General features: G+C 44.5%; 1 protein-coding gene across 1 annotated transcript; it reads right to left on the bottom strand.

Moving 5' to 3' along the window:
• Nucleotides 1-35,483: 35,483 nt before the first annotated feature.
• On the bottom strand, nucleotides 35,484-37,759 carry LOC123127305 (protein STRICTOSIDINE SYNTHASE-LIKE 7). Its single transcript, XM_044546959.1, has 4 exons — nucleotides 37,206-37,759; nucleotides 36,345-36,652; nucleotides 36,128-36,260; nucleotides 35,484-36,007 (listed from the first exon to the last, which is right to left on the bottom strand). The coding sequence occupies exons 1-4, from the start codon at nucleotides 37,743-37,745 to the stop codon at nucleotides 35,732-35,734; spliced, it is 1,257 nt and encodes a 418-aa protein (XP_044402894.1). The 5' UTR covers nucleotides 37,746-37,759; the 3' UTR covers nucleotides 35,484-35,731.
• Nucleotides 37,760-72,089: the final 34,330 nt, after the last annotated feature.

The raw sequence follows: 72,089 nt of genomic DNA, 5'->3' as shown, positions 1-72,089 counted from the left end.
GTTGCACAACAGTATCATACGAGTTGGCATCCTCGACTTCCATAGTTGCACCCGAGCCATTTGGGAGTTGGCAGTCTCAACTTTTTAAATAGTCCCACAGCAATATCACATGAGTTGGCATCCACATCTATTTTAGCTGCCCAAGAACCAATCAGGAGTTGGCATCCCCAACTTGTTTTAATAGTTGCACAACAATGCCACATGAGTTGGTATCTTCAACTTCTTTAGTTGCACAAGAACAATTTAATAGTTGGCATCCTCATGTGCTCACATGCATCTGATTTTTCTAGGTTTGCAGATGCACTCGAATGTAGTTGCACTACTTATTTGAAAGAATATAATCTTTTAAAAATCACTATTTTTTCATTTCGTGTGTTTAGACAGGCTAAATTCAAGCTAGAGCTAGTTCATTTTTTCTTAGGCTTCTTTTTTTGCCTCATGTGCAGGTTTTACAGGTTATGGGGGTGGATGAGCTGCTATAGATTTGTGCACACAATTCTAAGCTACAAAATCACATACTACTGTGTTGAAAGATCAAAGAAAAAAAAGATGCAAACCAGATTCTTGTCTAGTTGGTAGTTATGTTTTCGTAGTACCTACAATATACTTTTCTTCTCTTTTCTTTTTTTGCTACATAGACATTGGTTCTTTCTACATTATGTGTGAAATAAGACTCTATGTGCTCTCTCCTATATATTTGCACATTTTCTGCATTTTGTTGCAGACATTGCTGTAAAAGTTGGTTTGTCCCATGATGTAGTAGCACGAAAATCACTTAAAATTGCACAGGTACCAGATCTCCCTTTTATTATTTCTGTTTATCGTCTCTTCAACTATGGAGAAGCTATTTTTTCAAAGAGAAATTTGGTGAGGGGGAAAGGGAAAGTCAAGGAGGGAGGATCTGAACAGGAGGAGGAAATGATCACCTCTTTTTCACCCTTGTTGGTGCTGCCTGATACTTTCTGGTCTGGATTCATGTTTTAGTTGCACACGTTTACAGCAAAAGTTGGCTTTGGATTCATGTTTAGTTGCACAAATATATGTTTATTTTTGCACAGACAACACACATCCATGTCTGTGTGTGTTGGTTGCACACAGTTACAACAAAAGCTGGCTTTTGGATCCATGATTAGTTTGCACATCTCTTTTTCTAGTCTTGGCTGTTTGGTTGCACACATAGCAGGAAAAGTTGGTTTTGGATCCATATTTTACTTGGCAGAAATATAGGCTTCTATTTGCACACATGGCATAAAAAGGTTTCTTTTGGAACCCACTCTTTTTTAGTTGTGCAAATATGTGCTTCTTTCTGCATAAACAGTACATGCAGTCCATATTTTCTAGTATTTGGCTGTTTGGTTGCACACATTGCGCAAAAGGTTGACATTGTTGGAACTGTGATTAGTTGCACAAACAGGAACCCAGTCCATGTTTCTAGTTTGGGCTATCTGCAAAACTATTCCATTGTGTCTATTTGCACACATCCAGGCAAAAGTTGGTTTTACTACTGGGTCTAGTTACATAGAGTGGTGTTTAATTAAACAGAGATCAAATTTTTTCTTTTTTGGTTACTTCCTTGTGTCTATTTGCACACATCTAGGCAAAAGTTGGTTTTACTACAGGGTATAGTTGCACATAGTGGTGTTTAATTACACGGAGATCATATTTTCTCCTTTTTTTGGCTTCCTATTTTGCTACTCCCTCCAACTATGGAGAAGACCGGTGGCAGATTTATAGGCAAGGTGAAGGGAAAGTGAAGAAGGTGAAGGGGAAGTGGAGAAGAAAGATACCCGTGAAGGAGGAAATGTGGACGAGGGGGCGTGGGAGGCTTTTTCTAGAGAGTAGTGGGGTCACTGATAGCGACTGGGCTTTGTTTTCTGTTTGGTGAACTCATCTGGCTGGCAGCCGCTCACGAGCGCTACTGAGCCAATGAATTTTGTGGGACGGAAGGAGGCCTTCCTTTCTCGGAGCGAGGGGATAGGAATTTTCTTTTTCTGGCCGGCCGCTCGCTACCGCTAGCGAGCCAACGGCCGCCAGCCAGACGCTTCCAAGAGTCAATTACATCACTGGTGGCGTGAAAAGTCAGTTTAGTGCTAAAACTTATGGCACAGATTGAACTGATGCCACAATTTGGCTTTGACGTGCATATCTGATGCAAAATATGAATCAGAGAGCTGATTAGGCACGCCAACATGGCATGTGGCTCGCTGTCAGCGACCGGATGGCAAAGTGGATGTGTGGTCTGCTATTTTGCAAAAAAAATCTTGAATTTTTTTTGTAACGAAAAATACTATGCCACGGCCGCAAGGATCCACTTGTCAGCTTCCCACAAATAAATGAAAATTTTGTTCTGTTCTTTTAGAAATTTATAGAATATATGTAAATTATAATAATGTGATAATATATATATATATATGTGTGTGTGTGTGTGTGTGTGTGTGTGTGTGTGTGTGTGTGTGTGTGTGTGTGTAAAATAAATTACATTATAAAATAACCATGCATGGAGTTAGCGTTTACCCATATAACAAATCATGAATTACAAAGTTGTTCATGTAATAATTTGCATATTGAGTAAGAACTTATATTCAATAAAGTCTTATATAATTTTGAAATTGTTCACAGTTTTAAGAAAATATCAATGTAATTTACAAATATATTCATGCTTTAAGTAAGAGCTTATGTTTTTATATATTTTATTAAATGCTTATATAACTTTCAAAATATTCAAAGTTTAAAAAATATTTATGTAGTGTATAAAGGTGTTCCTGCTTTAAGGAATGTTTTTATTTTACTATATATTTAATAAATTCTTAAATAAGTTTTCAAATATTCACAGTTTTAACAAAATATTCATGACTTCATGTAGTATGTAAAAGTGTTCATGCTTTAAAAACATATATTCATATAATGTAAAAATAATTGGCTCGGCTAAAAGCAGCGACATGTAGTTATCATGTGCGAGTGGCCACACACCACCCATCAACATTACTTTTTTTTATGAATTTACAAAATAATATTTTATTCGATAAATGCTAATATAAGTTTAGAATGTTCATGATTTAAATAAAAAATGTAGTATATTAAAGTGTTCATTGTTATTTTAAATTTATTTTATTTTAACACACAGTTACAAGTTACATGTATTTTGATTTTTTTAAATAACTGTGTAAAATAGGCCGCTGGGACTCCAGCCGACTTAAGTCTGAATGGTTGTACGAGTTTCGTAAATGACGTTTGGTGTATTGGTTTGGCCAGACGAACTACAGGTTCGGGTCATGTGGTCGAATGTAAGGGTGACAATTTTTGCACAATACTAGCCTCCATGTCTGAGAAAAATATGGGCCCCTGCAAGGGCTTTTCCATGAGAAAAAATGGTGTGAGGTTATTTTCTGAAAATAGCAGGCACATGTCGTCCAGACAGCGGGCCTCATGCTATGTTGGCGTACCTAATCAGCAACGTGTTCGTATAGAAAGATGATTTGGGAAAAAAAGGTGCGAAGTTATTTTCGGAAAATAACAGGCACACGTCATCCAGACAGCGAGCCTCATGCTATGCTAGCACCATGTTCGTATAGAAAGATGATTTGAACCGTATATGCACGCAAAAGCCAAGTTATGGTACTAGTTTAGTGTATGACGCAACTTTTAACACTAAATTGACTTTTCACGTCAAGTTGTGGCACCAGTGTTGTAATTGATTCAATCTAAAACATGACAAACTTCTTTTTACTTCGTGTATACAACTTGGGAAAAGCTGGTGATCAACCGACTAAACCAGGTGCCGATGTCTTACGTCTGCCACACATCTTCATGGGCCCGTGCCACCACATCTTCATTCATACTTATCTCCACTTAAATGCTAGCCACATATATTCTTGCAACTGAGCACCAGTTTCAAAATCTAGACCACAAATAAACGGTTTGTTGCAGACCCACCAGGAAGGAACCGCATGAGGGAGGACAACGACGACAACACAACCTCCGTCGGCGATGGCCTCCCCAGCGATGGCGGGGCGACCAGGGCGGTCGGGCCCGAGCAACCATCGTCGGAGCCACCCATGTGCCAACGGGAAGAGCCATGCCACCTCCACCGCGGCGCGATCCCGACAGGAGGTCTCCGTCCCCGGCGGCGAAGCGGGTGCAGGACCAGCGGTGCAGAGCCACAACACCGTCGGGTCGGCCTCGCACAGTGGAGGCCGCCCATGCCCGCTAGGCCGCGCAAATGCTGAAGGAAATATGCCCTAGAGGCAATAATAAAGTTATTATTTATTTCCTCATATCATGATAAATGTTTATTATTCATGCTAGAATTGTATTAACCGGAAACATGATACATGTGTGAATACATAGACAAACATAGTGTCACTAGTATGCCTCTACTTGACTAGCTCATTAATCAAAGATGGTTATGTTTCCTAACCATAGACATGTGTTGTCATTTGATTAATGGGATCACATCATTAGGAGAATGATGTGATTGACTTGACCCATTCCGTTAGCTTAGCACTTGATCGTTTAGTATGTTGCTATTGCTTTCTTCATGACTTATACAAAGTTCCTACAACTATGAGATTGTGCAACTCCCGTTTACCGGAGGAACACTTTGTGTGCTACCAAATGTCACAACGTAACTGGGTGATTATAAAGGTGCTCTACAGGTGTCTCCAAAGGTACATGTTGAGTTGGCATAATTTGAGATTAGGTTTTGTCACTCCGATTGTCGGAGAGGTATCTCTAGGCCCTCTCGGTAATACTCATCACTTAAGCCTTGCAAGCATTGTAACTAATGAGTTAGTTATGAAATGATGTATTACGTAACGAGTAAAGAGACTTGCTGGTAACGAGATTGAACTAGGTATTGGATACCGACGATCGAATCTCGGGCAAGTAACATACCGATGACAAAAGGAACAACGTATGTTGTTATGCGGTTTGACCGATAAAGATCTTGGTAGAATATGTAGGAACCAATATAAACATCCAGGTTCCACTATTGGTTATTGACCGAGAATAGTTCTAGGTCATGTCTACATAGTTCTCGAACCCGTAGGGTCCGCACGCTTAACGTTACGATGACATTTTTATTATGAGTTTATAAGTTTTGATGTACCGAAGTTTGTTCGGAGTCCCGGATGTGATCACGGACATGACGAGGAGTCTCGAAATGGTCGAGACATAAAGATTGATATATTGGACGACTATATTCGGACACCGGAAGTGTTCCGGGTGATTTCGGAGAAAACCGGAGTGCCGGAGGGTTATCGGAACCCCCCCGGGAGAGTTAATGGGCCACATGGGCCTTAGTGGGAAGAGAGAGGGGCGGCCAGGGTGGGCCGCGCGCCCCCTCTCCTTCTGGTCCGAATTGTACTAGGAGGGGGGGCGCCCCCCTTTTTCCTTCCCCCTCTCCCCCTTCCTTTCCCCCTCCTAGTAGGAGTAGGAAATGGGGAGTCCTACTCCTACTAGGAGGAGGACTCCTCCTCCTTGGCGCGCCCCAAAGGGGCCGGCTGGCCTCCCCCTTGCTCCTTTATATACGGGGGCAGGGGGCACCCTAGGACACACAAGTTGATCTACGGATCGTTCCTTAGCCGTGTGTGGTGCCCCCTCCACCATATTCCACCTCGGTCATATCGTCGCGGAGTTTAGGCGAAGCCCTGTGCCGGTAGAACATCATCATCGTCACCACGCCGTCATGCTGACGGAACTCATCCCCGACGCTTTGCTGGATTGGAGCCCGGGGAACGTCATCGAGCTGAACGTGTGCTGAACACGGAGGTGCCATACGTTTGGTACTTGGATCGGTCGACTCGTGAAGACGTACGACTACATCAACCGCGTTGTGATAACGCTTCCGCTTACGGTCTACGAGGGTACGTGGACAACACTCTCCCCTCTCGTTGCTATGCCATCACCATGATCTTGCGTGTGCGCAGGATTTTTTTTTGAAATTACTACGTTCCCAACAGTGGCATCCGAGCCTGGTTTTATGCGTAGATGTCATATGCACGAGTAGAACACAAGTGAGTTGTGGGCGATACAAGTCATACTGCTTACCAGTATGTCATACTTTGGTTTGGCGGTATTGTGAGATGAAGCAGCCCGGACCGACATTACGCGTACGCTTACGCGAGACTGGTTTCACCGTTGCGAGCACTCGTGCTTAAAGGTGACTGGCGGGTCTCTGTCTCTCTCACTTTAGCTGAATCGAGTGTGGCTACACCCGGTCCTTGCGAAGGTTAAAACAGCACTAACTTGACGAACTATCGTTGTGGTTTTGATGCGTAGGTAAGAACGGTTCTTGCTAAGCCCGTAGCAGCCACGTAAAATTTGCAACAACAAAGTAGAGGACGTCTAACTTGTTTTAGCAGGGCATGTTGTGATGTGATATGGTCAAGACGTGATGCTATATTTTATTGTATGAGATGATCATGTTTTGTAACCGAAGTTATCGGCAACTGGCAGGAGCCATATGGTTGTCGCTTTATTGTATGAAATGCAAACGCCCTGTAATTGCTTTACTTTATCACTAAGCGGTAGCGATAGTCATAGAAGCAATAGATGGCGTAACGACAACGATGCTACGATGGAGATCAAGGTGTCGCGCCGGTGACGATGGTGATCACGACGGTGCTTCGAAGATGGAGATCACAAGCACAAGATGATGATAGCCATATCATATCACTTATATTGATTGCATGTGATGTTTATCCTTTATGCATCTTATCTTGCTTTGATTGACGGTAGCATTATAAGATGATCTCTCACTAATTATCAAGAAGTGTTGTCCCTGAGTATGCACCGTTGCCAAAGTTCGTCGTGCCCAGACACCACGTGATGATCGGGTGTGATAAGCTCTACGTCCATCTACAACGGGTGCAAGCCAGTTTTGCACACGCGGAATACTCAGGTTAAACTTGACGAGCCTAGCATATGAAGATATGGCCTCGGAACACGGAGACTGAAAGGTCGAGCATGAATCATATAGTAGATATGATCAACATAGTGATGTTCACCATTGAAAACTACTCCATCTCACGTGATGATCGGTTATGGTTTAGTTGATTTGGATCACGTGATCACTTAGAAGATTAGAGGGATGTCTTTCTAAGTGAGAGTTCTTAAGTAATATGATTAATTGAACTTTAATTTATCATGAACTTAGTCCTGGTAGTATTTTGCAAATTATGTTGTAGATCAATAGCACACGTTGTTGCTTTCATATGTTTATTTTTATATGTGTTCCTAGAGAAAACTATGTTGAAAGATGTTAGTAGCAATGATGCGGATTGGATCCGTGATCTGAGGTTTATCCTCATTGCTGCACAGAAGAATTATGTTCTTGATGCACCGCTAGGTGATAGACCTATTTTAGGAGCAGATGTAGACGTTATGAACGTTTGGCTAGCTCAATATGATGACTACTTGATAGTTTAGTGCACCATGCTTAACGGCTTAGAATCGGGACTTCAAAGACGTTTTGAACGTCATGGACCATATGAGATGTTCCAGGAGTTGAAGTTAATATTTCAAGCAAATACCCGAGTTGAGAGATATGAAGTCTCCAACAAGTTCTATAGCTAAAAGATGGAGGAGAATCGCTCAACTAGTGAGCATGTGCTCAGATTGTCTGGGTACTACAATCGCTTGAATTAAATGGGAGTTAATCTTCTAGATAAGATAGTGATTGACAGAATTCTCTAGTCACCATCACCAAGTTAGTAGAACTTCGTGATGAACTATAGTATGCAAGGGATGACGAAAACGAAGCTCTTCGTGATGCTGAAATCGATGAAGGTAGAAATCAAGAAAAGTATCAAGTGTTGATGGTTGACAAGACCACTAGTTTCAAGAAAAGGGCAAAGGGAAGAAGTGGAACTTCAAGAAGAACGGCAAGCAAGTTGCTGCTCAAGTGAAGAAGCCCAAGTCTGGTCCTAAGCCTGAGACTAAGTGCTTCTACTGCAAAGGGACTAGTCACTGGAAGTGAAACTGCCCCAAGTATTTGGCGGATAAGAAGGATGGCAAAAGTGAACAAAGGTATATTGGATATAAATGTTATTGATGTGTACTTTACTAGTGTTTATAGCAACCCCTCGGCATTTTGATATTGGTTCAGTTGCTAAGAGTAGTAACTCGAAACGGGAGTTGCAGAATAAACAGAAAATAGTAAAAAGGCGAGGTGACGATGTGTGTTGGAAGTAGTTCCAAGATTGATATGATCATCATCGCACACTCCCTATACTTTCGGGATTAGTGTTGAAACTAAATAAGTGTTATTTGGTGTTTGCGTTGAGCATGAATATGATTTGATCATGTTTATTGCAATACGGTTATTCATTTAAGTAAGAGAATAAATTGTTGTTCTGTTTACATGAATAAAACCTTATATGGTTACACACCCAATGAAAATGGTTCGTTGGATCTCGATCGTAGTGATACACATATTCATAATATTGAAACCAAAAAGATGCAAAGTTAATAATGATAGTGCAACTTATTTGTGGCACTGCAGTTTAGGTCATATTGGTGTAAAGCGCATGAAGAAACTCCATGCTGATGGGATTTTGGAATCAATTGATTATGAAACACTTGGTACTTGCGAACCGTGCCTCATGGGCAAGATGACTAAAACACCATTCTCCGGTACTATGGAGAGAGCAACAGATTTGTTGGAAATCATACATATAGATGTATGTGGACCGATGAATATTGAAGCTCGTGGCGGATATCGGTTTTTTCTCACCTTCACAGATGATTTGAGCAGATATGGGTATATCTACTTAATGAAACACAAGTCTGAAACATTTGAAAAGTTCAAAGAATTTCAGAGTGAAGTAGAAAATTATCGTAACAAGAAAATTAAGTTTCTACGATCTGATCGTGGAGGAGAATATTTGAGTTACGAGTTTGGTTTACATTTGAAACAATGCGGAATAGTTTCGCAACTCACGCCACCCGGAACACCACAACGTAATGGTGTGTCCGAACGTCGTAATCGTACTTTACTAGATATGGTGCGATCTATGATGTCTCTTACTGATTTACCGCTATCATTTTGGGGTTATGCTTTAGAGACGGCTGCATTCACATTGAATAGGGCACCATCAAAATCCGTTGAGACGACGCCTTATGAGCTATGGTTTGGCAAGAAACCAAAGCTGTCATTTCTTGAAGTTTGGGGCTGCGATGCTTATGTGAAGAAACTTCAACCAGATAATCTCGAACCCAAATCGGAGAAATGTGTCTTCATAGGATACCCAAAAGAGACTGTTGGGTACACCTTCTATCACAGATCCGAAGGCAAGACATTCGTTGCTAAGAATGGATCCTTTCTAGAAAAAGAGTTTCTCTCAAAAGAAGTGAGTAGGAGGAAAGTAGAACTTGATGAGATAACTATGTCTACTCCCTCATTGGAAAGTAGTTCATCACAGAAATCAGTTCCTGTGACATCTACACCAATTAGTGAGGAAGATAATGATATTGATCATGAAACTTCAGATCAAGTTTCTACTGAACCTCGTAGGTATACCAGAATAAAATCTGCACCAGAGTGGTACGGTAATCCTATTCTGGAAGTCATGTTACTTGACCATGATGAACCTACGAACTATGAGGAAGCGATGATGAGCCTAGATTCCGCAAAATGGCTAGAAGCCATGAAATCTGAGATGGGATCCATGTATGAAAACAAAGTATGGACTTTGGTTGACTTGCCCGATGATCGGCAAGCCATTGAGAATAAATGGATCTTTAAGAAGAAGACTGACGCTGACGGTAATGTAACTGTCTATAAAGCTCGACTTGTTGCGAAAGGTTTTCGACAAGTTCAAGGGGTTGACTACGATGAGACTTTCTCACTCATAGCGATGCTTAAGTCTGTCCGAATCATGTTAGCGATTGCCGCATTTTATTATTATGAAATTTGGCAGATGGATGTCAAAATCGCATTTCTGAATGGATTTCTGGAAGAAGAGTTGTATATGATGCAACCGGAAGGTTTTGTCGATCCTAAGGGAGCTAACAAAGTGTGCAAGCTCCAGCGATCAATCTATGGTCTGGTGCAAGCCTCTCGGAGTTGGAATAAACGCTTTGATAGTGTGATCAAAGCATATGGTTTTATACAGACTTTTGGAGAAGCCTGTATTTACAAGAAAGTGAGTGGGAGCTCTGTAGCATTTCTAATATTATATGTGGATGAGATATTGTTGATTGGAAATGATATAGAATTTCTGAATGGCATAAAAGGATACTTGAATAAAAGTTTTTCAATGAAAGACCTCGGTGAAGCTGCTTACATATTGGGCATTAAGATCTATAGAGATAGATCAAGACGCTTGATTGGACTTTCACAATGCACGTACCTTGATAAAGTGTTGAAAAAGTTCAATATGGATCAGGCGAAGAAAGGGTTCTTGCCTGTATTACAAGGTATAAAGTTGAGTCAGATTCAATGCCCGACCACTGCAGAAGATAGAGAGAAAATGAAAGGAGTTCCCTATGCTTCAGCCATAGGCTCTATCATGTATGCAATGCTGTGTACCAGACCTGATGTGTGCCTTGCTATTAGTTTGGCAGGGAGGTACCAAAGTAATCCAGGAGTGGGTCACTGGACGGCGGTCAAGAACATCCTGAAATACCTGAAAAGGACTAAGGATATGTTTCTCGCATATGGAGGTGACAAAGAGATAGTCGTAAATGGTTACGTCGGTGCGAGCTGTGACACTGATCCGGACGATTCTAAATTGCAAACCGGATACGTATTTTTGTTAAATGGTGGAGCTGTAAGTTGGTGCAGTTCTAAACAAAGCGTCGTGGCGGGATCTACATGTGAAACGGAGTACATAGCTGCTTCGGAAGTAGCAAATGAAGGAGTCTACATGAAGGAGTTCATTTCCGATCTAGGTGTTATACCTAGTGCATAGGACCAATGAAGATCTTCTGTGACAATACTGGTGCAATTGCCTTGACAAAGGAATCCAGATTTCACAAGAGGACCAAGCACATCAAGAGATGCTTCAATTCCATTCGGGACCAAGTCCAAGTGGGAGACATAGAGATTTGCAAAATACATACGGATCTGAATATTGCAGACCCGTTGACTAAGCCTCTCTCACGAGCAAAACATGATCAGCACCAAGACTCCATGGGTCTTAGAATCATTACTATGTAATCTAGATCATTGACTCTAGTGCAAGTGGGAGACTGAAGGAAATATGCCCTAGAGGCAATAATAAAGTTATTATTTATTTCCTCATATCATGATAAATGTTTATTATTGATGCTAGAATTGTATTAACCGGAAACATGATACATGTGTGAATACATAGACAAACATAGTGTCACTAGTATGCCTCTACTTGACTAGCTCATTAATCAAAGATGGTTATGTTTCCTAACCATAGACATGTGTTGTCATTTGATTAATGGGATCACATCATTAGGAGAATGATGGATTGACTTGACCCATTCCGTTAGCTTAGCACTTGATCGTTTAGTATGTTGCTATTGCTTTCTTCATGACTTATACAAAGCTCCTACAACTATGAGATTGTGCAACTCCCGTTTACCGGAGGAACACTTTGTGTGCTACCAAACGTCACAACATAACTGGGTGATTATAAAGGTGCTCTACAGGTGTCTCCAAAGGTACATGTTGAGTTGGCATAATTCGAGATTAGGTTTTGTCACTCCGATTGTTGGAGAGGTATCTCTGGGCCCTCTCGGTAATACTCATCACTTAAGCCTTGCAAGCATTATAACTAATGAGTTAGTTATGAAATGATGTATTACGTAACGAGTAAAGAGACTTGCCGGTAACGAGATTGAACTAGGTATTGGATACCGACGATCGAATCTCGGGCAAGTAACATACAGATGACAAAGGGAACAACGTATGTTGTTATGCGGTTTGACCGATAAAGATCTTCGTAGAATATGTAGGAACCAATATAAACATCCAGGTTCCACTATTGGTTATTGACCAATAATAGTTCTAGGTCATGTCTACATAGTTCTCGAACCCGTAGGGTCCGCTCGCTTAACGTTACGATGACAGTTTTATTATGAGTTTATAAGTTTTGATGTACCGACGTTTGTTCTGAGTCCCGGATGTGATCACGGACATGACGAGGAGTCTCGAAATGGTCGAGACATAAAGATTGATATATTGGACGACTATATTCGGACACCGGAAGTGTTCCGGGTGATTTCGGAGAAAACCGGAGTGCCGGAGGGTTACCGGAACCCCCCCCCCCCCGGGAGAGTTAATGGGCCACATGGGCCTTAGTGGGAAGAGAGAGGGGCGGCCTGGGTGGGCCGTGCGCCCCCTCTCCCTCTGGTCCGAATTGGACTAGGAGGGGGGGCGGCGCCCCCCTCTTTCCTTCCCCCTCTCCCCTTCCTTTCCCCCTCCTAGCAGGAGTAGGAAAGGGGGAGTCCTACTCCTACTAGGAGGAGGACTCCTCCTCCTTGGCGCGCCCCAAGGGGCCGGCCGGCCTCCGCCCTTGCTCCTTTATATACGGGGGCAGGGGCACCCTAGGACACACAAGTTGATCTACAGATTGTTCCTTAGCCGTGTGCGGTGCCCCCCTCCACCATATTCCACCTCGGTCATATCGTCGCGGAGTTTAGGCGAAGCCCTGCGCCGGTAGAACATCATCATCATCACCACGCCGTCGTGCTGACGGAACTCATCCCCGACGCTCTGCTGGATTGGAGCCCGGGGAACTTCATCGAGTTGAACGTGTGCTGAACACGGAGGTGCCGTACGTTCAGTACTTGGATCGGTCGAGTCGTGAAGACGTACGACTACATCAACCGCGTTGTGATAACGCTTCCGCTTACGGTCTACGAGGGTACGTGGACAACACTCTCCCCTCTCGTTGCTATGCCATCACCATGATCTTGCGTGTGCGTAGGAATTTTTTTGAAATTACTACGTTCCCAACAAATGGACGTCAACAAGTTTCTGCAACAACGACGGAGTTGCAAAATGGAGACGGTGCGCTGCAACATCCTTTCATTGCAAAAAATTCTGCAACATCATCCATGTTGCAAAAGTTCTTTCTGCAACACCATCTTTGTTGCGAGAAGATGAAGCTGAAAAAAAAACATCTGTTACAAATATTTCTGCAACATAAGCTCTGTTGCAATGGTTTCTGCAACATCGTCTTTGTTGCAATAGTGAGGACAGAGTTGGGTCGTTTGATAACGCCAGATCTAACGGCTGTCAAGGTGGCGGATCTTTTAAAAAGATCTGTCGTCTGGCGCGTACCACAACCCCATACAACTTTGGTCTCTCGTCAAAGAGTATTGGTTCCACGTAAAAAGCTCGGAGTGGATGGATGGATGACACGGCAGTGATTTTACATAATTTTAAACACAACGAGATTTTTTAAGACAGATATTAGAAATCCGAAGACTAATTGTAAATTCAAAAAGGGAAACTCAAAAAAAATGTGAAGAGGAAGGAGAAGAAATTCAGAAACATTCATAAAAATCAAGCAATATAGTGTCATTTATGAATTATTCGTGTACTTTCTCTAATTCCGTCGTTTTATCTAATATATATTTTTGCTTTTTCTTCTAAAATTTAATTTCACTGTTTTTCTTTACTAACGTAGTTGTGTACCTGTTTCCCAATATTAGCACAACACATGTACTTCGCTACGGAGCAAATGATAGCTGCTATGAACCAGGGTTGACCAGGTCGTGTGACAAGGGTCGCCGATGTTCAAGGTAAGGTTCTTCGGGACACCAATCAAGACATGAGACATGATCTTGAGCTAATTGGCTTATCCCCATTCGTCGTGCGTTGGTGGCGACACCAATGGGTCGAGTGAGGCGGGCTTCTGCCCGGTGGCGTCTAGGAGAGGAATGTGTTGGTGACGGACGCTGGCTAGTCGATGCGGTTTCTAGTGAAGACGTCACGCTACATCATGCACCGCACACACCTTGTACACGTCTTCCACGTGACGACGGCCCAGCATCCACCCATCTAATGTTGCTGCTGCTGCCACTAACCACAACATGCAAGACGAGATCTTCAAAGCCCTGCATGACATCATGGAAACGGCATGTGCTCTCTCTCTCACACACACGGTTTAAGATAGTTAAAAAAACCAAACCGGAAGCGGATTTGTAGCACCTGGATGTTCAGAAAAATACCGAGAAATTTGAAAAAAAATCTAAGATTATGGGATATGAAACCGGGGTTCCCGATCTACTTTCATGTGAAATTTCGTGAAAAAATACCAGGAAATGTATCCGTGGCAAAAAAGACAAAAATTTCCTATGTATAAAAAACTGTTTGGACAGATTTTTGCTCGGACAATATTTCATTCACCATAGATACGTTTTCTGGTATTCTTTTCATGAAATTTCACACAGGAGTAGAATGAGAACCCAGGTCTGATATCCCCACATTTCAGATTTTTTTATTTTTTTTTCGTATTTTTTACATTTAATATTTATATAGGGGTGTGGAGCACCAGGAGCTCCTTTCCGAACCAAAACCCAATAGTATATAACCTTTGATGAGAGATTTGACTGAGACGGGTAGACCGGCATTTATACATATTCTTAAAAAAATTAGGGCCCACACGCCTCGTGTGGCATGGACAGAAACCGGCCCGCACGACCACGTCCGCGCGCACAAATTACGGCCCGCACGTCCGTTGCGTGCCAAGCCCGCCCGCACTGCCCCGTCCGGGCAAGCCGACCCGCTGCCCGCACGACCAAGCAGTTCCCGGCCTCCGATCCATCCCCTCTCTCGTCTGCCGCCATCGTCCCCCACCTCTCGAACCCCGACCCCCGTCGCCGGCCTTCTCTGGTTGCCATGGCAAACAGAGCAGATCCGTAGGGCACTCCCACCTCAAAACCACGCCCCAACCCTCCCCACCACCAGACCCAAACTCCAACCCAGCCCTCCAGAGACGATCATCTAAAACCAGGTGAAAATCTCCCGATCTCATCCTTCTCATCCTTAAGGCTAAAAATCTCCCGATCTTGTGCTGGATCCATGCTATAGGGGTAGAACACTGCATGGTTCAGTGTGTAGTCGCAATTGCCAGGCAGAGTACACCAGATCTGCCATGTACTACGTTTGAAATTGACTTAAGTTCCTAGTTTAATTGGCGCAAGTAGTTGGGTATGAAAAATGGATGAGTAGGAATCACTAAAGAAGGACAGGAGGGACAAATTTTGGAATGAAGAGGGCTGGAAGAAATTAATTGCCACTTATGTATAACGACAGTTGCCACCTTTCGTTGTCAGTAGCTGCCACCTATTTTGACCCGTCGCTTGCCATCCATATCTTTCTATGTGCAAAGCAGCAGAAGAATACAATTCTTGTGGATTGTTGATGCCTTCTTGTTGATGCAGTGATTGAGAACACATTGGAAAGAAGCGAGACACGGGAAGAATGAATCACGAAGATGGCACTGATGCTTGGGGTTCTCAAAGGCCAGAAACGCCCCCTTGGGATGCAACAGAGTACAGTCAGCTCATCTCTTCAGGGCCATTGCTGCCACTACTAGAACAGTATGCAGGCGTAGGTATGATGCATGATAACAAAAGAAGAGAACAGTTGCCATCTTCGCAACGATGAAGATGACATTCTACTTATGTCGTACACTGTCATTTTTTCGCAGGTTCTTATGACCAAAACACAATTAGGAGTCCCCCGGGGCAAGTTCACTCACAAGGCGGTAACACTGACAAGTGTATGGGCAGCCAACTTCAACTAGCTTGTATGGATAATCAAGGTAATGCAAAACGAGAAAAGAGCATATACTACTGTGGACATGAAAAATGAACATGCAAAAAAACTGTCAAAAGGACTCACGAGTTACCACGGGTGAAAATGCAGAGCCTTCATGCAGCGCGTGGCATCAGGCAGCACCAATGTACCTGTCATCGACGTCATACACAGGTGAGTCCATAAAAAAAGTGAAGTTGCGGATGATCAATTAGCAGAAGGAGCATAGTTGACAAATACAATTGCCATGACTGGACATCTACAGTTGCCATGTATTAGAAACTACACTTGACATCCCTGGACAACTGTTGTTGCCATCCTGGACACCTGCAGTTGCCAAGGAAGAACAACTGCAGTTGCCATGCCAGTGCGACTACATTTGCTATGCCATGGCAACTGCAGCTGCCATGAAGGAACAACTGCGGTTGCCATGCCGATGCAAATACAGTTGCCATGCCAGTAAAACTACAGTTGCCGTGCTAACACAAAATGCATTTGCCATGAATTGACCAACCACTACTATGCGTACAGGTTATTACGCTGGTGGTAACCCGGCAAACGTCTCGTGGCAAGCTTCACAAATTGCAGGTGGAGCACGTCATTTTGGTGTCACAGACCACACAAGAAGGTCAAATGCAACACAACAAGGTAATGGAAAAAAAACTGAACCACAAAAACAACACTACATTTGTTATTTGTAGTTATTTGTAGGCAAAAACAATAGTTGCCATGTTTGTTGAGCAGTAGCTGCCATCACTGGATAGATATAGCTGCCGTACATGTCCACGCGCAGACTCACGGCTTGCTGTTTGAAATGATGTCGTGCCAAATCACTCGTAGATGGTGTGATCCGTTGTGATACACATGTTATTCAAACAAAAAACTTACTCTCGTACCTGTTTTTCCTATTACAGGGCCTACAACTACAGTTAACAGCGGCGCGGGGACATCTACCGCGGGGAGCTCTGAGCGCACGGAAGACGCGTTCCACCAGCAAGCAGACAATCATGCCGCAGACAATTTCGAGTCACAGTCGGGAATGGCAATCATTCCAGCAATACCGACAAGCACCCCTTTGAACACAAGCACTGCCAACACTCAAGTAGATGGAACTGCCGCCGATACTGAAGTGAATGATGAAACTGACGACGAGGCAGAAGGGGATGAAGATGGTGGGCAATCAGAAATCATGGTACCTCAGCCACCGTACATTGGGCAGAGATTTGAATCGTTTGAAGAAGCAAAGGAATTCTACCAGACATATGCAAAGTTCCATGGGTTTGCGGTCAACACCGAGTACCATAGGAAAATTAAGAAAACAAACGAGTACAGCAGAGGTGAGATGAGGTGCCACAAGGCACGGAGGAACAACAAGGGGAAAGGTGTTGCGCCTGTCGTTCCGGAACGAAAAAGAGGGATCATTCTCAAGACGGGATGCCCTGTCCGGTGTAAGCTGAACGTAGATGGAACATAGTATGTGGTCACTGAATATTTTGACGAGCACAACCACAAACTCATAAAGAAGTTCGACCTGGTCAAATTTCTGACCGCCCACAGAGGATTCACCCCTGTCGAAAGGCAATTTGTAAAGCTGCTACATGATTGTAACGTCGGTCCATCAAGAATGGTCCAGATACTATCACTCATCCACAGCAAAAAAGGGAAACTGAGTAGCATGCCGTACATACCGGCTGACGTCACAAACCTACAGGCCAAGTACCGTAGAGAGAGCAGGCTGGCTGACATAGAGGCTACAATTGCCTACTTCGATGAGAAAGCAAAGGAAGATCCAGATTTCTTCTACAGGATAAGGTTGGACGATGAGGACCGTGTCAGGAACATGTATTGGGTGGATGGTGCTGCAAGGAGAGCCTACAAACATTTCCGAGATTGCATTTCATTCGACGCGACGTACCTCACCAATATGTACAAGATGCCATGCGCTCCGTTCATAGGAATAAATAACCACAATCAGTCGTTGCAGTTCGGCTGCGCGCTCGTTCGGAACGAAGACACGTATGGGTACGTCTGGTTGTTCAAGACCTTCTTGGAGTGCATGGATGGACTTGATCCGATGAACATAATAACAGACTAGGATTTCAGCATGCGTGCAGGCATAGAGGAGGTCTTTCCATTGGCAATGCACAGGCACTGCAGGTGGCACATTATAAAGAAGGCTGAGGAGACACTAGGACCGTTCTTTGCTGACCGTCCAGAGCTGCACAAGGCTTTCGAGCTGTGCGTGGACCACAGTTTGACGGTCGAGGAGTTTGAAAGGAGCTGGATGGCCATGATTGAAACACATCAAGTCCAAGACAACGAGACACTTGCTAGTCTGTGGGAGAAGCGAATATACTGGGTGACCGCCTACTTCATGCAGTGCTTCTTCCCCTTTCTACAGACTACGTAGCGCAGCGAGGGGTTCAATGTTGTTTTGAAGCGATACGTGAGCCCTGGCAACTCATTGAGTTTGCCAAGCAGTACACAGCTCTGCAACAAAAAATTCTGGGATCTGAGCTACAGCAAGAAGCTACCACCGCACTAAAGCAGCCGAAATTGCTAACGTATTTACCAATGGAGAGGCAAATGAGCAAGATATACACAAACAAGATCTTTAACAAGTAAGTCAGTTGCGTTACGGTCTTATTTGCGCAAAAGCACTAAGGCAGTAGGTGCCATATAGAGTGCAATGCAGTTGCCATGATATGCAGTTGCCATCTTTAATGAAATACTGTTTGCCATGCTTACTCAGCTACAGTTGCCACATTCAATGAAAATTCTGTTTACAATGCTTACTCGGATACATTTTCCATGTTCAATGAAGTGCAGTTGCCATGTTTAATGCAATGTACTTCCATTGGGGCATGTTGGTATGCAAATGCCAATGTCAACTGAAAAATGTTATATTGTCAACACATATGTTGAAATGCAATTGCCATGTTTACTAAAAAATGCAACTGCCATGTTTGTTGAAAATGCAATTGCCATGTTTACTCAACTGTATATGCCATGTTTAATAAAAATGTAGTTGCCATGTTTTATGCAATGTGCTTCCATTGGGGAAATATTGGTGTGGAAATGACGATGGCCAGTTGAAAAATGTAGTACAGTTGCCATGTCTAGTGTACTGCAGTTGCCATGTCTGGTGTACTGCAGTTGCCATGTCTGGTGTACTACAGTTGCCATGTTCAGTGTACTACAGTTTCCATGTTCAGTGTACTGTGTTTGCCATGTTCAGTATACTATGTTTGCCATATTCAAACAAAAATCCATTTCTATTTCCATGACAACGTAACATGCTACAAAAAAAGATCGCACGATAGATTAACACAAAACACACAAAACTTGTAGATTCCAGGAAGAAATAAAGCGTGCCAGCATGTTCACGGTTTTCCAGGTGGACGAACATACGTTCAAGGTGTGTTCTATTTTGGGCATGTCGGATTCAGAACCTGAAGACCCGGACAAAGGAAGGAACTACTTCGTGAAAGCCTCGATCGAGCAAGGCGAATACTACTGCCAATGCTGCAAGTTCGAATGGGACGGCATTGTGTGTTGTCACATACTAAAAGTAATGGACATGAACACTGTGACACGGATGCCCCGCCATTTCATAAGGCGACGATGGACTTGGGATGCAGACGACGCGTTGGCGCCGCAGACAACACACGCGGTTCTGGCTGTGCATGACGAGAGACCTGAGTCAACCATGGAAGCCGTGAGGCACGTTGTGCTGACAAAGAACTATGCTGAGCTAATTGATGAAGCGTGCAAGAGTGATGAGACAGTGAGAGTCGCAGAAAAACACAGGAAGGCACTGAAAAGAGAGCTTGATGACATCAAGAAGAGGAAAGTTGAGGAAGCCTTACACCGGTTCCCCCGCACATCAACTGTGCCTTCATCCACGGGGCCATCATCTGAAAACTCGGAGATAGGATCTGGAACAGCAAGCACGCAGACCCAGGTCAGGAACCCACCCCGTTCCATCACAAAGGGTCGTCCAAGAGAGATAAGGTACAAGTCGGGATTGGAGATTCAAGCAAAACACAAGAAAATGAAGAAAGGGGCAGGCAATCCATGAGCAAAAATTGGGGCGACGTGACATGGTCCTTGTGGACTTTTTGTTTTGTACCCTAGATGATGAGATTTTTTTTAATATTGCGAGAATGACTCACTGAGGGGCATCGGAAGTGGAAGGAAAATTCATTGAGTGGATAAATGCAGTTGCCATGTTATGGGTACTTAATCTGCCATGTTATGTGTGGTTAATCTGCCATGTTATGTGTAGTTAGTCTGCCATGCTATTTTATACTAAATATGCCATGCTATTTTATACTAAATATGCCATGCTATTTTATACTAAATATGCCATGCTAGTTGTAATGCATCTGCCATGTTAGTTGTACTGTACCTGCCATGTTAATTATACTGGATCTTCCATGTTGTTTGTACTGTATCTGCCATGTTAGCTGTACTGAAAATATGCCATGGTATTTGTAATGAATCTGCATTGCATATATTTCCATGACAATATGACGCGGTTTAGAGACACATAGTGTATTGTGTGCAATGTATGGGAAACAAGTTGGAAAAGGCGTAACGTGCAAAAACCGCAGCAAAGGTTGTGGCTACATGATCAAACCTACCATGCTAGCCGGTCAAGTTAGTGATGAAATAGAAGAAGCAAGACGTCCAAATGAACAACGACAATGACGTTCTCTAACCATGTCTGATGAACTACATTTGCCATGTTTTAAAACATCGTGACGCATTCGAAACAACAAACAGGTGATCCAAACGATGAAACCATAGTAATAATGATAAACATAAAAACATATCTGCTGTCACGCCTAAGTAGGTTCACATCCACACATATATTACAGAAACTATTCAAATGTCGCTCACACACCGCCACTACATAGTAGCCTACACGGGGTTGCAGTCATAACATAGCACACGAACATAGTTTTTAACGAGAACAAAAGAGATAGTACCTTACATTCCTCGGCAACAGAATGTAAGGTGTGCGTCCGGTGTGTATCGCCGCGTGATCACTTGTACCTCTTGATGACTTTCTTGACAGCTTCCTCCACAAACTCGCGTGCTCCGGACCGCTTGTTGAAATCTTCATTCGTCAACCAGTTCCATGTGTGTATTTTCCGGAGCTCAACGACCGTTACAGCTGTGATAGCGGGGACAATTCTGCCTTCCCACTTTGCAAAGTATTCCAACGCGTGAAAGCCACAGTCCATCCTGCACGAGAAAAAGAGTCAGATGAACACATAAAAAGGGCAGACGTAGCAAAAGATAGACTTCAATTCAGATGTGACAACAAAAGAGGGGTTGGATTGATGTAAATGGCACGTGAAGGAGGGGGTTAAGAAATTATGTGTTCCCTTGCTTCGCAGTAGCCACATACTCAGTCGGGAAATGCCTGATCTGGACTTTTGAATGTTCTAGTGACGGTTCCATGTCTCTTTGAGGTTGTTGATGAAGAATTCGGCATGCGTAATAAGATCTGCATCAGCTTCCTAACGGATTAAATCAAGCACCTCAAAATGTTGGTTCTTCAGGTCAAGACAGATGGCATAGTGGTGACCACATTTGTCTTCCTGGTCATGCGGTGCAAGCTCCTGGAACATGGGGAATGCATTTAAAAGTGAAGAAATGAGAAGCAGAGTTCACATAAAAGAACAGCAGAGGGACAAAAAATTTAGAATCACGTAGAATATTTTGGTTATGGGTGGGGGTAGTTGACAGAAAGTTGTCGCCCATGTATGAACAAAATGAGCCGTGTATTTTACTATCAAGTTGCCACATAGTTTGCACGGGATGCAAAAATCAAGATGACAGTGTGCACGGCAGCTGTTGCCACATGAAAACATCTGCCACATAAACACAAGTGCAAATGATGGCAAGAAACCACACCATGTGACAAAACAGTGCAGAAAGGGGAGGAGTACTCACATATTTCTTCAGTGTGAGCTTGAATTCACTGTATTGAGCAAAATTCTTCCTCGGGATCTTGTGGTGGAAGTCACCATCCCATATTTTGCAGGTCACACTATAATGCATGATTATCTTGTCGGCACCCACATCCATATCATTGTTGATGTAGTCGATCCCGCATGCAACTACATTCGTTGACATTTTACCGTTTGGCCTCACGGACTCGGCAAGATCACCCAGGTCGACGTACGTCGCTCCGCATTGAATGACTTTGGTTCTGTCCAAACATGAGTTGTATGAAAACGATATAACATGGAAGGATCATGCCTGCTAAGTAAAAAATATATGAAAGAACTAAAACGTAAGCAGATCGTGTATAGGAAGTACAAAGAAGGTGAATGGTGAAAAACGAGCAAAGCAAAAATGAGAGATTGTGGGGTGTGGTCATTTACGCTTTCAGCTCCTTCATGTGCTTGCTGCTGGCCCTCGCATTTCCAAACTGCTTGATGATATCGTACAACTGGGTCTGTTCCTTAGTGGCCTTGAATTCGGGCTCGTAGTCTTCCGCGGGAGGTGGGTGAATTACCCTCTGCTGCCTCACAGAACCAGGAGTGGCACTCCTAATGGTATCCTCAGTTACCGTATCTGCAGGCACGTTGGAACTTGATTGCCCTTGCCCTTGTGAGGACCTCCTATGCAATGCTGCCTCCTCGATCCTGCGGTAAGCTTCGTCAAGTGACGGTGAAATCTCCTCAGGGGTGGCTGCAATGATAAAAATAAAATAAAAAAGTGTGTTAGGATACCTAGAAAATCAAAAATAGATGGATTGTGAGGTGATAGGGTGCATGATGTGAGATTGTGGGCAGAAAAAGTGGGGCAGTTGCCATGCGTGGTCCAACTACAATGGCCATGTCATAGCAGCTTCAGTTGCCATGTAGTTGCACTGTAGTTACCATCTAGTTGTGATGTAGTTGCCATGTTGTGTCAGCTGCACTTGCCATGTGATTGCAGTATGAAAAAATGCAACATGGAAACAAAAAATGCAGTTGACATGGTGTGGCAAATCCAGTTGCCATGTGTAATGCACTGTATTTGCCATGTGACAGCAACTACAGTTGCCATGTTGAATCAACTTCAGTTGCCATGTGGTTGCCCAAATGTTAAATGCAGCATGGCAGCAAAAAATGTATGTGACATGGTGCATCAAATCCAGTTGCCATGTCAGTTGCCATCACAAGTGAGAACCACCCAAAAAACAAATATGATTGGGATAAAAGTCAAACTACAGAGATGTATGCAAGAAAATCATAAGGACATGACAAGTGTACCTTGCACAATCGGCTCTGCGAACTTGACAGCCTTCCAGCCCTCGACCATTGGCTGCGCCATCATTGCGGGCATGCCTCCTGGGAAAGCAAAGGCAACTGGCATAGGATCTTGTACAACCAGTTGATCTTGACTGATGCCAAGGTTGAAGCTCGGTGGGGTAAATGCCATTGGGTGCCTCTCATTCCTACTAGCCGGACCACGAACAATTTGCGGGGCAGAATCCAAGGGTGAAAGATCGACAAACATATCTGAATCGGCCGCAGCTTTCTTGACAATCTTCTTGTTTGGGCTGTATGGGACACCCACATTGACTGGGAGCTTGGAAGTGCGCAGATTTAAGCTGGGGATTTCCACTGTGGGTAAAGGCGCACTCTGCTTCGGACGTTCACCTGCGTCACTCGTGCCCGGCTTGACACCTGCATCAGTTGTACTCCGGTCTTCCAGTTTCTCCATCGCATTGCTTGTGGCAGGTTGGGGGAACAGTGTGGACGCAGGGACATAACCAGACTCGTCTTTGCTGCTCCTAGCTACAGCCGGTGCGTTGGGTATGGCTGTTGATTGCTTGCGGGGGCTACGACGCCTAGGTGGAAGACCAGCACGCGAAACGGTCGCCTTAGCAGTATCTGTACCAACAGGAGCTGGAGCTGTTGTGCCAAGACTCTCACCTGTAGATGGCATATCTTTGTGAACTGCCGCCTCAGACGCTTCTGTAGTGGACATAGGAGTGCCACCACGCACGCGCTTGGAATCAGTGTCAGATGAGGGGGAATCTTCCTTGCTTAGGTTCGTCTCGGGAGCGTCCACTTCAACGCTCGCTGATGGGGTGGCATGGCTCACACCAGCATCCTTCATTGCCAGTAGAGTTGGCAATATTTCAGCTGTCCTGGCAGATACTGACTCATCACTCCCCTATGTACGGATGCCTGTTGTTCTAGCCTGGACATCTGCAGCCGGCGGAGATGATCGGCCACTTGCATCAGAGTTGGTGGGAGCGGTCACCGGTGCAGCAGCAGTATTGTCGCCTGGTGCCTCATGTACATATGAGTTGCCCCCTGTTGACAACTTTGAATGTAGGCGTTCGAGCGGGTGCTTACTGGTATGCTTGGCCCCGCGCATGGTAGTCTTCTTCACCCTGCAAATAAAAAAATCATATGAGAATGGTATGAAAAAATGAACAAAAATATGTTTGCAATGGTAGAAATCTTAAAAGAATGAAAAACAAGTGGAAAAGCTCGTAGTTGCCATGTAATGGGAACATGAATTGCCATGTGTCAGAGTTAGCAGTTGCCATCCAGCAGCAGTTGCCATGTTAGCCAACTTGAAGAGTGATAGAAATATATGTTCTGTCAGGAATGCAATTTGAAACTTATGTGTGGGATGAGCTCACAAAGCCAAAGGTAAAAGATGGCAGTTGCCATTAGGTAGAGTGGTAGTTGCCAGTTGGCCTAGATGCCAGTTGCCATGTAAAGACCAATAGGAGTTGTCGTAAACTAAAAAAAGGAAGGAAGAAATCATTTGGAAAAACAGCAGTTGCCGCGTGGGGGACGATAATAGAAGAACATGTGACAAGCTGAACAGTAGCATTGGAAATTCAAGAAAAAATACCACTATGTAAATGAAAGCACATGGATAAACCTACTTCTTGACTGGCTTCCTCAGGTCTGGCAACACGATAGGATCCCCGGTGTTGGTCGTCGTCGTATGAGGAGAAGACCTGGTGGAAGGGGTGTCACCGGCAATGGGGGCACCTTTGTTCAAGCGAGCAGAAACACGGGTTGGCGTTGGCGCCTGTTTCTTCGTAACTGCTCGTCCACCAGCAGTCGGCTCACTACACATAACAGATGGAGGGAAAAAATGTGGCAATTGTCAGACAACAAACTCATTGTCGCGCTTGACAAAAAAGAAGTGCAAGAAATGGATGAGACTGTTCCAAGAAAAATAGACACAGAAAAAACTAAAATTAAAAGTCAAACCTCCTCCTGGCAGATACGGGGTCGGTCCTAGACCTCTTGCCAGGAGAACTCTGCCCAACATCCTCTAGGGGCCCTCCCCCTCTTTGATGGCAACACCCCCTCGCCTCTCACAGCCGTATGTTCTTTCACTTTCTCCGGTCGGGGGACATCTGTTGCATCCTTGCCCTTGTTGCCGCCTGTGCGAACTTCAGCATGTTCATCGTCATTGGTGTCATGATGCACATTATCCATGTCGTCGTCGTCATCCTTGCTGAGGCCAGCGTCTCCATCTACATCATCTTGTGTGCCACCAGGCTCTTGGGAACTGTTGTAGTCGTACCGGCCACGGCAACCAGTTGGCCGATGTGTACATTCTGGGACAAATGAAGTGAACTGCCTCGCAACCGCATCGCTGTCAGAGGCACTGAGGGACGTCCACCCCTCAACCAACTTCCCGAGCAAGCCGGTCATTCCAGATGCAAACTGCCCAATTAGATGCTCAACAGGTGCCCTCGCTTGTGCACGAAAAACAAGAAGCATCAACAACCACCATGCAAGTAATCCACGGCAAACCATGGATGTAGATATTTTGATTACCTCAGAAGGGCAAGACGGAGCTGAGTGCACGTCCATCCACTTTCCAAAGTTTTGAGGCCCCCCGAACATGCTGTAGTCTATAGCATGCTTGGCCATCAGCTAGGAAAAACCAAAAAGAAATTGTAAGCATGCCTTATAAACCACGGACGATTGCCTCATGGAAAATTTGTAAGCATGCCGTGTGGAGAGAGAAACAAAAACTAACCTGCAGTTTTCCATATGTGGTATCAGTTGACCTGTCTGCGGCAAGCACATCCTTGACAGCGTTGATAGTCCACGTAGAAACAGCAAACTTGTGCGTAGGCGGCGGGCCTCCTACCCCAGTGAAATCCACAGTGGACAGATCAAGACAGTCGACATACATGAGCTGATGTAAAACAATTTTACAAAGAAAGAAATATCAGTTGCCATCATTGGTACTTTGTAGTTCAAAAAAGAGCAGGATAATGTATGATCCAGTGATAATCAAGTTGATGTGCATGACAAGAATGGAATAAAAACAAGAAGTTGCATTATGTGTATGCTAGTTGCCATCATAGTGTGCTGGCAGTTGCCATCATACTGTGATAGCAGTTGCCATGCTAATGTGATGGCAGTTGCCACATTGTCATTATGACAGTTGCCATTTTGTCATTATGGCAGTTGCCACATTGTCATTATGGCAGTTGCCACATTGTTATGATCAGGTTGCCATGCATGAATAAAAGTCTGTTATAAAACAGAGTTCACAGAGATATCTGATAAAAAAATACCATTAAGTGCAGTCGACAACCCTTTTGGTACATCTTGTTTGCGAAAGCATCATGGAGGAAGTCCGCAATAAACTTACACCAGTTCATGTTCTTCACATTTTTCCGATTCGCCTGCACCACACAAAATTTCAAGGCAAAAAGTTTGCCGCATCAAAAATCAAAACGGAAAAAAAACATCAAAAACACTGGCAGACATTAGCTTTACACATGACATCGGAGCCAAAAAGATTGAAGGAAAATAAAGTAGTAAAGATGGATCATTCACCAGGATGGGGAAGCATTTATTGCTTGGGCGAAGAGAAGTGATCGACGCGAAAACAGCTGAGATGAGGTACATGAGTAGCTTCATCTTGAAAACATCTTCGTGCGTCGTCATGGCCTGCAGCTAATCTGCCAGTGCAGACGTGTTCGGCATGGACTCCAATCCAGGAAACAAACGGGCGAACAGCGCTTCCTCAATCTCATTATTGACCTTGTACGGGAATTTGATATGTCCACGAGGCACACCCAAAGTGCAGAACACGGATTCCTCGTTCAACGGAAGTCCTCCACGTCCCGGAATCATGAATTCCCTGGAGGCGGGCTCGTAGATCTCACCAAGCCAGTCGCATACATGGTTGACAAGGTTCGTGCACCGGACATCCATCAGAGCCTGCATGCCCATCTCAGCAGCAGCTCCCTTTTGATCGTCGGTGAATTTGTCAATTAACACAGTCAGACGTTCTTGGGAGGCTCTGTTGCGAATACGTTTCTTCTTCTGCAAAAAATATACACAAAGTGATCAGTTGTTGCTATGTTTTGCAATGTCATGAAAATTTAGTTCATGACAGACGACTGCAAAAGATCTAGGTGCCAACCAATAACATACATCAGGAGGAGGGGGGCTGGTGTGTGGACAGTTACCTCATCACCCTCTTTTCTCCGTCCAGTTGCCCGATTACGCTGTGGTGGGTCCATGAAATCATCGTCATCATTTTGATGATCGTCACGAGCCATTCTGCTGATGTAGGAACAGACCAAAATGTCAAGGTGGAAATATAAATGCAAGAGGTAAGCATTTGCCACCTAACAGAAAATGTCAACTTGTGAATGCAAAAATATAGCATGAACACACACGCGGCCCCCCCTATGATTGTCGAGAACATAAACGTGGCAAGTAAGCATGTTGCTTACGCTATCAAGTAAAAAAATGTACATATGGTAAATGCACTTGAAAACAAAATGTTGAAGTTGCCATGTTAGCCCAAGATAGTACAGAAAAAGCAATGAAACCACATCTGAATCAATAACATGAAAAGTGGCACAGTGTGTTCAGATATCACAAAGTCATTGTGGCAAACGAAAAAATTGCGTCCGCAGTACAATGAAGTTGCCATTGTACTGACTGTAACATGGCAACAGACATGATGTGGTCAGCCAAAAAACTTGCGACATGCAAAACCATACGTATGGCATCTGGCACAATTGGTACGCAAACGTGGTTGCCATATTATGCAGCCAATTTACCACACTGTCATATCTGCAGTATGGCAACAGACAGTGTGTTCACATTCTATTTGCCACATGATTATACAATCCAAGTGGCAAGCAGGCACAGTTGATGTGCACATTAGTTGCCGCCCAGTGCAGCTGGATGCTGAAACTGCATTGACTACCGATTGTGGCAACTATCAAAATATGGTAACTATCACAAATAATTCAGAAAAAATTAGATGCCACAGTGAAAAAGCATGTGCGTGGTTACTATCATAGTAATTCAGCAAAATTCAGCTTGCCACATGGAAGAGCGTGTGTATGGCAACTATCATAGTCATTCAATAAAATTAGTTGCCCAATGTGAAAGCTTAAATGTGGCAACTATGACAGTCATTTTCAGTAATTTGTTGCCGCAAAGGAAACACGTTTGTGGCAACTATCACATTTGTTCAGGGAGTTTAGTTGCCACACATTTGTTCACGTTCAGTCATTCTACCAAGTTCGCCTCATACTACAGTTTCAAAACCCACTAACTAGATCTAGGTTTCAGTGGCAACTACTTCGACTTCAAAATCACCCTCAAAATTCTTGCACGAACTGACTGCAAACACAAATTCGAACCAATGCGCATCAAAACAAACCGGGGGACACCTCCCAAACCCATACGCAAGACTAGTGCGTGCCTCCGAACAGGCATAACCACACCGACGATGCCGCCGCCGCCGCGGCGACGAAACTGCCCAGTGCCACCAAAAACGGCTAGCAGACAACTTCGGCGCCGGCGGGAACGCCGACGCACCGCCAGAATCTCTACGAATCAATCTAGGAATCGAACAGGGAGGGAAGGGGGAAAAATGCAGGAAGGGGTTGCAAGAGATGTAGCGAGCATTACCTTCAACTGCAGGCGCTCCGGCGCAGCCGCTCCCTTCTGGCGAGCACCACCGACGGCCGCGAACGTCGTCGATTCTTCCGCCTCCACCGTCGCCTTCTCCCCTCGCCTTCTCCTCTAGTGGATTGAAATGCGAGTGGCTTGTGCCAGTAAATGCGTGCGGCAGGGTAAATGGAACCGTGAGGGAGAGGGGGCTGCGGTGTGCGACGTGTTTGACGTCAACCGCGGTCGGAGCGTGGCGTGCGGGCGCATTGCGGTTCCACCGCACGTCTCCGAGTGGCAACCGCTGACCGCGGGATCGCAACCAACGTGCGGGCGACCCGACTCGCACACCGCACACGAGCCTCGTCCTACGTGGCGCAAAAACCCGACCGGTTTGTTCCAAGATTCGTGCACAAAGCTGCCAACGGAGATGCTTGCGTGTGGTCGGGATGGTAAAAGCTCACACGTGTGGGCTTTAACATTTCTGAAAAATTAATGGAAAATATATCATAGAGCTACGAAAACACTAACGCCCACACGTGTGGGCGTTACCCAACTCGCCCACACGTCCGGATCACCGTTCACTGTCTTTTGCACGAATCTTGACACGAAAAGGTGGATTTGGTGTGCCACGTAGGACGGGGCTGGTGTGTGGGCGTTGGAGATTTTGCCCACACGCCCGCACCATGCTGTTTGCCAGCTGCGTTGTGTGGGCGAACTGCTTTTCGCCCACACAGCCACCACCTAGGTCATGCGCGTGTGGGCGAACTGCTTTTCGCCCACACGACAGTCCTACCTTGTGGATGGCAACTGCACTTACGCGAACGTGGCAACTCGGTACACACACATGGCAACTGTGATTCTTTACTACACGGCAACTACAGTTACGCGAACGTGGCAACTCGGTACACACACATAGCAACTGTGATTCTTTGCTACACGGCAACTGCAGTTACGTGAACGTGACAACTCGGTACACACACATGGCAACTGTGATTCTTTGCTACACGGCAACTGCAGTTGCGCGTACGTGGCAACCAGATAAACATACATGGACACTGTGATTAACAATACATGGCAACTATGGTTGGACCACACGTGACAACTAGGTAAACACACATGGTAACTACTGTTTTGACCATATGTGGCAAGTAGTTAATCACACACGGCAACTACGGTTTGATTACATGCGACAACTACCATAAATTAGACATGTCAACTATAGTTAACCAAAACAGATAGAGTTGCCATGCTTTTACAACTACACTTGCCATCCCAAATAACTACATCTGCCAACCAGGATGGCAACTAAATCGTCATCCCGCGGGGTACCAAACGTAGCTGTGGCAGGACGTGTGGGCATTTTTGTTTCGTGCCACACGCACGGGGTGGAGACGAGTAGTATTTGTTGGACGTGTGGCACGAAGTAGCCGCGCCCACACGTATGAGCAATTCTAATGTCCGCCCACACACAGCCCGTGTGGGCTGCCTCCTACTCACACCACACACGGTGTGTGGGTGCATGTTATATATGCCGCACGTGTGGCAGTTATCAGCGTCCTAGAGCTATTGTCCTATGGTTTCGGCGTAAAAAAAAGGTGGACCGACCTATATATATAATCAGTCAAGAATGATGCGAAGCAGTGGAGGTGCTGCTGGACATTACGAGTTGTCTTAAGTCGTAACTGTCAAGTGCGATGACATGATCGAAGGAAATACTTCTCCGTCCTTGTTTACCATGCCTTTCTATTCTTCCTTAATTACTCAGGCCTTGTTTACCATGTCAGCTTGATAACGTTGCCCGGCCATGTCAATTCTTCGCTCGTAGACTCGAGGTGGACTCGCCTCTTCCCTTGCAGCATCTCCACCATCTGCGATCCAACCGAGCCGCTCTGGTCTCTGGACATCAGTTCCTTGCTTGTAGTAGGCTCCTCGCGGCTCAGAATCAATGTCCCAATCGAGTAGAAAATCGATCGCGGAAGGCCAAAAGTAGCCAGATGCAAGTAACGTGCCGCAGCCATGTCATCTATCATACGAGCCACTCATGCAAGTCTGTTCGAGCACATCCATCTGCTGCACCCTAGAGCTTGAGCGTACTCTCAGCGTCTTCAACCTCTTCGTCAGCACCTCGGTCGCGTCGGCGTGCTCATCTTGGTCTGGCCGGGCGACGGCGCCCTCTTCGAGCTGGCAGCGCCGCTTCTGGAGTCTCCTGCGCATGACGGCCTCGAGGTCCATCTCGTCTCTCATCTCCCGGAGAACCTTGAAAACCTCGCTGATCTCGGCGACCTTCGGGGACGAGCCGCACTTGGCCGCATTCGCCTTGAGGAGCAGCTCCTGCTGCACGCCTATCGCGGTATCGAGGCGCGACATGATGGCGTCGAGTATCGCGAGATCCTGCCGGCTGCTCCCAACTTGGTCGACGCGGCCTCTGTAGCCCCCGGCGAGATGCCGATCGTTGACGCGGGCCAGGTGGAGAGTCCCCGGCGAGATGCTGATGCTGACCCGGTCGAGGCAGTGGGTGGGCCTGCTCTTCCCCCTCGGGCAGGTGTATCTCAGGAACGCCTCCGCGTCGCCGCGCGTGTTGTTGAAGGCGATGCAGCAGTGGCTGGCGCCGGCGTGGACGGTCAGCACCGGCGAGTCCGGGTCCGCGGGGTCGATGGGCCGGCAGAGCTTCACGACGCCACTATCGACGTCGGCCGCCTCGTGCTGCGTCCCCCCGACGATCTGGAGCGCCGCGGCGTAGGTGTGGCCGATGATCGCGAGGGCCACGTTCTGCAGTTCTTCCCACGGGCGGTGCCGCTTGATCAGCGCCGCGATTGGTGGGGCCGTCGGGCCGTCGTCGGCCGACTGCATCTGCATGTGCTTCGGGCGAGGGTAGGGCGCTGTAGGACGAAAACCTTGGAGCACGCACCGGGGAAACTCGTTGGGGCGACGGCGCTGCGTGCTCGCCTTGATATACACGGCGGGGGACGGGGCCGAGGCGGACTCCAACTCCAAGAGGACGTAGCGCCTACGGGGCTGGGCTGGTGCACCGACTCAACTACGTTACGTGTTGTTGGGAAGAAAAAAACAATTTCGATTTGGACTACTGTTTGCAGTCGGTCAAGCTGGGCTGAAAGCGTGGGAGGTGCGGTTTGGTACCTGCTATGGGTTTGAGGCCCTTTTGTTCTAGCGCGGCCCTTGGGACTCCATCTGCCACTTTCTTTTACTCACAACCCTAAAAAAAAACTTTCTTTCCCTCACAAAAAATAAATCTGCCACTTTCTTTTGTATATCAAAAAAAGATCTGACACTTTTTTTTGTGAAGCTTTCTATTTTGAAATTATACAAATCTTTGTTAGGAGATTGTCGTTTCCGCGTCGAACGGTTAGGTTTGCGCAACTCACACAACCGTGCATGTAACATGATCACATATCATGCAAAGCAAAAAAAATATCAATTAACGGTTAAGTATCTTTGCACCTCTTCGCAGTTCTTAAAGAGTGTGAATTTAAAAAACAATTGCAACGAGTACAAAAATATAAGAAAGAAAAATTAAAGATGGAATTACACTAAAAGAGTGCAGAATTGCAACCAATATAAAAAAAGAAGTGAAAGTGCAATTGTACACAAAAAGTCACAATTGCAAAAAAATACAAAATAAATAACAAAAAAGTGATAGTGCAGTTGCACATAGAAAACATGCAATGTCAACAATATGAAAAAAAATAACACAAACAGTGAACATGCCTATGTACATTTTTTAGCATTTTTGGATCTTTTTCGTGAATATTATTTCTTTGATAATTTTTCGTAAAATGAACCTATCTGCATTTAAAAAATATGATTAGGAGTAAGTCACATGACGGGGTTGGGATGAAACCCTAGTTGCCGATGCAATCCCAGCTCCCATCAAAACTCCAGCTTCGCACCGGCACCATTGGGATGAGTTTCTCGTCTCTCAGCATGTTTGTTAGAAGTTTGCTTTGGTTACATTTTGGTGTTATGCTAACATTATTCTGATAGTGATATTATCTATACAAGTCCTCTGGCTCTAATCCCATTTCTGTTGTGTTTGCTTGATTGCTACCAAGGAGCTTGGGAGTTTCGTCCCGCACCGATCATCATGGACAATGGGTTGGGTCTTGTTATTATTCGCCGGCGTGCATTCATGAGCACTGACACCAGCAGCATTGTCTTCTTCGACGACCGCTTCTTTTAGATTTGTAAGCAAGTTTTTTTTGAAATCTGGACCGTAGAACAATCGTTCTATGGTATTTTCATTAATTGAAAACCATAACAACAAAATGTATAATATAATACATCAGGCATGATGCCACATTCATCCAATTCCCTCTCTAGGAAACAGAAGGACAATCATATTACAAATGGATATCTGACCAGGACTTGAGTAGTTCTGCTTTCCTAGCTTGTGCTCGAAGTTGTGCCTCCCAGAGTCTTTCCTTCACATAGAATTTCCAGGTATCTAGACGTGCTGCATCTGTTCGAAATATTTTATCATTTCTTATAGACCAAATGCCCCAGCAGCTTGCTAGAATGATGTCCAGAGCAATGTCCTGTGGAAGAAGTCTGGATATGTTTGAAATCTCATCGAAAGAGGAAATGCCCCGGTGCCTTCCAGGGGCAATAAAATCCCAGCATGAAAGTGCAAATGAGCAATCCCAGAAGAGGTGACCCAGTGTTTCCTCAACACCGTCAGAGCAAAGCGTACAAGAATAGTCTGGTAGGTGCATCTTTCTTCTGGCAATCATATTATTGGTGTTGATCTTATCATGAAGTAGTAGCCAGAAGAATATCTGATATCTGAGTCAACATGAGGTTTTCCAAAGTTTCTTAAAAGCACCATGTTCAAAACTGGGTCCCATAATATTCTTGTACATCTTCATAGATGAGTATTGCTGCTTTGACCAAGTATACTTCCATATGTCCTTATCCGTGGAATTCTCTCTATTGACTAGCAGTGCAGTGAGCTCGTTGAATTGTTGGAATGCTTGGGAACATAATGGTTTGTGGAAATGCAAACTGAGATCTTGCTGATTAGTGACTTCAGCCATAGAGAGGAGGCCTTATTAAGCGCATAAGAACAAAGTTCTGGGAATTTCTCCAACACAGGTTGACCTGTCCAATTATCAGACCAGAAGGTAATTGTATCTCCAGTACCAGGTTTGCATATAGCATGGCTTTTGTAAAGTGGAAGCAATTTAAGCAGCGATTTCCACCAGAACGACCCAACCATCTTGTCACTTGGGAGAGCATCTTGGTAATGAGCTTCCCAAATGATGTTGACCCAAGGTACATCTTCCTTATTGAAAAAATTGTGGAGGAATTTCATCAAAAGGGCTCTGTTGTGAGTTGTGATATCCAATATACCCAATCCACCATGTGCGTTAGGTTTGCAAATGGAGTCCCAAGCGATGAGGGCTGCGCCTATTTCCATGGAACCATATTTTCTCCAGAAGCAGTTTCTCAGGTAACTAGTGATTTGATGGATCACACCTTTAGGTATGGTGAGGCAGCACATCATTGTAAGGAAGGTTGTCGATCTGATCTGGTGATGATGGAGAGGATGTATGCCTAGATAGGGGTGGTGCCTCAGCTGACATGCTTAGCGCTACCGATAATCTCTGTTGTACGTGATGCTCTACTATTATCAAGGCAATTCAATGATGTTTGGTTCTCTACAGGTTTTTGCAACTATTTCCGTAACTGGATTCGTCGATTTAGCTAGCTACGACTTTGGCGAGATTTTTGAGGCATGTCTCATGTAAGTGGGTCGATGAACCATTATCTTTTGTTACTCAATAAAGGCTCGTCTAACTGTGAACGAAGTAACTGAATTTGAAAATCAATAGTACTAGCCATATTGACATTACCAAAAAAAGAAGCCTATGTGGAGTTTTAGTTGGCACTTCGTTATCTCGAAATACAAAGATCGGAAGTAAAGTTTCCTTGTCTTGCAAACAAAGCGAAAATTGATCCCAAGTGCATGTCTCTTCGCAACTTGTAAACACTATCATATATCTAAATAGCTAGCCCCACTAATTTCTTTATCATAAAATGCAGGCATGCCATCTTACCGCGCAACCGGCATGAGAAAAAAATCAATCATAGCATGCAATCATGCATAGAAAAAACCTACCTCAAACCTGCAAATATGCATAAGTTTTTTCATTCTATTATGCTATGAGAACCAAACCTGAACGGTCACAAGCATCTATGAATCAACATGAACTTTCAAACTGTCTAAGTTACAAATTTGAACTATCAAAACCGGTCAAGTTTCAATCCCACTCTCTCCTCAAACCAGTTTTTGATGACATGGGTGGTTTTGACCAGTTGACTGCCCAGTTAGATGCCACGTCACTAAAATTATTTTAAAAAAAAAAAATCCAGAAACATATGTAAAATTAACACTGCCATGATGGTCATTCTAGGAAAGTTTCATTTTTTTTGCCAAACGGATTAAACCATACAAGCAAAATCATAGTCAACCCTGTTTTGGTCAAAAGTTGACAAAAATTTGAAAGTGCCCAAAACAACTTTTGCAATATTATGCAAAATCAAAACTACCATGGTGATCATTATGGGCAAGTTTCAAACCTTTTTGCCAAAAAAATACAAGAAAAATACATATTTGGCCCCTTTTTGTTCAAAGTTTGACAAAAAAAATGAAAGTTTCCAAAAACTTTGAAAAAAACACCACCATGGTGATCATTCTTAGAAAGTTTCAAACCTTTTTTTACCAGACCGATTAAAAAGTACAAGGAAAACACATATTCAACCCACATAAGTAATATACAAGTGTGCAATAATTAAACACAATAAATCATATGTACTTTCAGTTATCATATGCTAAATATTCATGTTCCATACAATCATATATTATTTAAATACATTGCAAAATATTTCTGCAATAGGTGTGGGGTATCATCTACTCTCTCTTTCTCATAATATAAGAGCGTTTTTGACATCAAGTGTCCTTAAAAAAAAGTACCACGAGTTCATCATCAGAACGAACAATTAATCAATCGAGAGATGATGAGTTGACCGTCCTAGCTAGCTAGGCTTCGATGGATGATTTGGTGAGGTCGACCCTGCTGATGTACGAGCTTGCCAGCGACCCGTAGTAGAGGTAGCCCCCGACCTTGAGCCAGCCGGTGGCGAGCGCGAGTCCCGGGTCAGTGTACATGGTCACCGGCTCCCCGTTGAGAGCCACGCTCATCGTCCCCGCGTCCCTCAGGCCCTGCGGCACCGCCATCACGTACTTCTCCACCATGTACACGAGCTTCCGCAGCAAGGGCGACCACATCAACACGTCCAACTGCAGCGTCCTCCCCTGCACGCACGCACGCAGGTGCCCATCGCCGGCAACGCGATTTGATTAATTTTACCATGCAGGTTTCAAGAAATATGCGGTGGCAAGGCAAAGATTTTTTGGCTGCAAAATTGTGCGTACCGCCGAGAGCGCGATCCAGTACCGGCCCTCGCCGTCGTATCGGATGTTGTCCGGGAGCCCCGGCAGGCTGTCGATGAAGCTCTCCACCGTGCCTGCCTTGTCGCCCCTGATGTGATACCTCGAGCACCTCCTCCTGCAGTCAATGGCGTCAGCCGGTCAGACCGCACCGCAGCGTGCAAGCTTCAGATGCACGTACAACGGGCGGGTGCATGCTTACATGACCGTCTCACAGAAGATGAGCGAGTCCTGGTCCGGCGCGACGGCGACGCCGTTGGCGAAGTAGAGGTCGCGCGCGAGCACGGAGGTCCGGTGCGTGGAGGGGTCGAAGCTCATGAGCCGGCCGTGGGGCCGTGCCTCGAGCACGTCCAGAAAGTGGTGAGCGAGGCTGTACTTGTACGAGGCGTCGGTGAAGTAGATGGTGCCGTCGGCGGCGATGTCCACGCCGTCCGTCAGGGCGAACTTGAGGCCCTCCGCCGCGTCCGTCAGCAGCTCCACCGTCTTGTCCTGCCTAACCTTCAGCAAACCCTGCCAGGCCATCCAACGGTCTTCAGTAATTTTCCGATACTGTGGCTGCTGATTAGCGCTGTTACTGGTTAACCAACTAGTAATTTCCTCATTATGGAAGTCAACTCATGTCTGTGATGTGATGCTTCTGGTTTGTCATGTGAGCTTTGAGCTGTACCACGATGCAACTTGTACTAATAGAGAATCAGAAAGACTTGACTGCCTCGTGCAATTTGGTGGGTCATTCTGTACTCTGTAGATGATAACAATGTTCTCTATGCCAAGATTTTGCGAAGTACTATCAGCTCAACATAGCGAGATTTTACCAAGGGTGTTTTGTCTGCCAAGGTCAATTGATCTACCTTTGTCTTCTCGATTGGTGGAACTTAAGTGAGAAACGGTTCTGATTTCTGAAGATTGTCAACAACTCAACATACGTAGTTCATGCTATAACCACCTCAATCCAACGAGAGGAAGCCCGAAAAATGGCGAATTTTTGTCTCGAGATCGAGGAAGAACTATCAAAGAAACAAAGTCGACAAGCAAACAAGTGAGGTTCGAGCAGTTGACTCACCTTATCCGCGTCCGCCACGACGATGCCGCCGTCGCCCGCGAGCACGACGCCGAGCGGCCGGCCGCCGGTGTAGGCCCAGCCCTCCACGTCCCCGCCAGGCACGCTCACCCGGCGGACCCACCCGTCGGCGCACCCCGTGTACAGCCACCCGCCGGCGGCGTCGTACGCCAGGTCCTCGGGGCCCGGGAGCAGCCCCTCCCCGATCCGCTCGCTCGCGGCCAGCACGCGGGCGTCGTGCCGCGGCGCGGACACGTCAGCGCCGAAGCTGTGCTCGGGTGGCAGCTCCGCCGGAGAGAAGTCCTTGGGGCTGTAGAGCGCCACGGAGATCACCACCGGCGCTAGCACCAGCAGCACGGCCTTCGCGGCGACTCCTAGCCCGGTCGCCATGGCAGAGCTGGGAGCCTGGGAGGGACACCTTGCACTGCACGAACGACGTGCCGAGGCAGTGAGACCTTTGCACTTGTCTGAGCTGGCCGCCTCCGTGAACAGAGTGTTTACCTTCAGCGCGGAAGCTTCTGTATTTATGTATAGATAGAGCATTTGCTTTCCAGGAAGTAGATTGTTTCCGTGGGAAGCGGACGAACAAGACTCGGGCTCGCTTGATCTTTGTGGGCATGCTTTTGTCGTGACTGACTTGGCAGTGATATGTGTGGAGAGGTTTCTTTTGTTTTTTTTGTGTGGAGAGGTTTCTTTTGTTGAAAATAAGTACGTGACGTGCAGATCAACACGGGATCTCGCAGAGAAGCCGTGGAAGAAATGACACTGGAAAACAAGAGAGAGACAGCAACTACGGGAAAAGTAAAAGGGATTGACTATAAGTCACATCAAAATAAAAGTTCATCAGTCATTTTGAACCAGAACCTTTAGATCTTCATCCAACGACCGAAAACAGATCGAGCACTGTTCATCTTCTACCTCCCTCTCTTCTTCCTTGCGACGCCGCCGGCCTGCCCCGCCCTAACCGCCGGCCTCCACCACCCGCGGCAGGCGGGCGCTTCCACGCACAGCCTCTCCACCCCGCCCTCCTCTCGGCCTCCCCCCATCGCCGCCCCGGCCACCCCTCTAAACCCCGCAGCACAACTCGGGCGACCCCCTACACCCGTGCACCCCTCCCACTCTAAGATAGATAGTGGGGAATGGCTCACCCTAAGATAGATAGTGGGTCTTTTTTCTCCGACGTGGTTTCTGAAGGAAATATGCCCTAGAGGCAATAATAAAGTTGTTATTTTATATTTTCTTATGCATGATAAAGGTTTATTATTCATGCTAGAATTGTATTGATCGGAAACTTAAATACATGCGTGAATACAAAAATAAATACTATGTCCCTAGTAAGCCTCAACTAGACTAGCTCGTCAAAGATGGTTAAGGTTTCCTAACCATAGACATGTGTTGTCAATTGATAGGATCACACCATTGGGAGAATGATGTGATGAACAAGACTCATCCGTTAGCTTAGCATAATGATCGTTCAGTTTATTGCTATTGTTTTCTTCATGTCAAATAAATATTTCTTCGACTATGAGATTATGCAACTCGTGAATACCGAAGGAATACCTTGTGGGCTATCAAACGTCACAATATAACTGGGTGATCATAAAGATGCTCTACAGATATCTTCAAAGGTGTTTGTTGAGTTGGCATAGATCGAGATTAGGATTTGTCACTCCGAGTATCAGAGAGGTATCTCTGGGCCCTCTCGGTAATAGACATCATAAGCTTGCAAGCAAATGACTAAGGAGTTAGTTACGAGGTAATGTAATATTGAACGAGTAAATAGACTTGCTGGTAACGAGATTGAACTAGGTATGAATATACCGACGATTGAATCTCAGGCAAGTAACATACCGATGGACAAAGGGAATTGCGTATGTTGTCATAACGGTTCAACTGATAAAGATCTTCGTAGTATATGTAGGAGCCAATATGGGCATCCAGGTTCCGCTATTGGTTATTGACCGGAGAGGTGTCTCGGTCATGTCTACATAGTTCTCGAACCCGTAGGGTCCGCACGCTTAACGTTCATTGACGATATAGTGTTATATGAGTTATATGATTTGGTGACCAAATGTTGTTCGGAGTTCCAAATGAGATCACAGACATGACGTGGAGTCTCGAAATGGTTGAGAGGTAAAGATTGATATATAGGACGATGGTATTCGGACACCGGAAGTGTTTCGGGATGCACCGGGTAGCCATCGGGTCACCGAAAGGGGTTTGAGACACCCCTCGGTAGGTATATGGCCTTAATCGGCCAAGGGAGGGACAGACCAGCCCACAGGGGGCTGGGGCGCCCCTCTCCCTTGCCGGACAGTGATGTCTACTACGCAACATTCTTCTTGTAGACTCGTGTTGGGCCTCCAAGCGCAGAGTTTTGTAGAACAATAGGAAATTTCCCTCAAGTGGATGACCTAAGGTTTATCAATCCATGGGAGGCGTAGGATGAAGATGGTCTCTCTCAAACAACCCTGCAACCAAATAACAAAGAGTCTCTTGTGTCCCCAACACACCCAATACAATGGTAAATTGTATAGGTGCACCAGTTCGGCAAAGAGATGGTGATACAAGTGCAATATGGATGGTAGATATAGGTTTTTGTAATCTTAATAAATAAAAACAACGAGGTAACTAGTAATAAAAGTGGGCAAAAATGGTATTGCAATGCTTGAAACCAAGGCCTAGAGTTCATACTTTCACTAGTGCAAGTTCTCTCAACAATGATAACATAATTAGATCATGTAACAATCCCTCAACATGCAACGAAGAATCATTCCAAAGTTCCTATCACGGAGAACATAAGAAGAAATTGCTTGTAGGGTACGAAAACACCTCCAAGTTATTCTTTCCGATCAATCCATTGAGCGATTCCTATAAGTGTCACAAACAGCCCTAGAGTTTGTAGTAAAATAACACCATATGACACACATCAATCAACCCTAATGTCACCTAGATACTCCAATGTCACCACAAGTATCCGTGGGTCAATTATACGATATGCATCAAACAACTTCAGATTCATAATATTCAATCCAACACAAAGAACTCCAAGAGTATCCCAAGATTTCTATCAGAGAAAGGAATATGAAAACACGTACCAACCCCTATGCATAGATTACCCCAATGTCACCACGGGAATCCACAAGTTGATAACCAAAACATACATCAAGTGGATCAATAAAGAATCCCATTGTCACCACGGATATCCCATCGCAAGACAACATCAAGTGCTCTCACATCCAAAGATTTCCATACGACATAACAAAACCTCAAGGCAAAAGACTCAATTCATCACAAGGTAGAGAGGGGGAAACACAATATGAACCAACTATAGTAGCAAAGCTCACGGTACATCAAGATCGTGCCAAATCAAGAACACGAGGGAGAGAGATCAAAGACATAGCTACTAGTACATACCCTCAGCCCAGAGGGTGAACTACTCCCTCCTCGTCATGGAGACCACCGGGATTATGAAGATGGCCACCGGTGATGGTTTCCCCTTCCAACAGGGTGCCGAAACGGGATCCTGATTGGTTTTTCATGGCTACAGAGGCTTGCGGCGGTGGAACTCCCGGTCTAGGTTTCTTTCTGGGGGGTTTCTGGATTTATAGGAATTTTTGGCGACAATTTCACGTCAGGGGGGTCCATGAGTCAACGACAAGGCAGGGGGGCGCGCCCTAGAGGGGTGGGCGCATCCTCCACCCTTTTCCTTGACACAGAACTCTTCTGGCCCAACTCTTGTGCTTCGGGGGCTTCTTCTGGTCCATAAAAAATCACCGTAAATTTTCAGCTCGTTTGAACTCCATTTGGTATTCCTTTTCTGTAAAACTCAAAAACAAGGAAAACACAGAAACTGGCACTGGGCTCTAGGTTAATAGGTTAGTCCCCAAAATACTATAAAATAGCATATATATGCATATAAAACATCCAAAACAGATAATATAGCAACATGGAACAATAAAAAATTATAGATACATTGGAGACGTATCAAGCATCCCCAAGCTTAGTTCCTTCTCGTCCTCGAGTAGGTAAATGATAAAAATAGAATTTTTGATGTGGAATGCTACGTAACATATTTATCCATATAATTTTTCTTTATTGTGGCATGAATGTTCAGATCCATAAGATTCAAAACAAAAGTTTAATATTGATATAAAAATGATAATACTTCAAGCATACTAATAAAGCAATCATGTCTCCTCAAAATAACATGGCCAAAGAAAGCTATCTCTATAAAATCATATAGTCTGGCTATGCTCCATCTTCATCACACAAAATATACAAATCATGCACAACCCCGATGACAAGCCAAGCAATTGTTTCATGCTTTTGATGTTCTCAAAACTTTTTAACTTTCACGCAATACATGAGCGTGAGCCATGGACATAACACTATAGGTGGAATAGAACATGGTGGTTGTGGAGAAGACAAAAACAAGGAGATAGTCTCACATCAACTAGGCGTATCAACGGGCTATGGAGATGCCCATCAATAGATATCAATGTGAGTGAGTAGGGATTGCCATGCAACGGATGCACTAGAGCTATAAGTTTATGAAAGCTCAAAAAGAAACTAAGTGGGTGTGCATCCAACTTGCTTGCTCATGAAGACCTAGGGCATTTGAGGAAGCCCATCATTAAAATATACAAGCCAAGCTCTATAATGAAAAAATTCCCACCAGTATATGAAAGTGACAAAATAGGAGACTCTCTATCATGAAGATCATGGTGCTACTTTGAAGCACAAGTGTGAAAAAAGGATAGTAACATTGCCCCTTCTCTCTTTTCTCTCATTTTTTCTGAATGGCTTCTTTGGCCTCTTTTTTTCCTCACATGTGACAATGCTCTAATAATGATGATCATCACACTCTTTTTTACTTACAACTCAAGAATTACAACTCGATACTTAGAACAAAATATGACTCTATATGAATGCCTCCGACGGTGTACCGGGATGTGCAATGACTCAAGAGTGACATGTATGAAAAATTAAGAATGATGACTTTGCCACAAATACTATGTCAACTACATGATCATGCAAAGCAATATGACAATGATGAAGTGTGTCATAATAAACGGAACGGTGGAAAGTTGCATGGAAATATATCTCGGAATGGCTATGGAAATGCCATAATAGGTAGGTATGGTGGCTGTTTTGAGAAACGTATATGGTGGGTGTATGGTATCGGCGAAAGCTGCGTGGTACTAGAGAGGCTAGCAATGGTGGAAGGGTGAGAGTGCGCATAAACCATGGACTCAGCATTAGTCATAAAGAACTCACATACTTATTGCAAAAGCCTATTAGATATGGAAACAAAGTACTATGCTCATGCTCCTAGGGGGATAGATTGGTAGGAAAAGACCATCGCTCATCCCCGACCGCCACTCATAAGGAAGACAATCAATAAATAAATCATGCTCCAACTTCGTTACATAACGGTTCACCATATGTGCATGCTGCGGGAATCACAAACCTCAACACAAGTATTTCTACAATCCACAATTACTCACTAGCATGACTCTAATATCACCATCCTCATATCTCAAAACAATCATAAGGAATCAAACTTCTCATAGTATTCAATGCACTTTATATGAAAGTTTTTATTATATCTCTCTTGGATGCCCATCATATTAGGACTAAATTCATAACCAAAGCAAATTACCATGATGTTTAAGACTCTCAAAATAATATAAGTGAAGCATGAGAGTTCATCAATTTCTTCAAAATAAAACCACCGTCGTGCTCTAAAAGGATATAAGTGAAGCACTAGAGCAAATGACAAACTACTCCAAAAGATATAAGTGAAGATCAATGAGTAGTTGAATAATTGTGTAACTATGTGAAGACTCTCTAACATTTAAGAATTTCAGATATTGGGACATTATTCAACAGCAATCAAAACAAAATAAACTGACATTGCAAGAATATCACATATCATGTGAAGAAGCAAAAACTTAGGCTCAACCAAAACTGACCGATAGTTGTTGAAGAAGAAAGGTGGGATGCCAACCGGGGCATCCCCAAGCTTGGATGCTTAAGACTTCTTGAAATATTAATTAGGGATGCCTTGGGCATCCACAAGCTTGAGCTTTTGTGTCTCCTTAATTCCTTTTATATCACGGTTTCCTCAAATCTTAAAAACTTCATCCACACAAAACTCAACCAAAACTCGTGAGATAAGTTAGTATAAATCAATGCAATAACCTTATCATTCCCTACTGTAGAAAACCACTAAAATTATTATTTGATATTTCCTACTAAATTCCTCAGCATATTTAACACACCTATCCTCAAATAGAATCATTAAACAAGCAAACATAACAACAATCTGTCTACACAGAACAGTCTGTAAAGAATGCAAGAGGAATCATACTTCCGTAACTCCAAAAATTCTGAAAAAATACCACACTATAGAAAACATGTTTTAAATTACCGTGTAAAAATTTCAAGATTTTATCATGTTCTGACTATTCACCAATATTCAAAATATAACAACAAATTTTCTGTTTTCAAACAGCAACATATAAACTTGTAAAATAAGCATGACAATGGCCACACTTGACCTTTTTTACTGAACAAAAGATATAAAAACATGTCTATGAATAACATAAAGCAAATATAAACAAAATAAAATGACGCTCCAAGCAAAACACATATCATGTGGTGAATAAAAATATAGCTTCAAGTAAATTTACCGATAGACGAAGACGAAAGAGGGGATGCCATCCGGGGCATCCCCAAGCTTAGTGGCTTTGGTGTTCCTTGAGTACTACCTTGGGGGTGCCTTGGTAATCCCCAAGCTTATGCTCTTGCCACTCCTTATTCCGTAGTCCATCGAAACTTCACCCAAAACTTGAAAACTTCATAACACAAAACTCAACAGAAAACTCGTAAGCTCCGTTAGTATAAGAAAATAAAATCACCACTTTTGGTACTGTTGTGAACTCATTCTTTATTTATATTGGTGTTATGTCTACTATATTCCAACTTCTCCATGGTTTATACGCTCCGGTACTACCCATAGATTCATGAAAATAAGCAAACAACACAATGAAAATAGAATCTGTCATAAACATAATAGTCTGTAGTAATCTGGAAACTTTCCATACCTCTGTAACTCCAAAACTTCTGAAAAATTACGACAACGTATAAAATTTGTATATAAATCATGTGTCAATAATTCAGATTAAAAGAACGTTCCAGTGAATTTTCAAAATTCCTGGACTGAGCGCAAAAGTTTCTGTTTTTGCACAGAATCAAGTCAACTATCATCCACACTATCCCAAAGGCTTTACTTGGCACTTTATTGAAACAAAAGCTATAAAAGATGATTACTAAAGTAGCATAATCATGTGAACATACAAAAACAGTAGGTAATGGTGTTGGGTTGTCTCCTAACAAGTGCTTTTCTCTTAATGCCTTTCTAGCTAGACACGATGATTTCAATGATGCTCACATAAAAGATAAGAATTGAAACACAAGGAGAGAATCATGAAGCATATGACTAGCACATTTAAGCCTAACCCACTTCCTATGCATAGGGATTTTGTGAGCAAACAATTTATGGGAGCAAGAATCAACTAGCATAGGAAGGCAAAACAAGCATAAGTTCAAGATTTTCAACACATAGAGAGGAAACTTGATATTATTGCAATATGTAAAAGCATATGTTCCTCTCTCATAGTAATTTTCAGTAGCATCATGAATGAACTCAATAATATAACAATCACATAAAGCATTCTTTTCATGATCCACAAGCATAGAAATTTTATTACTTTCCACATAAACAAATTTATTCTCATGAATAGTAGTGGGAGGAAACTCAACAAAATAACTATCACGTGAGGCATAATCCAATTGAAAATTAAAATAAAGACGACAAGTTTCATGGTTATCATTATTCTTTATAGCATACATATCATCACAAGAATCAAAATAGATAGCAACTTTGTTCTCATAATAAATTGGAACCTCTTCCGAAATAGTGGATTCATCACTAAATAAAGTTATGAGCTCTGCAAATCCACTTTTATAATTATCACAATAAGATTCAACACCCTCCAAAATAGTGGGATCATTAATTACTAAAGTTTACACTCTTACAAACCCACTTTCATCAATATAATCATCATACATAGGAGGCATGCTATCATCATCACAAAATTGCTCATCAAAACATGAGGGACAAAAATACCATTTTCATCAAACATAGCATCCCCAAGCTTGTGGCTTTGCATATCATTAGCATCATGGATATTCAAAGACTTCATACTAACAACATTGCAATCATGCTCATCATACAAAGATTTTATGCCAAACATTTTATAGACATCTTCTTCTAACACTTGAGCACAATTTTCCTTTCCATCATTTTCACGAAAGACATTAAAAAGATGAAGCATATGAGGCAACCTCAATTCCATTTTTTAGAGTTTTATTTTATAGACTAAACTTGTGATAAAACAAGAAACTAAAATATTGAATTGCGAGATCTAAAGATATACCTTCAAGCACTCACCTCCCCGGCAACGGCGCCAGAAAAGAGCTTGATGTATACTACGCAACCTTCTTGTAGACTCGTGTTGGGCCTCCAAGCGCAGAGTTTTGTAGGACAGTAGAAAATTTCCCTCAAGTGGATGACCTAAGGTTTATCAATCCATGGGAGGGGTAGGATGAAGATGGTCTCTCTCAAAAAAATCCTGCAACCAAATAACAAAGAGTCTCTTGTGTCCCCAACACACCCAATACAATGGTAAATTGTATAGGTGCACTAGTTCGGCAAAGAGATGGTGATTCAAGTGCAATATGGATGGTAGATATAGGTTTTTGTTATCTGAATAAATAAAAACAGTGAGGTAACTAGTAAAAAAGTGGGAAAACGGTATTTCAATGCTTGGAAACAAGGCCTAGGGTTCATACTTTCACTAGTGCAAGTTCTCTCAACAATGATAACATAATTAGATCATATAACAATCCCTCAACATGCAACGAAGAATCATTCCAACATTCCTATCACGGAGAACATAAGATTAAATTGCTTGTAGGGTACGAAACCACCTTAAAGTTATTCTTTCCGATCAATCCATTGAGCTATTCCTATAACTGTCACAAATAGCCCCAGAGTTCGTAGTAAGATAACACCATATTACACACATCAATCAACCCTAATGTTGTTGGGGAATGTAGCATGCAATTTCAAAAAAATTCCTACGTTCACGCAAGATCTATCTAGAAGATGCATATCAACGAGAGGGGGAGAGTGTGTCCACGTACCCTCGTAGACCGAAAGCGGAAGCATTAGACAACGCGGTTGATGTAGTCGAACTTCTTCTAGCTCCGACCAATCAAGTACCGAACGTACGTCACCTCCGAGTTCTGCACACGTTTAGCTCGATGACGTTCCTAGCCCTCCGAGTTCCGTCAGCACGATGGTGTGGTGACGGTGATGGTGAAGTGATCTACGCAAGGCTTCGCCTAAGCACCGCGGCATTATGACCGGGGTGTAAATTATGGAGGGGTGGGGGGCGCCACACACGGCTAACAGTTGTTGTTCTATGTTGTAGGTGCCCCCTCCCCCCCACACATATATATAGGTTAGAGGGGAGGAGAGGCAGCCAAGCGGGGCACCCCAAGTAGGAGGAATCCTACTTGGGGTCCGCTCCCAATTCGGCCTACCCCCTCTCTTATTCCTATTCGCAGTAGGAAGGGAAGAGGAATCCTATTCCCTTTTTCCTTTCCTCCTTGCCCCCTCCTTCTCCATTGTTTCCAGCCCATATGGGGGGTGCATCAGCCCCTTTGTGGCTGATGCGTTTCCCCTCTTGGCCCATACGGCCCATATCTTTTGTCGGGGGTGCCCGGAACCCCTTCCGATGACCCGATAAGTACCCGGTGCTTCCCGAAACACTTCCGTTGTCCGAATACCATCATCCTATATATCAATATTTACCTCTCGACCATTTCAAGACTCCTAGTCATGTTCGTGATCTCATCCGGTACTCCGAACAACATTAGGTCACCAAATCACATAACTCATATAATACAATATTGTCATCAAACGTTAAGCATATGGACCCTACGGGTTCGAGAACTATGTAGACATGACCGAGACACCTCTCCAGTCAATAACCAATAGCAGAACCTGGATGCTCATATTGGCTTCCACATATTCCATGAAGATCTTTATCGGCCGAGCAGTTATGACAACATACGTTATTCCTTTTGTCATCGGTATGTTACTTGCCCGAGGTTCGATCATCGGTATCTTCATACCTAGTTCAATCTTGTTACCGGCAAGTCTCTTTACTCGTACCGTAATGCATCTTCCTGCAACTAACTCATTAGTCACTTTGCTTGCAAGGCTTCTTATGATGTGCATTACCGAGAGGGCCCAGAGATACCTCTCTGATACTCGAAATGACAAATCCTAATCTCGATCTATGCCAACCAAACAAACACCTTCGGAGATACTTGTAGAGCATCTTTATAATCACCCAGTTACGTTGTGATGTTTGATAGCACACAAGGCATTCCTCCGGTATCCGGGAGTTGCATAATCTCATAGTCGAAGGAATATGTATTTGACATGAAGAAAGCAATAGCAATAAAACTGAACGATCATAATGCTAAGCTAACAAATGGGTCTTCTCCATCACATCATTCTCCTAATGATATGACCCCGTTTATCAAATGACAACACATGTCTATGGTTAGGAAACTTAACCATCTTGGATCAACGAGTTAGTCTAGTAAAGTCTTACTAGGGACACAGTATTTTGTCTATGTACCCACAGATGTATCAAGTTTCAAGTTAATACAATTCTAGCATGGACAATAAACATTTATCATGCAATAAGGAAATATAAAATAACAACTTTATTATTGCCTCTAGGGCATATTTCCTTCAGTCTCCCACTTGCACTAGAGTCAATAATATAGTTCACCTCACCATGTGATTTAATACCAATAGATCACATCGCCATGTGATTGACACCCATAGTTCACATCGCCATGTGACCAAAACCCAAAGGGTTTACTAGAGTCAATAATCTAGTTCACATTGCTATGTGATTAACACCAAAAGAGTACTAAGGTGTGATCATGTTTTGCTTGTGAGAGAAGCTTAGTCAACGGGTCTGCCACATTTAGATCCGTGTGTATTTTGCAAATTTCTATGTCTACAATGCTCTGCATGGAGCTACTCTAGCTAATTGCTCCCACGTTCAATACGCATCTAGCTTGAGACTTAGAGTCATCTAGATCAGTGTCAAAGCTTGCATCAATGTAACTCTTTACGACGAACTCTTTATCACCTCCATAACCGAGAAACATTTCCTTACTCCTCTTAGGTAACTAAGGATAATTTTGACCGTTGTCCAATGATCTACTCCTGGATCACTATTGTACCCCTTGCCAAACTCGTGGCAAGGCATAGAACAGGTCTGGTACTGTAACACCCCCAGTGTCATGCTACAGTAGCCCACTGTGATTAGGCTAATCATTTTTTCCAAATAGTGCTTAATCACTTTTGTTCAATATCCCATTTGAAATTCCAGTCAATTCAAATTCAAGTGAAGTTTGAAGTTCCTCAAAAATTGCTGGAAAAATGTTCATCGGTTGTCAAAAATTCCATAACAATTATTTGTTAAGGAACACAACATCACTTTTGTGCAAAGATGAGCAGTAGCAATAATAACAACACCAATTCAACATTTCTAAATGCTATCCTATTTATGAAAAATACCAAATGAATTCTTCTGGTCTCCAAATTGTTTGTGGCACTGCCTAAGATTACCAGGGAATAAAGGGGGCACTTCCCATATTTTTCCCAAGTAAATAGCATGCCCAACCTTTTCTTACTCATCTCTGTTTATTAAATAAAAAGAAAACAAGATAAGAGAAGAAAAAGGCCAAAGTGCACTGTGCACTTAGGCCTGCTAACTACAGTGAGGCCCAGCCCACCTACCCCTCTCCTCCCTACTCTGTTCATAGAGGGGAGGTGGTCGACAGCCAGCCGCCCGTGGCCGCGATGGCCACGCGCCGGCCATCCCACGCCTCCCCATTATCTCCCCCGGCGGATAAGGCCACCCCGCCCCTGCCAAACCCTAGCCAGACCCAGATCCGCCTCCTTTCCCTCGCTCGTTCCCCTCTCCCTCACATGCTCGCTCCTCCTGAGCGCCACCGTCGCCGTGCGCCGTTCGAGCCCGCGGCCACCGGGTCCCTCCGACCCCGCCGAACTGTCCGGGAGCCCAGCGCCGTCGACCCCTTCGTCCGGCGCCGTTGGATCAAGTCGGGGAGCAGCACAGCAACGCCGGCGACCCGATCCCCTTCTTCGGCCATCGCGACGCTGTCGTCGCGATTCATCGCCACTGCTCCCGTTGCTCGCCGGGCCTTCGTGCGCCCACCCGGTGAGCTCCTCCCCCTCTCCCCTCTCTCAAGTAGGCCGCCTCCCTCTCTAGCTAGTTGTCGCCGCACCCGCGAGCTCGCCATTGTTGCCCGCTTCGCCGTCACAGCCACAACCGCTATGGCCTGCCACTGAGCACGTGGTCGTGCTTGGTGCATCACCATAGAGCCACCCATGCTCGCTGACCGCCCCATCGTGCACCGTAGCCCCGCGTCAGTGTTTGCCCGAAGCCGCCGTCGCTTCTTCTCATTGCCGGCGATGCTCAGGACCTCCCCCACTCCAGCCACTTGCACCACTCGACGCGGTGACTCGTCCGCATCCGAACGCACCGCTCCGCGTGCCAAATGGCACCTGCGATGCGAACCCGACGCGCTCCGCCCCTTCTTTGGTCGCCGACGCGTCGACGCCGGTGCCGTCTCCGGCTGCCCCGGCCCGGCTACCGCCCCAGTTCGATGCGGCTCATCGCCCTCGACCAAATGCACCCTCCCCCCCGCGCGTCAAACGAACGACGGGGGACGAATCCCGATGGCCGCTCGAGCCCTTCGCCGCAAACAGGACTCACTGGAGCTCACTCCGGTGCCGGTCCGACGTGGCCCTGCCACTGGGCCCTCTGTGTCACTGGCAGCTAGGTCCCATGGTCCCTGTTGACCGAGTCAACTTGCTAACTAGACTTGGTCCAACCATTGACGAGTGGCCCCCACCTCTTTTTAATTAACTAAATTAGTTAAAACTATTTAGTTAAGCTAATTAATCAATGAGTGGTGGGCCCAACCTGTTATTTAACTAATCTGATTAAGTTAGAACCCCCTGTTAACCCTCTGCCCATGACAGGTGGGTCCTAGGCGTCAGCTTGACCAGTCAAACTGGCTAGTTGACTGCTGATGTCTGGGTGACATCGTGCTGACGCAGTACCCCCCTTTTTGAATTAAAGATATTTGCATGATATTGTTTAAATCTTCAGAAATTCATAGAAAATAAATCCTAACTCGGATGAAAATGTTTTCTACATGAAAGTTGCTCAGAAAAATCCAACGAATCCGAATACGCGGTCCGTTTAGCTGTCAAATGCCTCTAACTATTTGAACATGGAACATTCTCCTCCGGTCATCTATCTAACACAGGTCTGGAACCGGGAACACTTTTTCGATTGAATTCCCCCTTCACCTTTATCATGTAGCCATACGTTAGGTCACACACGACGCATCATATTGCCATGTTATGCTTTGTGACGCTATGTTTGCTTTATATTTATTGTTTCTTCCTCCTCTTCTCTCCGGTAGACCCCGAGGCCGATGCTACCCCTGTGATCGACTACGTCGACGATGACCCCTCCTTGCCAGAGCAACCAGGGAAGCCCCCCCTTTGATCATCCCGATATCGCCCATTCCATTCTCTCATGCTTGCATTAGATTTTGCTATCGTTATTGTTTGCTCCTAGTCTGATGCATAGCCTGCTTTTGTAACCTGCCTATTGTTACCTTACCTGCTTATCCTAAACTGCTTAGTATAGGTTGGTTAGTGATCCATCAGTGACCCCACCTTGTCCTTGTTGCCCCTGCTTCATCATCGAAGACCCGATCAACGGGATCGAAGACCAGGCCCCAGAACCGCACATCACTTTCCCCTTAGTTGCTCGACACTGCTGGGTTACTATCGAGTGCCAAGGGTGAGACCTCTACAACACTTCTGGTGTTAACCCTGTAGTATAGCTATTCGGTCGTGGTCATCGAGGGTGATTCCGCCTTAACCACTTCCGATACGACTCTGTCGTGCAACCCCTCAAGTGTGAACCTCAGGGGTGATTCCTCTTACGTTCAACTTGATGATTACATCGAGTGGAATTCACCGGGGGTGATTCCTCGGGTTTTCCCCTTGATGTTTAGACACACAGTTACTATGATTACTATGACTTTACACTGAATCATGTTACTAAAGACGGGTCGACCCTGAGGGGTACCCGCGCAAGCATATTTGCGAGTGATGTGGAGTCGGGTTGACCTGGAAGGTGCCCGCGAGATAATTACGAGGCGTGGCCGGGCATTCCTAGCCCTTGCCGCAAGTCCTCGAGACGGGGCAACGGGGTCACATCTTTTGTGAGTCTCTGCTTGTTACCGCGCGTTCCTAATCCACTATGATTTGGATATTTGATCCGAGGGGCCTCTGGCTTGATAGCACTAACCATCATGTGGGCATAGTATGGGCATTCTGCGTCGTATGCATCAGCCGAAGCTTAATAGACGTCAACGACTGAGCGGCACGCGCCGGGTTGGACTACGTAAGCACCTGCCTTGTTGAAGGAGGTAGCTAGGTCTGCTCACCGGCCACGTACGCAACATGCAGGAGTTCCTGGGGAGATGGCCCATGACCCCTGGGGGCATAGGTTTAGTCCGGCGTGCTGACCTCTCTATTAAGCCTAGGTCGGGTTGCAGTGTATTGTTTGGCCGAGGACGAGCATGACCCAGGAAAGTGTGTTCGGCCGGAGTTAATCGAGCGTGGTGGGTAAGTTGGTGCACCCCTGTAGGGAAGAAAACATCTATCGATAGCCTATCCTACGGTAACAGACACTTGAAGTTGTATCCCGATCGATACAACTAGAACTGGATACTTGTGATGAGAATTGGATTGCGATGAGAAATGGATAGTATGGCTCTGGGATTGCTTTCTCGTAGGGAGTCGAGAAAGGGTCTCTGGCCGAGGTTGATAACACTACTACTACTTTACTTTATGCTACTCTACTCCCTCCTGTTTGCTGCAAGATGGTGGTTTCCAGAAGATGCTAGTCTTCGATAGGACTAGGCCTTCTCTCTATTCTGGCATTTCTGCAGCCCAATCCACATATACAGTCTTCATTTGATAATGTTGCATATGTAGTATAGATCCTTGCTTGCGAGTACTTTGGATGAGTACTAACGGTTGCTTTGCTCCCCCTTCCCCCCTTTCTTTTTTCCTTCTGGTTGTTGCAACCAGATGGTGGAGCCCAGGAGCCAGACGACACCACCGACGACTGCTACTACCCCGAGGGTGCCTACTACCACGTGACGGACGCCGACGACCAGGAGTAGTTAGGAGGCTCCCAGGCAGGAGGCCTTGCCTTTTCGATTGATGTTGCTTTTGCGCTAGCCTTCTTAAGGCAAACTTGTTTAACTTATGCATGTACTCAGATATTGTTGCTTCTGCTGACTCGTTTGTATTCAAGCTGATGTATTCGAGCCCTCAAGGCCCCTAGCTTGTAATATAAAGCTTGTATTATTTTAATTTGTGTCTAGAGTTGTGTTGTGATATCTTCCCGTGAGTCCTTGATCTTGATTGTACACATTTGCATGTATGATTAGTGTACGATTGAATCGAGGGCATCACAGGTACACATCATAGCTGATGCCTGCTTGAACTACGTCGGTATTTCCCCAAAGAGGAAGGGATGATGCAGCACAACGATGGTGGGTATTTCCCTTAGTGATGAGACCAAGGTTATTGTACCAATAGGAGAACCAAGCAACACAACATAAACAACCCCTGCACACAAATACTCCCTCCATCCCAAAATAAGTGTCTCAACTTTGTACTAGCTCTAGTAAAAATTTGTACTAAGCTCAAGACACTAATTTTGGGATAGAGGGAGTAACAAATACTCGCAACCCTACGTGTTAAAGGGGTTGTCAATCCCTTTCGGGTAACGATGCCTCGAATTGGCGAGAAGATGTGATAAAGTTGTGATAGATAGGATAAATAGATCGCAAAATAAATAAAGTGCAGCAAGGTATTTTTGTATTTTTGGTTCAATAGATCTGAAAATAAAAGCAAAGGAAAATAGATTGCAAAGGCAAATATGATGAGAAGACACCCGGGGGCCGTAAGTTTCACTAGTGGCTTCTCTCGATAAAAATAGCAAACGGTGGGAAAACAATTACTGTTGGGGAATTGATAGAACTTCAAATAATCATGACGATATCTAGGCAATGATCATTATATAGGTATCACGTCCAAGATTAGTAGACCGACTCCTGCCTGCATCTACTACTATTACTCCACACATCGACCGCTATCCAGCATGCAACTAGTGTATTAAGTTCATGGAAAAACAGAGTAATGCAATAAGAATGATGACATGATGTAGACAAGATCTATTTATGTAGAAATAGACCTCATCTTGTTATCCTTAATAGCAACAATACATATGTGTCGTTTCCCCTTCTGTCACCGGGATCAAGCACCGTAAGATCGAACCCATCACAAAGCACCTCTTCCCATTGCAAGATAAATAGATCAAGTTGGAAAAAAAAATCGGAGAAGAAATACGAGGCTATAATCAATCATGCATATAAGAGATCAAAGAAGACTCAAATAATCATGGATAAAAAACATAGATCTTATCATAAACTCAAATTCATCGGATCCCAACAAACACACTGCAAAAAGACTTACATCATATGGATCTCCAAGAGACCTTTGTATTGATAATCAAGAGAGAGAGAGAGAGGAAGCCATCTAGCTACTAACTACGGACCCATAGGTCTACAAAGAACTACTCACGCATCATCCGAGAGGCACCAATGGACATGATGAACCCCTCTGAGATGGTGTCTAGATTGGATCTGGTGTTTCTGGAACTTGCGGCGGTTGGAATTGATTTTCGTCGACTCCCCTAGGGTTTCTGGAATATTGGGGTATTTATAGAGTAAAGAGGCGGTGCGGGAAGCCACCGAGGTGGGCACAACCCACCTAGGCGTGCCTGGGCCGCCAGGCGCGCCCTGGTGGGTTGTGCTCCCCTCGGAGCACCCCTCAGGTACTTTCTTGGCCCATATGGTGTCTTCTGGTCCAGAAAAATCCACAAAAAGTTTTGCTGCGTTTGGACTCCGTTTGATATTGATTCCCTGCAATGTAAAAAACAAGCAGAAAACAACAACTGGTACTAGGCACTATGGCAATAGATTAGTACCGAAAAATGATATAAAATGACTACAAAATGATTGTAAAACATCCAAGAATGATAGTATAACAACATGGAACAATAAAAAATTATAGATACATTGGAGACGTATCAATAGCATACATGATAGAACCTATGGCTGAGACATAGGGAATGACTTTCTCTCTATCTTCTACAGTGGTCGGGCATTGAGTCTGACTCAATTCCACACCTTGCAACATAGGCAAGAACCCTTTCTTTGACTGATCCATTTTTAACTTCTTCAAAACTTTGTCAAGGTATGTGCTTTGTGAAAGTCCTATTAAGCGTCTTGATCTATCTCTATAGATCTTGATGCCCAATATATAAGCAGCTTCACCGAGGTCTTTCATTGAAAAACTTTTATTCAAGTATCCTTTTATGCTATCCAGAAATTCTACATCATTTCCAATCAACAATATGCCATCCACATATAATATTTGAAATGCTATAGAGCTCCCACTTACTTTCTTGTAAATATAGGCTTCTTCGAAAGTCTGTATAAAACCATATGCTTTGATCACCTCATCAAAGCGTATATTCCAACTCCGAGATGCTTGCACCAGTACATAGATGGATCGCTAGAGCTTGCACACTTTGTTAGCACCTTTAGGATCGACAAAACCTTCTGGTTGCATCATATACAACTCTTCTTTAAGAAATCCATTAAGGAATGCAGTTTTGACGTCCATTTGCCAGATTTTATAATCATAAAATGCGACAATTGCTAACATGATTCGGACAGACTTATGCATTGCTATGGGTGAGAAAGTCTCATCGTAATCAACTCCTTGAACTTGTCGAAAACCTTTTGCAACAAGTCGAGCCTTATAGACAGTAACATTTACCATCAGCATCAGTCTTCTTCTTGATGATCCATTTATTCTCTATGGGTTTCCGATCATTGGGCAAACCCACCAAAGTCCACACTTTGTTGTCATACATGGATCCTATTCAGATTTCATGGCCTCAAGCCATTTTTGAAATCTTGGCTCATCATAGCTTCTTCATAGTTCATAGGTTCGTCATGGTCAAGTAACATGAGTTCCAGAATAGGATTGCCATACACTCTGGTGCGGATCGTGCTTTGGTTGACCTACGAGGTTCTGTAGTGACTTGATCTGAAGGTTCATGATCATCATCATTAGCTTCCTCTCTAGTTGCTGTAGGCATCACGGGAACGAATTTCTAAAATGAGATACTTTCCGAACTGAGAGAAGGTACAATTATCTAATCAAGTTCTACTTTCCTCCCACTCATTTCTTTTGAGAGAAACTCCTTCTCTAGAAAGGTTCCATTCTTGGCAATCAAAGATCAGTCTTTCGAATATGTGGTAGAAGGTGTACCCACTTGTTTCCTTAGGGTATCCTATGAAGACACACTTCTCCGATTTGGGTATGAGCTTATAAGGCTGAAGCCTTTTGACATTAGTGTCACAACCCCAAACTTTAAGAAACGAGAGCTTAGATTTATTGCCAAACCACAGTTCATACGGTGTCGTCTCAACGGATTTAGACGGTCCTCTATTTAACGTGAATGCAGCTGTCGCTAATGCATAACTCCAAAATGGTAGTGGTAAATCGGTAAGAGACATGATAGATCGCATGATATTGATACGTCTCCAACGTATCTATAATATATGAAGCATTCATGCTATATTATTATCTGTTTTGAATGTTTATGGGCTCTATTATACACTTTTATATTACTTTTGGGACTAACCTATTAACCGGAGGCCCAACCCATATTGTTGTTTTATTGCCTGTTTCAGTATTTTGAAGAAAAGGAATATCAAACGGAGTCCAAACGGAATGAAACCTTCCGCAGCGTAATTTTTGGAACGAACGTGATCCAGGAGACTTGGTGGGCCCCTCGTGGCTCCCCCGACCGACTTCTTTCGCCTATATATTCCCATATACCCTGAAACCATCGAATACGAAAATAGATTGGGAGTCCACCGCCGCAAGCCTCTATAGCCACAAAAACCCTCTCGGGAGCCCGTTCCGGCACCCTGCCGGAGGGGGGATCCCTCACCGATGGCCATCTTCATCATCCTGGCGCTATCCATGACGAGGAGGGAGTAGTTCACCCTTGGGGCTGAGGGTATGTACCAGTAGCTATGTGTTTGATCTCTCTCTCTCTCTCTCTCTTGTGTTCTCTCTATGGCACGATCTTGATGTATCACGAGCTTTTGCTGTTATAGTTGGATCTTATGATGTTTCTCCCCCTCTACTCTCTTGTGATGAATTGAGTTTCCCCCTTGAAGTTGTTTTGTCAGATTGAGTCCTTAAGGATTTCAGAACACTTGATGTATGTCTTGCCGTGCTTATCTTTGGTGAAAATGGGATATCACGTGATCCACTTGATGTATGTTTTGGTAATCAACTTGCGGGTTCCGCCCATGAATCTATGCATAGGGGTTGGCACACGTTTTCGTCTTGACTTTCCGGTAGAAACTTTGGGGCACTCTTTGAAGTACTTTGTATTGGTTGAATAGATGAATCTGAGATTGTGTGATGCATATCGTATAATCATGCCCACGGATACTTGAGGTGACAATGAAGTATCTAGGTGACATTAGGGTTTTTGTTGATTTGTGTCTTAAGGTGTTATTCTAGTATGAACTCTATGATAGATTGAACGGAAATAATAGCTTCATGTTATTTTACTACAGACTCTTGAATAGATAGAACAGAAAGGATAACTTTGAGGTGGTTTCGTACCCTAACATAATCTCTTCGTTTGTTCTCCGCTATTAGTGGCTTTGGAGTGACTCTTTGTTGCATGTTGAGGGATAGTTATATGATATATCTATGTTATTATTGTTGAGAGAACTTGCACTAGTGAAAGTATGAACCTTAGGCCTTGTTTTCTATCATTGCAATACCGTTTAGGCTCACTTTTATCATTAGTTACCTCGCTGTTTTTATATTTTCAGATTACAAAAACCTATATCTACCATCCATATTGCACTTGTATCACCATCTCTTCACCGAACTAGTGCACCTATACAATTTACCATTGTATTGGGTGTGTTGGGGGACACAAGAGACTCTTTGTTATTTGGTTGCAGGGTTGTTTGAGAGAGACCATCTTCATCCTACGCCTCCCACGGATTGATAAACCTTAGGTCATCCACTTGAGGGAAATTTGCTACTGTCCTACAAACCTCTGCACTTGGAGGCCCAACAACGTCTACAAGAAGAAGGTTGTGTAGTAGACATCAAGCTCTTTTCCGTTGCCGTTGCCGGGGAGGTGAGTTCTTGAAGGTTGTAACACCCCGGATGTAACTTTCCATCTTTGTAACTCCAACTCTTGCCATTTTCGGCCATGTGTTATGATATTCCCTCCGTGGTTGGGTTTTTGTCTTTTGTTTTGCATTTTAGTCATGTCATGCATCTCATATCATGTCATCATGTGCATCTCATTTGCATACGTGTTCGTCTCATGCATCCGAGCATTTTCCCCGTTGTCCATTTCGCAATCCGGCACTCCCACATGCACCGGCGCACCCCTCTTGTCTCTTTTAGTGTGCGGGTGTTGAAGGTTCTCGGAATGGACCGAGCCTTGCCAAGTGGCCCTGGTATACCACCGGTAGACCGCCTGTCAAGTTTCGTGCCATTTGGAGGTCGTTTGACACTCCAACAGTTAACCGCATAACCGCAAAGGCCTCTTTTGAGTTGCAGCCCAACACCCCTCCAAAACAGCCCAATAACTCATCTAAGTCACTTCCATGCTCTCCGTTGTCGGATCACGATCGTGTGGGCGAAAACTACACCTCATTTGGACACTCCTAGCTCCCTCTACCTACAAATATGTGCCCATCCCCGAAATTTACGGGCAAACCCTAGCCACCGCTCCCCTCGCGCCGCCGGACATGTCCGGACCGCGCCGGATGCGTCCGCCCTCTGCCACCCGGCCAACCGGGAGCCGCCACGTGGCGCGTCCGCCGCCCCCGCGCCGCCGGCCCGCCTGGCCCGTTGCCGGCCCCCGCGGCCCATCCGCCCGTGCGCCGCCCCGCGCCCGAGCGCGCCGCCCGCCGCCGCGCTCCTCCGCCTCGCCGCTGGTCGCCTCCGCCTCCCCGTTGCCCGGCTGCGAGCTCCGCCGCCACCCACCGCGCGCCCCCGCGTTGCCCCGCGGCCGCCTCGCCGCCCCGGCACATCGGCGCCGCCGCCCGCCGTCCCGGCCGCCGCCTCCGCCAGATCCGGCCGGCCTCGCCCCCGGTAGCCTCCCCGACCTATTCTCCGGCGAGCCTCCGGCCACCTCGGCTTCCGTGCGAGCCGGATCCAGATCTGAGAAACCAGGGTTGACTTCTTTTTTTCGCCAAGTCTGCATATTTTCATGCCTTATTTATCGTGTCATAACTTTGCACCCGTGGCTCCGTTTTGGACGTGTAGCATACCGAATTGTTCACCTCGACGAGTACATCATTTTATCTCATTGCATAATTTTCATTTGAGCTCATATTGATGCCCGAAATGCTATTGGAAGAGGGCTATGTGATGTTAGTTTCAGATTCTTATCAGAACATGCACTTTTGTCATTTTTGCCATGATTGATGTGCACATCTTATGTACTTGAGCCCTACATGTGTTTTGAACTATGCCATGCCATCTTTACAGAGGTTCTTACAATGTATTTTTGTGATCTATGTGGTGACTAGCACAAGCATGCAAACTAGGCCTCGTGATGTTGCTGATTTTAGTCCCTGTTCTGCTGTTATTTGATGCCATGTAAACATGATGCTACAGAGAGATCCATGCATATTTTGAGTTACTTCAGTAAGGGTGTTTTGAACATATGGTTATGCTCTATCCATCCATGCCCCTGTTTGCAATTATGAAGTAGTCTAACATGTCATGTTCGTGCTCTACTTTTGCTACAAAATGTTTCCTGGCAGATTGTTTACATGTTATTCAATTTTGCCAAGGTTGTTGTAGTTGATCCGTGTATGCTATGATGTTGTTCTTGCCATGTATAGCTTCTATGCCATGTCTTCTTGACGTATGTATGCTTAGTTTATCATGAAATGCTTTGTAGTGAGTGCATCGAGCTCGCGAAGATGCCTTCATAATTCTGCCAATGCCATGCTCTGTTTACTGAATCTGTTAACGAAACTTGCTATGTTTACATGGGTGCCATCATATCTTGTGGTCCTTTTTGGCTCATGGTCACTAAGGGACTTTTGATCTATGCTTTGAGTAGATTCATGCCATGTCTTGTTTTGCTATTATAAGTTCCTGTAGCATGTTGATAACTTGCTCTGAACATTGCTTCGTGATGCTATTTATGCCATGTCCTAGCTGATATTTTTTGCACTTCCGCCATGCTTGTTTGATCCTGTTGTGGTGTGATTTAGCCGTAGCTCAGTGTTCCTCTTTTGTTAAGCATCTCCTTTAGATCACTGCCAGATGCTTTGTTTTTATGTTGGAGTGCGGTAGCATAGTTTCTTGTTGCATGCTAAGTAGTATCGTGCTGTTAATCGCAGATTTGTGCCATTGTTTTGCTTGCCATTTGCAAACCGTGCATCCGTTCCCGGTGATCCTTATATCGATTTCAACCGAAATCATCTCATCTTTCCAGAGGCATACTTGGTTTGCCAAGTTGATGCCTTGTTCATCATTTTCCTTCCGAGGCATGCATACGCATTGCATATCACCTCTCGCATATCATGACATGTATTGCATCATGTTGCTTGTGCATTGCTCCGTGATTTATTGTGTTTCCATTGCTTGTGTTCTTGCTTTTGGTAGAGCCGGGAGACGAGTACGTGCACGAGGAACCTGTTTAGCACGCTAACGAGGATCAAGCCTTCGACAACTCTGAGAACCTTGCAGGCAAGATGACCATACCTTCGATATCACTTCTATCTTTGCTTTGCTAGTACTCGCTCTATCGCTATGTTAGCTCTACCTGCCACTGTTTATCATGCCTCCCTATTGCCATGTCAAACCTCTAACCATCCCATCCTAGCAAACCATTGTATGGCTATGTCACCGCTTTTGCTCAGCCCCTCTTATAGCGTTGTTAGTTACAGGTGAAGATGAAGTTTGTTCCTCGTCGGAACATGGATATTTTGGGATATCACATTATCTCCTATTTAATTAATGCACCTTATATACTTGGTAAAGGGTGGAAGGCTTGGCCTTATGCCTAGTGTCTTGTTCCAATCTTGCCGCCCTAGTTTCCGTCATACCGGTGTTATGTTCCTTGATTTTGCGTTCCTTACGCGGTTGGGTGATTTATGGGACCCCCTTGACAGTTTTCTTTGAATAAAACTCCTCCAGCAAGGCCCAAAATTGGTTTTACCATTTGCCACCTAAGCCTTTTCCCTTGGGTTTTCGCGAGCCCGAGGGTCATCTTTATTTACCCCCCCGGGCCAGTGCTCCTCCGAGTGTTGGTCCAGACTAGAGCACCGTGCGGGACCGTCCCTTGGCAACTTGGGTTATGTTGGTACTTGTACGCTTAGCTTATCCGGTGTGCCCTGAGAACGAGATATGTGCAGCTCCTATCGGGATTTGTCGGCACAACGGGTGGTCTTGCTGGTCTTGTTTTACCATTGTCGAAATGTCTTGCGAACCGGGATTCCGAGACTGATCGGGTCTTCTCGGGAGAAGGTATATCCTTCGGTGACCGTGAGAGCTTGTGATGGGCCGAGTTGGGACACCCCTACAGGGTATATTATCTTTCGAAAGCCGTGCCCGCGGTTATGAGGCAGATGGGAATTTGTTAATGTCCGGTTGTAGATAACTTGACACTTGACTTCATTAAAATGCATCAACAGCGTGTGTAGCCGTGATGGTCTCTTCTCGGTGGAATCCGGTAAGTGAACACGGTTTGTGTTATGGATGTGCGTAAGTAGTTTCAGGATCACTTCTTGATCGCTTCTAGCTTCTCGACCGATGCGTTGCTTCTCTTCTCGCTCTCACTTGCGTATGTTAGCCACCATATATGCTTAGTGCTTGCTGCAGCTCCACCATATTACCCCTTTTCCTACCTATGAGCTTAAATAGTCTTGATCTTGCGGGTGTGAGATTGCTGAGTCCTCGTGACTCACAGATTCTACCAAAACAGATGCAGGTGCCGAGGATACCAGCGCAAGTGGCGCAACCGAGCTCAAGTGGGAGTTTGATGAGGACCTTGGTCGTTACTATGTATCGTTTCCAGATGATCAGTAGTGGAGCCCAGTCGGGACGATCGGGGATCTAGCATTTGGGGTTGTCTTCTTTTCATTTGAATTTGACCGTAGTCGGTCTACGAGTGTATTTTGAATGATGTATGATCTTAATTATGAATTGTGTGAAGTGGCGATTGTAAGCCAACTCTCTTTATCCCATTCTTGTTCATTACATGGGATTGTGTGAAGATGACCCTTCTTGCGACAAAACCACCATGCGGTTATGCCTCTAAGTCATGCTTCGACACGCGGGAGATATAGCCGCATCGTGGGTGTTACAAAGGTATATCTTTAGATCTTGCAATCGAATCTTTTTGTTTCTTGTTTTATCACTAGTTTAGTTTATAAAAGAAAACTACCAAAAAATGGAATTGAGTTTGTCTCATACGCTTCGTCTTTTTAATATCTTTTGTGAGTATGATGGAAAGGAAAATTGTGCTCAAGTGCTAGAAGAAGAATGCGTTAAAATGCTTGGTACTAAATCTTTGAATGACGAGCATGATTGCAACATTGTTAGTATGAACTCTTTGAATATCCATAGTACTAATGATGATTGCACTAGTTATGATGAAAATATCTCTTATAAGCATGTCGATTTTTGTGGAGTAGATTGGGTTTGCAAGTACACACCAAATAGGGAAAATAGATATTGCAAGAGGCATAAGTATTTAGAAACTAAAGGGTTGCAAGAAAGTCTTGATGATTGTGCTGAATAATTCAATTTTTTTCACGCTCCTTGTGAACTTTGCAATGAACATGGTCATTTAAATCTCCAATGCAAATTGTTTCATGATCGAATTGTGTCCAAAAATTATGATAACTTGATTACCCTTGAGCATCATAAAGAGCTTAGTCTTCTTTTGGGGTATGAAGAAATGAAACATATAACTTAGGGTATTCCAAAATTTAATCTTGATAGATGTCTTAATTTTGATCTAGAGAAGATTTATTTGTATTGTGCGGTGAATTGCATTGAAAATCCTTATATTGCCAATTACCTAAAGAAAAAGCAAATAGAGGGTGATGAGAATACTAATGAAAGGGAAGAGACTTCCCAATATCCTCCTATTATTTCTTATGATGAATCAGGTAACGAGGAGGAGCTTTCTATTCAACCAATCTCATCAATAAAGAGCTCAAAGAAGAAGTTTGAACCCACACATAATGTGAAGAAGAAAAAGAAAATAAGGAGCAACAAAGGTAAAAAGATATCCCTCCCAAATTATGTTGCTCCTACTACTCATTGTGATGATGATAATTGCTTTACTATTGGTGATATCCATATTTTTAATGATGAGAGTGATTATGCTTATGATATGAAAAGGCCCAAGCTTGGGGAAGCTATGTTTGATGAGGATGGCATATTTGAGAATATATTTGCTGAAATTAATGTTTTTCCCAAGCTTGGGGATGCTATGTTTAATGAAGATTATATTTTTAGTCTCCCAAGTTTTGATATGCAAAGTTGTTATGATGATAGCATGCCTCTTACCTATGATGATTATATTGATGAAAGTGGGTTTGGAAGAGTGTCAACTTTAGTAAGTAGTGATCCCACTATTTTGGAGGATGTTGAATCTTATTGTGATGAATATGAAAGTGGATTTGAAAGAGTGTCAACTTTATTTAGTAATGATCCCACTATTTTGGAAGAGGTTTCAATCGATTATGATGAGAACGAAGTTGCTACTTATGATGATTATTGTGATGAAACTTATGCTATAAAAAGTAGTGATGATTATATTTATAAAACTTGTCATGATTATGATTACCCTTTTTCTGAACATTACTATTTTAATTTGGAAACAATTTTTAGTATTCGAGTTTCTTATGATACTCCCACTATTCCGAATAAGAAGAATTTTCCTTATGTGGAGAGTAGTAAATTTTCTATGCAAGTAGATCATGAAAATAATGCTTTAGGTGCTGGTTATATTGTTGAATTTATTCATGATGCTACTGAAAATTATTATGATGGAGGAACATATGCTTGTAGGAATTGCAATAATGTCAAGTTTCCTCTCTATGTGCTTCAAGATTTGAACTTATGCTTGTTTTGCCTTCCTATGCTAGTTGATTATTGTTCCCATAAGTTGTTTGCTCACAAAATCCCTATACATAGGAAGTGGGTTAGACTTAAATGTGATAGTCATGTGCTTCATGATGCTCCCGTTATGTTTCAATTCTTATCTTTTATGTGAGCATCATTGCCATCATCATGCCTAGCTAGAAAGGCATTAGAGAAAATCGCTTGTTGGGAGACAACCCAATATTTATCCTTACTGTTTTTCTGTGTTCACATGATTATGCTACTGTATTAATCATGTTTTATAGCTTTTTTCAATAAAGTACCAAGTAAGACCTTTAGGATAGCTTACGGTGATAGTTGTGTTGATCCTGCTGAAAATCAGAAACTTTTGCACCCAGTAAATTAGTTTTGTTAATTCACAGAAATGTGATTATGATCTGATTATTCTTGATTTGGATTGGTACACAAAATTTTTAGGACTTCCTAATTTGGTAGGATTTTTGGTGTTCCATAAGTATACGTTTGATACAGATTACTACTGACTGTTCTGTTTTTGACAGATTCTGTTTTCTATATCTTGTTTACTTATTTTGATGAATCTATGAGTAGTATCGGAGTGTATGAACCATAGAGAAGTTAGAATACAGTAGATATTACACCAATATGAATTTATAATTAGTTCATTACAGTACCTAAGTGGTGGTTTTATTTTCTTATACTAACGGAGCTTATGAGTTTTCTGTTGAGTTTTGTGTTGTGAAGTTTTCAAGTTTTGGGTAAAGATTCGATGCACTATGGAATAAGGAGTGGCAAGATCCTAAGCTTGGGGATGCCCAAGGCACACCAAGGCAATATTCAAGGATGACCAAGAGCCTAAGCTTGGGGATGCCCCGGAAGGCATCCCCTCTTTCGTCTTCATTCATCGGTAACTTTACTTGGAGCTATATTTTTATTCGCCACATGATATGTGTTTTGCTTGGACGTCATTTTATTTTGTTAGTATTTGCTTGCTGTTATTTAGATTAATGTTTTGCATCTTTATTTTAAATAAAAATGTCAAGGATAGCCTTTACCATGCTTATTTTTGCTAGTATACATGTTGCTGTTTGAAAACAGAAAGTTACCGCTGTTGCAAAAATTCCCTAGAAAAGTCAGAGAATGGTATAATGTTGAAACTTTTTGCATATTGAGCTCTGATAAATATTCTACAGTGTAGTATTTTTCTCATAATTTTTTGAGTTAGGAAAGTATGATGAATCTTGCATGCTTTACAGACTATACTGTTTTGGCAGATTGCTGTTATGGTTGCATTGTTCGCATTTGTTCGCTTGTTTAATGATTCTATTTGAGGATAGGATTATTAAATATGAAGAGTCATTTAGTATGCAATGTTGAATAATAATTTTAGTGATTTGTTACAGTAGAAAATGATAAGGTTTTACATTGGTTTATACTAACCTATCTCACGAGTTCTTGTTGAGTTTGGTGTGGATGAAGCTTTTCATAAAAAGAAGAAACCATGATATGAGAGGAGTTAAGGAGACACAAAAGTTCAAGCTTGGGAATGCCCAAGGCACCCCAAGATAATATTTCAAGAAGTCTCAAGCATCTGAGCTTGGGGATGCCCCGGTAGGCATCCCACCTTTCTTCTTCAACAATTATCGGTTAGTATCGGTTGAGCCTAAGTTTTTGCTTCTTCACTTGAGTTGTGCTATCCTTGCATTGTCATTTTATCTTGCTTTGCTTGCTGCTTGAATAAAGTACTTAAGATCTGAAATTCTTTAATGAGAGAGAGTCTTCATATAGCTACATAATTATTTAGCTACTCATTGTTCTTCACTTATATCTTTTTGGAGTAGTTTGTCATTTACTCGTGTGCTTCACTTATATCCTATGAGTAAATGGTTGAATGAGTTGATTGTCACAAATCTGAAATTATATATGTTTCATTTGCTTATCCCATGGGGAGTAATGAGGTCACATCTAAGAAGTAGAGGTTGTAAATTTATTGAAGGTTAGCAAGCATTGTATTGGTCATTTGAACAATTCATGAAAGAATATTGAAGAAGAGAGATTTCACATATAAATATACTATCTTAGACATCTTCTATGATTGTGAGCACTCATTAAGTATGACATGCTAAAGAGTTGATGTTGGACAAGGAAGACAACATAATGGGTTATGTTTTCTCACATCTCAGTTAAAGTATATTGTCATGGATCATTCAAACATGTTGATCTTGCCTTTCCTCCTCATGCTAGCCAAATTCCTTGCACCAAGTAGAGATACTACTTGTGCTTCCAAATATCATTAAACCCAGTTTTTGCCCTGAGTGTCCACCATACCTACCTATATGTGGTATTTACCTGCCGTTCCAAGTAAATTTGCATGTGCTAAACTCTAAACCTTCAAACAATAATCTGTTTTGTATGCCCGAATCGCTCATGTAGCAACTAGGGGCTGTCAGTATCTTCCATGCTAGGTGGGTTATTCTCAAGATGAGTGGACTCCGCTCATCATTCACGAGAAAAATGGCTGGTAACCGGGATGCCCAGTCCCATGATCAAAAGATCAAAATCAAATAAAAAATAATTGCAAACAAAACTCCCCCATCTTTGATGTTAGTTGGAGGCACCCGTTGTTTTGGGCAAGCCATGGATTGATGATTGTTGGTGGAGGGGGAGTAAAAACTTTTACCATTCTATTTGGGAACCTCCTATAATGTATGTAGTATGGAAGATATTGGGAACTCTTGGTTGTTATGTTGACAATGAGATCATACCTCTCAAAATTATTTATCTCTATTTCAAAATTGAGCTCTGGCACCTCTGCAAATCCCTGCTTCCCTCTATGAAGGGCCTATCTTTTACTTTATGTCTTTTACTTTATGCAAGTGTCAAGGTGATCTTCACCTTTCCCTTTTTCATTTTATCCTTTGGCAAGCACATCGTGTTGGAAAGATCCTGATATATATATATATATCCGATTGGATGTAAGTTAGAATGAACTATTATTGTTGACATCACCCAAAGGTGAATACGTAGGGAGGCAACACTATAAGCCCCAATCTTTCTTAGTGTCCGATTGAAACTCCATAACCATTAGTATTGCGTGAGTGTTAGCACTTGTAGAAGACTATATGATAGTTGAGCATGTGGAGTTTGCTAAATCAAAGCTCTGAGATAGACCCTTCCTGAAAATAAGACGAACTGTAATTGTTTGATGACTGAGAATGAAGTCTGCTAGTTTTCAAGAAAGTTTATGATCTATGCTTTAACATGTGAATAGCTTGTTACTTGATCTTGAGAAGTTTTATGAGATGAACTACTGTTATGACATATAATCATGCTAGAAAACGTGATTGAAATTATCATTGATCAAACTTGTGCACCTGCTAGCATTCACACTTCATAAATTCTTTCTTTTGTCATTTACCAACTCGAGGACGAGCAGGACTTAAGCTTGGGGATGCTGATACGTCGCCAACATATCTATAATTTATGAAGCATTCATGCTATATTACTATCAGTTTTGAATGTTTATGGGCTCTATTATACACTTTTATATTACTTTTGGGACTAACCTATTAACCGGAGGCCCAGCCCATATTGCTGTTTTATTGTCTGTTTCAGTATTTCGAAGAAAAGGAATATCAAACCGAGTCCAAACGGAATGAAACCTTCGGCAGCGTGATTTTTGGAATGTACGTGATCCGGGAGACTTGGAGTACAAGCTAGGGAAGCTTCGAGGAGGCCAGGAGATAGGAGGGCGCACCCACCCCCCTGGGAGCGCCCCCTGTCTCGTGGGCCCCTCGTGGCTCCCCCGACCAACTTCTTTCGCCTATATATTCCCATATACCCTAAAACCATTGAATACGAAAATAGATCAGGAGTTCCACCGCCGCAAGCCTCTGTAGCCACCAAAAACCTCTCATGAGCCCATTCCGGCACCCTGCCGGAGGGGGGATCCCTCACCGATGGCCATCTTCATCATCCCGACGCTATCCATGACGAGGAGGGAGTAGTTCACCCTCGGGGCTGAGGGTATGTACCAGTAGCTATGTGTTTGATCTCTCTCTATCTCTCTCGTGTTCTCTCTATGGCATGATCTTGATGTATCGCGAGCTTTGCTATTATAGTTGGATCTTATGATGTTTCTCCCCCTCTACTCTCTTGTGATGAATTGAGTTTTCCCCTTGAAGTTGTTTTGTCGGATTGAGTCCTTAAGGATTTGAGAACACTTGATGTATGTCTTGCCGTGCTTATCTGTGGTGACAATGGGATATCACGTGATCCACTTGATGTATGTTTTGGTGATCAACTTGCGGGTTCCGCCCATGAACCTATGCATAGGGGTTGGCACAGGTTTTCATCTTGACTTTCCGGTAGAAACTTTGGGGCACTCTTTGAAGTACTTTGTGTTGGTTGAATAGATGAATCTGAGATTGTGTGATGCATATTATATAATCATGCCCACGGATACTTGAGGTGACAATGGAGTATCTAGGTGACGTTAGGGTTTTGATTGATTTGTGTCTTAAGGTGCTATTCTAGTATGAACTCTATGATAGTTTGAACGAAAATAATAGCTTCATGTTATTTTACTACGGACTCTTGAATAGATAGAACAGAAAGGATAACTTTGAGGTGGTTTCGTACCCTACCATAATCTCTTCGTTTGTTCTCCCCTATTAGTGGCTTTGGAGTGACTCTTTGTTGCATGTTGAGGGATTGTTATATGATCTATCTGTGTTATTATTGTTGAGAGAACTTGCACTAGTGAAAGTATGAACCTTAGGCCTTGTTTTCTATCATTGCAATATCGTTTAGGCTCACTTTTATCATTAGTTACCTTGTTGTTTTTATATTTTCAGATTACAAAAACCTATATCTACCATCCATATTGCACTTGTATCACCATCTCTTCGCCGAACTAGTGCACCTATACAATTTACCATTGTATTGGGTGTGTTGGGGACACAAGAGACTCTTTGTTATTTGGTTGCAGGGTTGTTTGAGACAGACCATCTTCATCCTACGCCTCCCACGGATTGATAAACCTTAGGTCATCCACTTGAGCGAAATTTTCAACTGTCCTACAAACCTCTGCACTTGGATGCCCAACAACGTCTACAAGAAGAAGGTTGTGTAGTAGACATCAGATATCTAATAAAGTACGGTTATGACGTTTAGACACACCATTACGCTGTGGTGTTCCAGGTGGCGTGAGTTTGTGAGACTATTGCACATTGTTTTAAATGAAGGCTATCGGTGTTCTGGATATGGAGGTATCCAGACCTGCCTGCCTGCGGCCCACCACGTGGCTCTATCGACGGCCTGGTACGACCCAGCTCCAGCAACAATAGCTCAAGACCCTCGTGAGGTGCCAAGCCTCGCGAGGGGGACGATGCCAAGACCCCCGAGGGGATCAGCCTCTCCAGGCTGGCTCTCGAGGGGCAGATAGTTCTATGCAAGGTTTACCTCACGAGGCTCAGCTGACGTGAGCCATGACGACCAAGGCCAGGCAGGCGCTAGCGGGCGCAGAGCGCAGGTTTCCTCTTCGGTGCAAGGGAGGCAGGCCACAGGCGCAGAGTCCCGAGGAATCAGCCAAAGGTTTCCATTCTGGTGCAACAAGACCAAGACCTCCAAGACGGCATGACGGAGGTCATCGCGAGACCACTGCAACGTCATGACCAGAGGCTTTTCGTAGGCGAAGACTACTTTTGTAAGGATAAGCTGTACTACTTGTCCCCTTTCAAATCCGGCCGTTGTGGGATCCCTTCCCGCCAACATTTGGGAAGAGGACCAAGGCCACTATAAATAGGACTTAGCCACCACCATAGAGGCTATCTAGTTCACATCCCCTCAGCTCTCTCGAGCTCAAGAACACCTCACCTCCTGACGCTAGTTCATCCACTATACTAGTTCAACCTCAGCCCTCCGAGGCAATCCACCAAAACGCTGGAGTAGGGTATTACACCGCAAGGTGGCCCGAACCATGATAAACTATTGTGTTTCTTTGTCTCTTCGAGCTCGTCGCGCTAGGCTTAGGAGGATCGCGAGTAAGCAGGCTGGGTAGGTTGAGATCTCTGCACGCACCCTAGAGTTTGAACCTCTCAAGGGTTTGTGGAACCCATAATCCAACATTTGGCGCGCCAGGTAGGGGTGCATCGGAAATCTTCTACCCCAACCACCATATCGCGCCGCTAGATCCGATGGGGGCGCTCCTCCATCGACCGAGCCGACACGCGCTTCCAAAGAAGCGCCGGGGCTGCGTTGTTTCACCCTCCCCCTGCTGCAGGTGCAGTGGCCACCCAAGTTCCGACCGGAGATGACGCCATGATACCATGGCGCGGCAGATCTGGCTGCCTTCCTCCATGCATATGAGGAAGCAGTCTGGGCGGCCGACAGAGACGACAAGGTGAAGGCCAACTGGCTTCCCATGGACCTCGTAGGCGCACCGCGCGGCTGGTTACTCAGTCTGTCGGTGTTCCTTGTGGCCTCCTAGGAGGAGCTGCGTGACCTCTTCCTCGCCCGCTACATGGCACCGGCGCCTCCCGTCGTCGCAGCTCTCCTAGGTGGCTCGCAGGCACCACCCTCCGACCGCCACATCAAGCAGTTCTACCGACAAGTAAGCGCCGCCCAGGTGGGCTCAGGGGCTCCCTCGGGCTGGGCAACGCCCAAGGCCGACCTCACCTTCGGCCTCGAGGATCATCCGGCCGCCACAACGGGAGCAGGCGCGCTGTCGATGCTTTGCACCCCCACCATCTGCAACGTGGCGGTCACCAGGGCCCTCATCGACGGTGGAGCCGGCCTCAACATGCTCTCCACGAAGGCATTTGGCCTGCTGCATGCTCCACCCAGCCGGCTTCGCCCCTCCAAGCCTTTCTCCGGGGTCGGCCGCGGCTCCACCAGCCCCTGGGGCAGATCCGCCTTCCTGTCACCTTCGAGACCCACGACAACTACCGCACCGAGCTTGTCGACTTTGACATCACCAGGATCGACCTGCCATACGACGCCATCCTAGGGTACCCGGCCTTGGCCCAGTTTATGGCAGTGACTCACCCTGCATACAACCTCATGAAGATGCCTGGCAGCAACGGTGTCCTCACGGTGGCGGGGGACACCAAAGACGCGCTGCAGGCCCTCAAGCTCGCCTTCAAGTCAGCGGCATCCGCGCTGCCCGACGAGAAGGGGGATCCGCAGGCCCAGAAGCAGCGCCGGCCGAGAAGAAGCAATTGTTCTCCCAAGACCGAGCCGAGACGAAGTAAGTGCTGGTCAGCGATGAGGGAACGACCAGTGCCACCTTCACCATAGGGGTTGGCCTCCCTCGAGACCAAGAGGAAGCGTTGATCAACTTCCTGCGAGCCAACATGGATGTATTCGCTTGGGAACCCAAACACCTGGCTGGCATCCCAAGGGGAATAATCGAGCACCACCTGAAGGTATGCCCAGACGTGCGGCCAGTGAAGCAAAAGGCTCCTGGCCAGTCCGCTGAGAAGCAGGCCTTGATAGTCCAAGAGACCCGCAAGCTGCAAGCCGCGGGGGTCATCAGGGAGGTATGATACCCGGAGTGGCTGGCGAATCCCGTCGTCGTCCCCAAGAAGGGAGGGAAGGAGCGCATGTATGTCGACTTCACCAACCTCAACAAGGTCTGCCTGCAAGATCCTTTCCCAATTCCCCGCATTGACCAGATCATGGACTCCACCACGGAGTGCGACCTGTTGTGCTTCTTGGATGCCTTCTCGGGCTACCACCAGATCAAGATGGCCGTGCAAGATGTGGAGAAAATGGCGTTCCTAAGCCACTGTGGGGTGTACTGCTACACCTGCATCCCCTTCGGGCTGCGTAATGCCGGGGCAACCTTCCAGCGACTAATGCATATTGCCCTAGGGTCGCAGCTCGGGAGAAACACAAAGGCCTATGTTGATGATATAGTGGTGAAGTCTCGGGAGGCCAGAACCCTGATAGAAGATCTGGAGGAGACGTTCACCAGCCTGCGCAAGGTGGATCTTTGGCTCAATCCCGAGAAGTGCGTGTTTGGGGTCCCTTCTGGCAAGCTATTGGGCTTCCTAGTGTCACATAGAGGGATCAAGGCCAATCCGGAGAAGGTCAAGGCGATAGAGGACATGAGCCCCCCACAGACCCTGAAGGAGATGCAGAAGCTGGCAGGCTGCGTAACCTTTCTCGGGCGCTTCATTTCCAAGCAGGGGGAGCGCGCCCTCCCATTCTTCAAGCTGATGAAAAGGAAGGAACCGTTCGAGTGGACCCCGAAGGCAAACGCAGCTTTTCAAGACCTCAAGAGGTATCTGACCAGCCCGCCAGTGATGGTG

The sequence above is a fragment of the Triticum aestivum genome, chromosome 1B (assembly GCF_018294505.1).
Source record: "Triticum aestivum cultivar Chinese Spring chromosome 1B, IWGSC CS RefSeq v2.1, whole genome shotgun sequence".
Classification (NCBI taxonomy): domain Eukaryota; kingdom Viridiplantae; phylum Streptophyta; class Magnoliopsida; order Poales; family Poaceae; genus Triticum; species Triticum aestivum.
This window is presented reverse-complemented; position numbering and strand designations above follow the sequence as displayed.

Bases quoted from the DNA above. Each gene is read 5' to 3' on its own strand.
- LOC123127305 (XM_044546959.1), bottom strand. From the start codon at position 37,745: ATGCTCTATCTATACATAAATACAGAAGCTTCCGCGCTGAAGGTAAAC. The intron at 36,261-36,344 runs GTAAGCATGCAC...CATTGACTGCAG, and splicing joins ATCTTCTGTGAGACGGTCAT to GAGGAGGTGCTCGAGGTATC. The intron at 36,008-36,127 runs GTACGCACAATT...GCGTGCGTGCAG, and splicing joins ACTGGATCGCGCTCTCGGCG to GGGAGGACGCTGCAGTTGGA.